This window comes from Phyllostomus discolor, chromosome X, assembly GCF_004126475.2.
Source record: "Phyllostomus discolor isolate MPI-MPIP mPhyDis1 chromosome X, mPhyDis1.pri.v3, whole genome shotgun sequence".
NCBI lineage: Eukaryota > Metazoa > Chordata > Mammalia > Chiroptera > Phyllostomidae > Phyllostomus > Phyllostomus discolor.
In genome coordinates this window covers 70,525,881-70,597,969 of record NC_050198.1, presented here as the reverse complement: position 1 = coordinate 70,597,969, position 72,089 = coordinate 70,525,881, and the positions used below count along the sequence as shown (strand labels likewise).

Genomic DNA, 72,089 nt, shown 5'->3' with positions numbered 1-72,089 from the left:
ATGTATTTATTTATTTATTTATTTAAGAGAGAGGGGAAGGGAAGGAGAAAGAGAGGGAAAGAAACATGGCTATGTGGTTGCCTCTCTTGTGGCTCCCACTGGGGACCTGGCCTGCAACCCAGGAATGTGTCCTGACTGGGAATTGAACCGACAACCCTTTGGTTCGCAGCCTGTGCTCAATCCTCTGAGCTACAGCAGCTGGGGCTATACTTTGTAAAGTATATGACTGTGTAACTACTATGCTGTATACCAGAAACTAAATAAAAATAATATCAAATGTAAACTGTAATTGAAAAATAAATAAAATATTTGTAATATATTGTGATTTCTTTTCTCATTTTAAATAAATATTCACTTTTGTACCTAATTTTATATCATTTTTCCTAACAGACAACACCACAAATTGTATAACCTCCAGACCACACAAAACCTAGATCTACTAGTGCTCACACCCAATCACTCAGCAAATGCTGTTGGCTCTACCTTCTACATATGTACAGAGTCTGAGCACTTCTCACCATCTTCACTGTCACCACCCTGGCCTCAGCCACCATCATTTCCCACCTGGATTGTTGTGATAGCCTCTTAATTTTTCACCTTGCTTCCTGCCTTGTCCTCTTTCAGTCTAATCTCAACTCAGCAGCCAAAGTGATCCTTTTAAACTGAAATCACATCAGGTCCCTCCTGAACTCAAAACTAAAACTCTCCAATGGTTCTCATCCTCACTCAGAGTAAAATCCAAAGTCCTTTCTATGGCCTTCAGAGACCTACATCTGTGTTCTTCTATATGACTCTGACCTTTTCTACTCCACTCCCCCCATTTATTCCATTTCAGCCACTCTGGCTTTTCTGTTGTTCCTTGCACATGCCAAACCTGCTTCTGCCTTGGGACCCTGGCCTTGGCTATTCCTCCTGCTTGGAACACTCTTCTTTCGGGTACCAACATGACTCACTCTGTCATTTTTTTCTGGTCTCTGCTCATATGTCACTTTATCAGTGAGGCCTTCCTTTTATAAATTTATAGCCTCCCCATTACTCATAATCTCTTCTCTACCTTATTTTTCTGTATGATGTCTGATCATCTGACATAATACAGGGGTGGGAAAAAGTAGGTTTACAATTGTTCATATGGAAATAATAGAAGTAAATGACACATTAATAAATAAATAATAATACAATAATAAGTTCTCTTTTGTATACTTACAACTGTAAACTTACTTTTGCCTACCCTTGTACACACTTCCCTGTTAATTTGTTTATTTTATTTGTTCCCCATTAGAAGTAAGCTCCACAAGGTGAAGAACATTGTTTTGCTCACAAATGCATTCTCAGCACCTAGACATGTGCTTGGCATATTGCAGTCATTCAATAAATATTTGTTGAATGAATGAATAAAGTACAAACCCTGTATGTTAACTTAAGCAGTGGTATTAGAGAGTAATTACCTCTTTTTTCTTTTTGTTTTAAAATTTGTTTATTTTTTAAATTGTGACCAAAATATACATAGCATAGAATTTACTATTTTAACCATTTTCAGTATACAATTAAAAATTATTGAATTTACTGGGGTGACATTGGTTAATAACATTTTATAGGTTTCAGGTGTACAATTCAATGATACATCATCTATATATTGTATTGTGTGTTCACCACCCCAAGTCAAGTCTCTTTCTATCATCATTTATCCCTTATCCTTTCCCACCTCCCCCAACCCCTCTTTTTAAGTGTACAGTTGATTGGCATTAAGCACATTCACACTGCTATGCAACTATGACCACCATTCACCCACAGAACACATTTCATCTTGGAAAACTGAAACTCTGTATCATCTTTTTTCTTTATATACTAGGTTAATGCTTGAATCTCTTACAGCAAACATTTATTATTATAATGATAAAAGGCCATTTCCATTTTGGGGGCAGACTAATCTGAAATTTATATTCATTTTATAAAGCGATAATTGAGAAATAACTGTGTTCCTATTCTTTGAACAGATTAAGAGTGAAACTGTCCCGCTTTAGAAATGATTCATTAATGTGTTCCTCTGGGAGCTTGAATATTCAGTACCAGCTGTTTTCCTCATTAAATTTTGAATTTAATGTTTTAGCTTAAGAAATTGGATATCAAAGGAATAGTAAATATTTAACTACTTATGGTATTATTTTAATTTCACATTTTTTTCTTTACCTAGAGTTTATTTAATTAGCAAATACCATTGCAATTGTGCAATGTCATTAACATGGGGAAGGGAGGCCAGAAAGTGGTACATATTGAGAGCCTACTAAATGTCAGATGCATGGTAGATACACAAAGTGGCCTCCACTTCCTCAGACTGCACTCATTGGTCAGTGCACTCCAGGCTGATTTTCATTATCTCCATTCCTTGGAAATGCTCTTGACAAGATGGCCAATTACTTCCCTGTCACTAAATTTTAGTAGACATTTTTCAGTCCTTGTTTGCTTGACCTCCTAGCAGCAGTCAGCCAGATGACCCCACATTTCTTATCAAAGACCCTCTTTTTTTAGTTCATTATTAGAGGTTTCTGATTCTACTTCCTAAATATTTTTATCTTTCTACTTTATTCCATATCCACTGCCACCACCCAAATTAATCTGAAACACCATCACTTCTTGCTTCAACTACTCCAATAGTGTCTTTTGTTTTTATTTTTTTAAATTTTTTATTGTTGACACTATTACAGATGTACCCTATTCCCCACCACCTTTGTTCACCTCCACCCAATTCCTGTCCACCCCCCTGCCTTCACCACACTTCCAAAAACCTCTTTTAAACACACATTTTACTGTGTGATAATTTTCCCCAGATACTGAGGTATAATTAACAAAATTGTAAGATATTTAAAGTTTACAACATGATGATTTGATGTACTTATACATTATGAAACCATATTAATGTATTTATCATCTCACATATTAACCTTTTTTGTGGGAACATTTAAGTTCTACTCTCTTCGCAAATTTCAATTATACAATATAATGTTATCAGCTATAGTCCAATAGCTTCTACTCTCTCCCATTTTCCTACGCCCTCATTTCCTACCAGTCTATTTCCTACACAACTGCTAAAGGTCTCTCCAAAGTATGATCACATTGCCCCCATGGTTATAACTCCTCAATGGATTTTCCTTGCTATGAAAATCAGTATCATTACTCTGGTTTGCTGAGATCTTCCTCCTTTGGTTGTGCTCTGCCTTGCCAGCCTCAGCTTGGGTCATTCTCCTTTTTCATCTTTGTCCTTAAGACTTCTTTGGGTTGCTTGAATAAGCCATACACTCTTTCACTTACAGATCTTTGTACATGCTCTTCCCTTAGCTTGGACTACTCTTGACTTATTTACTCATTCATTGAACAAATATTCATTAGATGCATACTAGTTGCCAGGCACTATTCCAAGTATGGAGGATACACAAGTGAGTAAAATAAAGATTCCTGTGTTTGTGAGGTTACATTTTAGGAGGAGGGAGATGAAACATAATAACTGTAATAAATAAATAAACAAACTGTCTAGTATTTTAGAAAGTGATACTTGCTATGGGGGGAAAGAAGTAGAGAGCAGGGTAAATGTGATCAAGGGTGCAAGGAACGGTGAGTGAGTGGGTAGGTGAAATTTTTAATGGGGAGGGCAAGGTAAGGCCCATTGAAAGCCAAGGGTTTGTTGTTTTTCTATTTTGTTTTTAGTTAGATGCACCTCAACATAAAAGGGACTTTCTCAGTCTTCATTTCTTGAGTTCTCTATCCCTGAATGTCAACTAACAGACCCTAGGAGGGCTCCTTTCAGTCCTGAAATGTCTGGGTCTAATTTTCAATAGACTTTAAGGAATAAAGCTGATGGGTGTTTTAAAGTGGCCTGTTACTGTGAGTTCACACAAGTCCATCAGGCCCTTGGTCTCCACTGTCCCCAGTTTGCCTCTCTCATAGGCCTCCCCAGCTCTAATTAAAGAACAAGTCCAATTTTCCAGTTTCTCATGCAAAAACTTTCCTCTCATATCCAACATCTAAATCATCAGCAAATCCTTTTGACTCTGCCTGCAACACATAGTTAGAACCTAACAACTTCTTAGATCTCCACTGCTACTATTCTGATCTAAGTCACCATTATCTTTCTCCTTAATCATTGCATTGGCCTGCTGTTTGGTCTTTCTTCTTTCATCCTTGCCTTCCTTCAGCTAGTTTTTTTACATCCTCACTCAAGGATGTGTCTATTGATTTTAGAGAGGAAGGGGGAGAATGAGAGAGAGAGAGAGAGAGAAACATCCATGTGAGAGAGAAACATCAATCGATTGAACCTGTAACCTAAGTATGTGGCCTGACTGGGAATCAAACCCACAACCTTTTGGTGTACAGGACAATGCTCCAACCAGCTGAGTCACTGGCCAGGGCCCTTCAGTTAATTTTAAACACAACAGCCACAGTGACACTCTTAAAATGTACTTCAGATCATGTCACTCCTCTTTTTATAACTCTCCAGTGGCTCCTCTCTTTTTCTGAGGATAAGGTAAAATCGTGGCTCCCAAGTCCCTCTCTGATCTCATTATGTACTACTTTTCCTCTCCTTCTCTCAGTACCAGCCCATAAGCCTCCTTGCTCCTCCTTGAACATGATAGATAGGCTCTTACCACAGGTCCTTTGCACTTACTCTTCCCTCTGCTAGAATGTTCTTCCCCCAGATATCTCACATCTTTCAGGTATTTACTTAAATATTTCCTTTTCAGTGAGCCCTTTTCTGGAAACTATTTAAAAAATTTCAATTCACCCTCTAGTACCTCATCCCCCTGTCCTATAAATTTTCCTCCATAGCTCTATTCATCATCTCACATTATATGAGATCTGTCTGGAAAAAGCCCAGCCACTGTTAATATAACAAGAATGGTTTGCGCAACATCAACGTAACCTGGCAACCAAGGAGAGTGGACTGGAATACGCAAGAGTGAACAATGATGACTTTACTGTACTAGTCAGTGGGGGTGGTAGGTGCCTTTGAGTGAGCATGTGTACTGTGTGGCCGTTGCATTCAAAATGACTGAGCAAGTACAGCAACAAATCTGCATCAAATTTTGCATTAAGCTTGAACATTTTTCCAAGGAAACTATTTGGATGATTCAGAAGGCTTTCAGGGATGATACAATGAGAGCAGCACAAATAAAAGTGTGGCACAAATGCTTCAAAGATGGATGAGAATCTGTTGAAAGTGATTCACATTCTGGGAGGCCTGCAACGAGCAGAACACCTAAGAATGTTGAATGTGTGTGGGCTGCTATCAACAAAGATCCAGGACTCACAGTGCGATAACTAGAAAATGAACTGGGGATTCCAAAACCTACTGTGTCTGAGATTTTCATGCAGGATCTTGGCATGAAACATGTTGTGGCAAAATTCCTCAAATGAATTTTGCCACAACAAAGAGGAACACAAAAATGTTCTTCATCTTCTGCTACCAGAGCAGAAGGAACAGTGTGCTGCAGTTATTAATGACTTGATTCAAACCACTACCAATGAACCAGATTTCCTTAAGAAGGTCATAACTTTGAAGGGGATGAGGTGTCATTGTCGTATGTACAATGTTTCTGTATCTTGTATCTTCTTCAATAAATGTCCCTATTTTTCATAGTACATGGCTGGATGCTTTATGGAAAGGCCTTTCATATACATTGTTAATTTTCTGCTTCACTCCTCCAATGTAAATGTCAAAAGGGCAGAGATTTTTCTTTGTTTAATTCATTGATAAATCCTCAGTGATTTAAACTGCCTGTCACATATAAGCGCTAATAAATATCTGTTGGATGAATGAATAAATGAATTTTATGTGTTTCCTACAACCCAGTCCCCCACAAACTATTCTATCACCGAATTCCAGTCTCACAAACTTCCAACCTTTTCATTGAGACATGAGTTCACTTTGCATCTTAAAAATGATGTTCCAAAAGATTAGCCCCAGATGGACCTGGGTATGAATTCTAGCTCTGCCACTTGGTAGCTGTGTGTAAGATCTAAAACAAGTCACATCACTTCTGTGAGCCCCAGCTTCCCCTGTGGAGAGTGAGAATATTACCTGCAGTGCATAGCCCAAAGATAGGATCATACTACACACACTGTTCTGCAGATGTAGTACCTGCAGAAATTAGTTTTGTCCCCATATCATTACCTCCCTGTCCTCAAATGTCTGTAGTATAGACTTTTAAAATTGAGTTGCTGGTACCAGTAGAATTTGATTTTTAAAAGTAAATAAATGGTGCCAGATTATTTTCCGGTGTTCTGACAGTTCATACTCCTACCAGCTATGTCTGAGAATGCCTGTTTTCCCATACCCTTACTAGTACCAGATGCTATTAATGTTTTCATTTTTGCCTACCCATTGATTTCCATTTCCTTTATCACTTATAAATTGAACATGTTTTCATTTATATATATATACATATATATATGTATATGTATATATGTATACATACATATATATGTATATATATATATATATAAAACTTATTTGCATGCCCTCCTCTGTGATTGCCTTCCCTTTGTCCAATGGTCTTTTGAGTTTGTTTGTATTTTTCTTATCAATTTATAGTTTGGAGGTATGGACAGTGACTGCTAATAGGTACAAGTGTCTTTTTGGAGTAATGAAAATGTTCAAAAATTGGGTTACGTGATAGTTCCACCACTCTATAAATATATTAAAAAGCTTTGGATTTACACTTTAAACCTGTGAAATTTATGGTATATAAATTACATGTCAGTGAACGTGTCAAAGATTAAAACATTTGAAAAGGTAATTTTAATGGCCACATAAAATTGCCTTTTATGCAATTGTCATATTTTACTAATCACCTCCAATTGCTTCTAATTATTTCCAATATTTCATGCTTATAAAGATTGTGATAAAATCTTTGTACATAAATCTCTGCTTTGTCTCAAGATACATTATTAGATGGGAATTACTAGGGGAAAATATATTATTTTTCAGGGGGGAGTATGATTTCTAATAAAAACAGACACTTCTCCAAGGAGGACATACAGAAAATCCAAAGACACATGAAACGATGTTCAATATCGCTAGCTATTAGAGAGATGCAAATTAAAACCACAATGAGATACCACTTCACACCAGACAGAATGGCCATCATAAACAAAGCAACAAACAACAAGTGTTGGAGAGGTTGTGGAGAAAAGGGATCCCTAGTGCACTGCTGGTGGGACTGCGGACTGGTACAACCACTATGGAAAGCAGTATGGAACTTCCTCAGAAAACTAAAAATGGATCTGCCTTTTGACCCTGCAATTCCACTGCTGGGACTCTATCCTAAGAATACTAAAACACCAATTCAAAAGAACCTTTGCATCCCAATGTTCATAGCAGCACAATTTACAATAGCTAGATGCTGGAAGCAACCTAGATGCCCATCAGTAAATGAATGGATCAAAAAACTATGGTACATTTACACAATGGAATTCTATGCAGCAGAAAGAAAGGAGCTCCTACCCATTGCAACAGCGTGGATGGAGCTGGAAAACATGCTAAGCAAAACAAGCCAGGCAGTGAAAGACAAATACCACATGATATCACCTTTAACAGGACCCTAAATAACAAAACAAAGAAACAAGCAAAATATAACCAAAGACACTGAAATAGAGGCCAGGCTGACAGTGCCCACAGAAGAGAGTAGAGGGAATTTAAGGGGACAGTGGGAAGGGTTCACAGGAACAAACTTAAAGGACACATGGTCATAAACTAAGGGGAGGGTGGTAATGGGAGGGAAGTGGGGAGGGCTGGGAGGGGGGACTGGATTGGGAGTAAAAAGGGGAAAACTGTATTTGAACAAGGATTAAAATAAAAGAAAAAAAGAAAAAAATAGGAAAATAATTGACAGTGATTCCATCTGAACATTTTAGAGTTTTCCCATTAAGTTCAAACTGTCATATTCAATACCTCAAAACTGTTGTTGGCCTGCTCCTTTTCTTACTATGGTGACACCAAGCATCACTGTAACTGGTGGGAGAGAACATTTCAGTTTTGCTCACACAAAAATGTGAAGTGTACTTATCTCTTTATCACCAGTTGTTTGTTACAGATGGATTGCTAGAAAAACAAGATGAGACAAAGGTTTAATCTCCAAAATATATAAAGAACTTACGCGACTCCACTCTAAGAAGACAAGTAACCCAATTAAAAAATGGGCAAAGGACTTGAACAGACAATTCCCCAAGGGGGACATACAGAAAATCCAAAGACACATGAAGCAATGTTCAATATCGCTAGCCATCAGAGAGATGCAGATTAAAACCACAATGAGATACCACTTCACACCGGTCAGAATGGCCATCATAAACAAAGCAACAAACAACAAGTGTTGGAGAGGATGTGGAGAAACGGGGTCCCTAGTGCACTGTTGGTGGGACTGCAGACTGGTACAACCATTATGGAAAGCAGTTTGGAACTTCCTCAGAAAACTAAAAATGGATCTGCCTTTTGACCCAGCAATTCCATTGCTGGGACTCTATCCTAAGAATACTAAAACACCAATACAAAAGAACCTTTGCACCCCGATGTTCATAGCAGCACAATTTACAATAGCTAGGTGCTGGAAGCAACCTAGATGCCCATCAGTAAATGAATGGATCAAAAAACTATGGTACATTTACACAATGGAATTCTATACAGCAGAAAGAAAGAAGGAGCTCATACCCTTTGCAACAGCATGGATGGAGCTGGAAAGCATTATGCTAAGTGAAACAAGCCAGGCAGTGAAAGAAAAATACCACATGATATCACCTTTAACAGGAATCTAAACAACAAAACAAAACAAAACAAAAAACTAGCAAAATATAACCAAAGACACTGAAATAGGGGATAGTCTGACAGTGGCCAGAGGGGAGAGAAGAGGGAATTTCAGGGGGGAATGGGTAGGGATTACAGGAATAAATTTGGAGGACACATGGACAAAAACTAAGGGTGGGGGGTAATGGGGGGAAGGGGGGAGGGTTGGGTGGAGGGGCTGGAACGGGAGTAGGGGGGAGAAAACTGTACTTGAACAATGATTGAAATTAAAAAAAAATAAATAATATAAAATATCAAAAAAAAAAAAAAGAAAGAAAAACAAGATGAGAAGCTAAACTGATTTTCCTGCTCAAATCTGTGGGGAATGGAGTTTATATTAGTGTAATTTTTGAAAAAGCAGGAAAGAGTGCCTATCTGGTTTTTTAAAATATATTTTATTGATTATGCTATTACAGTTGTCCTATTTCCCTCCTTCACTCCCCTCCACCCTGTACACCCTCTCCCACCCACTTCCCCCACTTTAGTTCATGTCCATGTGTCATACTTATAAGTTCTTTAGCTTCTATATTTCTCATACTATTCTTACCCTCCCTCTGTCTATTTTCTACCTATAATCTATGCTACTTATTCTCTGTACCTTTCCCCCTCTCTCCTCCCACTCCCCTGTTGCCAACTCTCCATGTGTTCTCCATTTCTGTGGTTCTGTTCCTGTTCTACTTGTTTGCTTAGTTTCTTTTGGTTTTGCTTTAGGTGTGGTTGTTAACAATTGTGAGTTTGCTGTCCTTTTACTATACATGTTTTTTATCTTCTTTTCTTAGATAAGTCCCTTTAACATTTCATATAATAAGGGCTTGGTGATGATGAACTCCTTGAACTTGTCCTTATCTAAGAAGCACTTTATCTGCCCTTCCATTCTAAATGAAAGCTTTGCTTGATAGAGTAATCTGGGATATAGGTCCTTGTCTTTCATGTCTTGGAATACTTCTTTCCAGTCCCTTCTTGCCTTTAAGGTCTCTTTGGAGAAATCAGCTGACAGTCTGATGGGAACTCCTTTGTAGATTACTGTCCCTTTATCTCTTGCTGCTTCTAGGATTCTCTCCTTCATTTTTACGTTGGGTAATGTAATTATGATGTGCCTTGGTGTGTTTCTTCTTGGGTCCAACTTCTTTGGGACTCTTTGAGCTTCCTGGACTTCCTGGAAGTCTATTTGCTTTGCCAGATTGGGGAAGTTCTCCTTTATTATTTGTTCAAATATGTTTTCAATCTGTTGCTCTACCTCTTCTCCTTCTGGTACCCCTATAATTTGGATGTTGGAACGTTTAAAGATGTACTGGAGGTTCCTAAGCTTCTCCTCGTTTTTTTGAATTCTTGTTTCTTCATTCTTTTCTGGTTGCTTGTTTCTTTCTTCCTTCTGGTCCACTCTATTGTTTTGGACCCCAGTTTCCTTCCCATCACTATTGGTTCCCTGTGCATTTTCCTTTATTTCTTTTATGGTAACCTGCATTTGTTCATCTAATTTTCGACCAAAATCAACCAATTCTGTGAGCTTCCTGATCCCTAGTGTTTTGAACTGTGCATCTGATAGGTTAGCTATCTCTTGGTTGCTCAAGAGGATGAGTTCTGGGGCACTGATTTGTTCTTCTGTTTGAGCCATCTCTCTCTCTCTTTTTTTTTTTTTTTTTTTTTGATCTGGTCACTCCTGTTACAGTGAGGGGCAGAGCCTTAGGTGTTCACCAGGACTGGGCACCCAGTCACTAGATTGTGACGTTGAATGTGAGGGCGGGGTCGAGAGGGAACAATGGTGGTAGCTCTGTTCTCCGAGGGACCTCAGTTCCTTCCCTGGGATCCTGGGTTGTGCGCTCTGCCCTGCTCCACAATCGCCGCCTCTCTGGGTCTGCCAGCTGCTGCTTGCATACTCAGGGTCTACCCTCTGTGATCTTGCACACCCCAGATGCCTTATGCGCTCCTGGTTGTCTTAAGCGCCTAATTCTCCCTGTTCCCCACGCTGGGACCCACGCCAGGCTGCTTGTCTCTGCCCCTCCTACTGGTCTGGATGAACGGGTCTATTTCAACTTCTTGGCTATCTGACTTCCATTCAGATAAATTTTCTGTCGGTTCTGAGTGTTATTCTGCCTCTAAATTGTTGTTGTTCCAATCTTGGTTGTGCGTGGAGGTACGGTGCATCCACCTATGCCTCCATCTTGGCCGGAAGTCCTCTATCTGGTTTTATCTGTTGTTTTATACCACCTTCACATCCTTCCAACATATGCTGTAGAAAATGCAATAAAATAAGAGTAATAAGAATAATGATTGATACTATTGACTAGTAACCATAAGGTCTTTCTCTGGACAGAAAAGAACTTATCTTCTTGTTTAATTGTGATAAATGCTAAGAAAGAAATTCATCCAGAAAGATTGTGAAGAGTTTTTATTTCTTTTTTGTTCTCTGGACCCACTCTCAACCTAAGTCCTCCCTACCCCATCAAATCTTTAGCTTTATCTGGGAAAATTGATTGATGGTGGTTGATTTATTGATTTCCAGGACATTAGCAATGCTTAAGAGAAGAGGCTTCATGCTATAGTGGGAAGTTTACTGGGCTAGCAACAAGAATGTTGGATTTTAATCTTGACTCTGCTATTTATCTGTTATATGACTTTAGGAAAATCATATGCTTTATGTGGCTCTTAGATGTCCATCTCTAGTTAATTTCTAAGGGCCCTTCTAATCCCAATATGCTATGGTTTTAAGGAACAATAAAATGAGGAGTCTTCCACTAAAGACTAGGGCAGGGAACAGATTTACAAGATGAGGTCAGAATAGAGAAACTAAGTAATACCAGAGATCTATTATGATCTAGGATATTTTAAATTATATTCTTAAGGTCATCATTAAAAAATACACTTGAGTTTGCATGACTCTATGCACTTACTAAAAATCACAAACTATATGCATTCAGTGCTGGATTTTGTAATATGTAAACTATACCTTGGTAAAGCCTTAAAAACATACATTTGATTGTCATTTGATCTCCAAAAAATCATAAGTATGGTGTATAAAGTCATGTGAATTGAGATTCTGCTCATTTACTTGAGTGCATGAAAATGGGTTGAGAGCAAAGAGACAACCTAATAATCCTGGGAATTTTGTTGGCTCACAGAAGCTCCCAGACTTCAGACTCTGGGGAGATTGATGGAGCTAAAATGTCATTGTCACAAGGGAGGCAACTATTATTTCACTGGCAAACCCTATGATTATGGAACACAATGCTTAGTTACATTAATTAGAAGGAGTGAAAGAGTGGAGCTGGGGCCCTGCTGGCAGGAGAGAAAAAGAGTGCAGGTCAATCCTTTCTAAAGTGCAGCTGGAGCATGCATGAAATGGAGAGAGGAGAAGCTGAAAAGTAGGTTGGAGGCAAAAACCAATTTGAAGATCTCTAGTGGTATGAGATTCATTGTACATTAAATAAAATTTTATACACACACAAACACAAACACACACTTTAGCACTTTAGCATTGGCTGGTGTGGCTCAGTAGATTGAGTACTGGCCTGTGAATTGAAAGGTTGCTGGTTCAATTCCCAGTCAGGGCACATGCCTGGGTTGGGGCCAGGTCCCCATTGGAGGTATGTGAGAGGCAACCACACATTGATGTTTCTCTCCCTCTTTCTCCCTCCTTTCCCTTCTCTGTAAAAATAAATAAATAAATAATTTAAAAATACTTTAAAAACTATAAACACTATATAACTAAAATTTTTTGACAGACAATACAGGCACATAGTGAAAATTCAGATGGCATAAAGAAATGGTATAAAGAGATAGACAATAAAAAGTCAGTCTCCTTCCCACCATTGTCACCCATTTGTCCTTCCCAGAAGCATCCACTATTATAATTTTTTTGTATCTTTCTGAAGATATTCTATTATCCTATATGTATACAAATATATATGTGTGTGTAATCTCACAATGATAGGATACTATTACACTAATTTTTGTCTGTAATTGTTTTCACTTAAAAACAAACCTTTAAAATCACTCCTTATATTTATTTACTTGATTCTTTTTAAACATCTATATAATGTCTCCTTGTACTGCAATTTAACCAGCCCCCTTTGAAGGACATTAAGTTTGTGTCAATGATTTATCTTCTTAAATTGAATTCACCACTCAACAGCAAAACCAGCCCCCAACATGGTGTTACTGATGAAGGTTTTAGATTTTTTTTGTTTAATATGCCAATTTATTTTTATTTGTATTTTTTTCACCAAGAGTAACAATCTCAGTGTCCTCAAGACATTAAAAAAAGTATGTATTTTAATGATGCAACAGAGAGGTGCAGGTAAAACCAAGTACAGATCACTTCTTTTTTTAATCATTTTTTAAAATTGTCATTCTACTACAGTTGTCCCAATTTTGTCCCCTTTGTCCTCTTCTGCCCAGCCCAGCCCCCACTCCCACAGTCAATCCCCACACTGTTGTCTATGTCCGTGGGTCATTCATACATGTTCTTTGACTAGTCCCTTCCCTTTCTTTCCACCATTATCCTCTTTCCTCTCCCCTCTGGCCACTGTCAGTTTGTTTCATGCTTCCATGCCTGTGGTTCTACTTTGTTCATTAGTTTATTGTTCATTAAATTCCCCTTAAAGGTGACATCATGTGGTATTTGTCTTTCACCAACTGGCTTATTTCACTTAGCATAATATTCTACAGTTAAGGAGCTGAGTTGCTATATATTCAGGTTCCAGTTTGGAAAAGGAGCTCAAGCCTTCAAGAACACTTCAGAGAACAAGTGCAATGGCATGGAAAGACTTCAGGGTCTGGACTAGAAGACTTGCATTCCAACCCCAGTTTTGTCACTAACTAGCTGTGTGACCTTGAGTAAGTAATACTCTTACAGGTTCAGTTTTTCCTTGTGATTTTAAATAAAGGTATGTAAATATCACACTCTTTTTAAAAAATTATTTTATTGTTGTTCAATTACAGTTGTCTGTACTCTCCCCCCACCACTCCCCCAACCCCAGCCAAACCCCTCTCCCTCCCTTGCTTCCACCATCCCCCTTGGTTTTGTCCATGTGTCCTTTATAGTAGTTCCTGAAAACCTTTCTCCCCACTGTCCCCTCCCACCTCCCTTCTGGTTACTGTCAGATTGTTCTTACTTTCGGTGTCTCTGGTTTTATATATATTTGCTTGTTTTTTCTTTTGTTGATTATGTTTCAGTTAAAGGTGAGATCATATGGTATTTGTCCCTCACATAAATATCACACTCTTAATGCTATTGTAAGGATTAGCTAAATTAATAGAATTTCATAAAGTGGTCTAAGAAACAGACATAATGCCAGGCTAGCCAGAGCTTCAGGTAGATTAAATATACATATGTACACAAATTGTAACCCAAAAGCTAAAAGATGGGCTGAGAAATAATTTGCCTCTTCTTGGCTAGATAGACAAGTATACTAATTCAGAACTTAACAAAGAGCTTTTTTCTTTTTGAAAAAGCTCCTATAACTCTACAATTGCAATGTCCATCCTTGTCATGAACTGTTGGAAAACATACTACTACTTTCTTTAAAGAAATACATTCCTTTTCCCCCCTTCATAACTCTATATTACAACCCACTGACCAAGGATATAAGTTCATTGCTATCAGTGAGAATGAAGGAGAGGATTTACATTTTAAGGGGGAAATGCTCTCTACTTACATATGCCAGTACTACAGAGAAACCCTGCAGATGATTTTTAAAAAGAATTATACTATTTGGCATTTCATTCGAATGAGACCTAGAAATAATACTAGGAAAGAAAAACCAACCAGCACCCTGTAAGACAAGGAAAGGAGAGGGAAAGAGAGGGAGAGAAGGAGAGAGGGAGAGAGGACGAGGGAGAGAGGGAGGAGGAGAGAGAGAGAGAGAGAGACTAGAATGTAAGTTGATATAAGATTTTTAGAGTGTAATTTGGCAAAATACATGTTAAAATTAACACATATAGCCTGTCCTCCCTTTTCTTCCTGAAAAATTCCATTGTAAACCCACTAGGTGAGGTAGAGCAAGGTAGGCATCCTTGCCTACCTTAGTGGGGAATGTCGGGGAGCCTAGATTGGGGTATCAAAGACCAATCAGAGTGAAGAGGGTGTCCCTGTGGAGGGCAGCCTGGTACTAGGGATCAGAATGCAAGCAGCTTGATGAAAGAGTCTCCTGGATGGGCAACCTAGTGTGGGAAGTCAGAGACTGAGGGGTTGACAAGGACATTCCCTGATGGAGTAGCATGGTGGTGGTATCAGAGCCTGAGCAGGATAAAAAGAGAGTCTGTGTTGGGGGGCGACCGGTAGTGAGGAATGAGTGGCCCCAAGCACGGAGAACTGGCATAGTGTCAGGAAGAATATCAATAGAAGTAGGGGATTGGTTACTGTATTACTTATCTATTTCTGTGTAATAATTTACTGCACAACTCAGTGGCTTAGAACAACATTTATTACCTCGGTTTTTGTGTGTCAGGAGCCTGGGCACAGCCAGTCTGGCTCAGAGTCTCTCACACATTACAACCTGAAGACTCAGCTGAGAGTCTCCGCTTCCAAGCACATTCATTTGTTTGTTAAAAGAATTCAGGTCCTAGCCCTGGCTGGTGCAGCTTAGTGGATTGAGTGCGGGCTATGAACCAAAGCATCGCAGGTTCGATTCCCAGTCAGGGCACATGCCTGGGTTGCAGGCTACGGCCCCCAGCAACTGCACCTTGATGTTTCTCTCTCTCTTTCTCTCTCTCTCTCTCTCTCTCTCTCCCCCTCCCTCCCTCCCTTCCCTATCTAAAAGTAAATAAATCAAATCTTAAAAAAAGAAAATATGCACAAAGTTAAAAAAAAGAATTCTGGTCCTCACAGGATGTTGGCTGAGGGCCTCAGTTTCTCCAAGACTGTTGGCCAGAAGCATCCCTCAGCTCCTTTCCACATGGGGCTTTCCACAGGACAGGTGGAGAGAGAGAGAGAGAGAGAGAAAACTAGACAAAAGCCAGAGGGATGAGAGTCTTCTTGTAACCTAATCTTGGAAATGACATCATACAACTTTTGCCAAATTTTGTCATTAGAACTGATTTAGTAGATCTAATTCACACTCAAGGAAAGGTGATTTATACAAGTGGATTAATACCACTAGGCATGTATCATTGAGGGCCACCTTACAAAAATGTCCATACTACCCAAAGTGATTTATAGATTCAATGCTATCCCTATCAAAATCTTAATGGTGTTTTTTTTTGCCAAAATAGAAAAAAACTATTCTCAAATTCATATGAAAACACAACAGACCCCAAATAGCCAGAACAATTTTGAGAAAGAATAAAAAAGTTGGAGGTATGACACTTACTGATTTCACCAAGTGACAGTAATTAAAATAGTATGACACTGGTATAAAAACAGACATATAGACCAATGGAACAGATTAGAAAACCCAGAAATAAACCCACAAATGTACAGTCCACAAGAGTGCCAAGAATACATAATGAGGAAAGAATAGTCTCTTCATCTATTGGTGCTGGGAAAAGTAGATATCCACATACAAAAGAATTAAATTGGACTCATATAATACACAAAAACCAACACAAAATAGATTAGAAATTTAAACATAAGACCAGAGACAATACATTGAAAGCATTTATTTGCAAAGATATGTGCAGCCCTGTTCATTGCATCATTATTCATGGAGGTCAAGAATAGAAACCACTGAATTGTCCTTTGCTACGTAATTGTATAAAGAAGAGGCAGTACATACATACAACAGAATACTTACTCCTCAGCCATAAGAAAAGATGAAATACTGTCATTTGTGACAACATGGATGGGTCTTGAGAATACCATGCTAACAGAAATGTCAGAGAAAAATTATGAACTTTATGATTTTACTCATATGTGGGATTTAAAACTAAAGTAACAAGTAAACAAACAAGAAAAACCAAACCTCGTAGACACAGACAACAGTATCATGGTTAACATAGGGAAGGCGGTGAGAGTAGAAGTGGGTATGGGGGGATAAGTGGTGATGGAAGGAGACTTGACTTTGGGTGGTGGGCACAACCAGGCAATATACAGATGATGTATTATAGAATTGTACACCTGAAAACTATATGATCTTATTTACCAGAGTCCTCTCAATATATTTAATTAAAATTTTTTAACCTAAAATTTTAAAATAAGAAAGTATTGCCTTTATTCATAAAAAAAGAGCAGCTTGTTAACCCTTTGATATATGGCCATCCAATCTATTGTATACAGTATCTGCTAGTCTAGTTGAGATTATATTATACATATAATTTAGTATTCTGTTTTTCTTCCTTTCCACATGTCATTTTCCTTTTAAAACATCTTTTCTCAACTCCTTTTAGAACTAGCCCCAGATTCATTTTAGAGAAGAAGCAGAGTCATAAAACCCTTGGAAAAGAAAAGTGTGGGGAAAAAAAGATTGGAAGAGGAAAGTATGGATCTGCAATTACTAATAAATGGCTTACATTTACTTACTTAAAACTCTGAAAATCTATAGTCTATTTTTTCATGTTTTCTGTATCTGTATTATATTTGTCCCTATTCATATTTGGACAGTTTTGTTGGGGGTCAGTATGCTTAAGTGACTGTGTCTAGGGAACAGTGGGACATTTGGAAAAATTTTCCAAAAGCCCAATTTTAGGGAAACCAAAGAAAATTATTGCTGTTTTAAGTTACTAAAAAAGGATATAATAATGTTGAGTAGAGTATTAGAATGTTAAACCCAAAGTATAGATTATCTGGCCTAATTCCCCTTAATTTTATGGATGGAGAAACTGAGCCCCAGAGAAATAAAATAAATCACTGTAAGCCACACAGCTTTTGATGACAGAATGTGGACTAAATGTAGGTTTCCCAATTCCTAGATCACTTCTTTATAAAACTTCTGAAACCTTTTAAATCAATTAATTAATCCCCATAAAAATTGAGTGAAGTAGGTTAATGTTATTTATTCTGACTTTAGAGCCATTTACTGAGAAAGTGATTAAATATCTGTAAGCCAAAATCATTCTATTGCAATTAATTATGTTTTTAATCACTCCAAAAAGCACAGACTTTTAATTGGGCTTATCATCTTAGGAATCAGCTTTCAGTTTCTTGGTAACCAGTTTAAAGATCACCACTTCTACCCTGGATGGTGTGGCTCAGTGGGTTGAGTGGTGGCCTGTGAACCAAAGGGTTGCCAGTTCCATTCCCAGTCAGGGCACATGCCTGGGTTTCAAGCCAGGCTCCTAGTTGGGGGCATGTGAGAGGCAACTAATCAATGATTCTCTCACACACTGATGTTCTCTCCCTCTCTTTCTCCCTCCCTTTCCTCTTCTCTAAAAGTAAATAAATAAAACCTTAAAAAAAAAGATCACCACTTATCACCTGGAATCTTAAATCCCTTTTATATTAGGCATAAGCCAGTATTTACTTACTAAAATAAAGCAAATACAGAGTCATTGTATTAACTACCTCTCAGTACTCCTCCAAACAAATGAGTGAGAATGGGGAGTGTCACCACTGGAGTTGCATAAATTATTAGAATGCATCCATTTTCCTGTTTGTTTTCCTTCCAAATAACTTCCGTAGGCTGCAGTTTTGTTTTTTCTTTTAAATTATATTTTATTAATTATGGTGTCATACTTGTTCCAATTTTTCCCCTTTGCCCCCCTCCACCCAGCGCCCCCAGTCCCTCAGGCAATCCCCCCACCATTGTTCATGTTCATGGGTCATGTATATAAGTTCTTTGGCTACTCCATTTCCTATACTGTATTTTACTTCCCCATGGCTGTTCTACAACTATTTGTACTTCTTTTAATATATTTTATTGATTATGCTATTACAGTTCCCCCATTTCCTCCCGCTTCACTCCCCTCCACCCTGCACACACTCTCACACCCACATTCCCTTGCTTTAGTTCATGTCCATGTGTCATAAGTGCTTTAGCTTCTACATTTACCACACTATTCCTACCCTCCCCTGTCTATTTTCTACCTACCATCTATGCTATTTATTCTCTGTACCTTTTCCCCCTCCCTCCTCCTCCCACTCCCCTGTTGCTAACTCTCCATGTGATCTCCATTTCTGTGGTTCTGTTCCTGTTCTACTTGTTTGCTTAGTTTCTTTTGGTTTTGCTTTAGGTGTGGTTGTTAATAATTGTGAGTTTGCTGTCCTTTTACTATACATGTTTTTTTATCTTCTTTTCTTAGATAAGTCCCTTTAACATTTCATATAATAAGGGCTTGGTGATGATGAACTCCTTGAACTTGTCCTTATCTAAGAAGCACTTTATCTGTCCTTCCATTCTAAATGAAAGTTTTTCTGGATAGGGCAATCTTGGATGTAGGTCCTTGCCTTTCATGTCTTGGAAGACTTCTTTCCAGTCCCTTCTTGCCTTTAAGGTCTCTTTGGAGAAATCAGCTGACAGTCTGATGGGAACTCCTTTGTAGGTAACTGTCTCCTTATCTCTTGCTGCTTCTAGGATTCTCTCCTTCATTTTTACATTGGGTAATGTAATTATGATGTGCCTTGGTGTGTTCCTCCTTGGGTCCAACTTCTTTGGGACTCTCTGAGCTTCCTGGACTTCCTGGAAGTCTATTTCCTTTTCCAGATTGGGGAAGTTCTCCTTTATTATTTGTTCAAATAACTTTTCCACTTGTTGCTCTTTCTCTTCTCCTTCTGGTACTCCTATAATTTGGATGTTGGAACATTTAAAGATGTCGTGGAGGTTCCTAAGCTACTTCTCATTTTTTAAAATTCTATCTCCGCATTTTTTTTCTGTTTGTTTCTTTCTTCCTTCTGGTCCACTCTATTAATTTTAGTCCCAGTTTCCTTCTCATCACTATTGGTTCCCTGTGCATTTTCCTTCATTTCACTTATCATAGCCTTCATTTTTTTTCATGTAATTTGTGACCAAATTCAACCAATTCTGTGAGCATTCTGATCACCAGTGCTTTGAACTGTGCATATCATAGGTTGGCTACCTCTTGGTCCCTTAGTTGTATTTGCTGTGGAGCTGTGATCTGCTCTTCCGTTCAGGCCATTTTTTTTTTTCCTTGTCGTGACTGTTACATATGAAGGGCGGAGCCTTAGTTGTTCACCGGGGCGGGTTGAGCCAGTCACTGGGTTGTGACGCTATATGTGGGGGCAGGGTCCAAGAGGGAACAATGGCGCTTGTTCCTCTCTCCATCGGATTTCAGTCCCTTCCACCACTTCCCCCAAGCTAACTGGGCCTTTCTGGTGCTGATTTCCATGTGGGTGGGCTTTTACACGTTCTAGGACCCCATGCATCTCTCCAATGCACTCTTCTGTGAGGCTGGGAGTCTCTCCCTGTGGCTCAACCCCCACAGTTGTTTTCAATCAGTGTCCCGAGGTTCTATTTCCTGGCACTAGGACGCTGGGTTGTGGGGTCTGTTTCATTGCTCAATTTCACCTGGTTTATCTGTGCGAGAATGTGAGATTGCCTGTATAGCCAGCCACCTTGCGCGCAGTGTTTGCTTCACAGTCGCCACCTCCCTGGGTCTGCCAACCACCCGCATGGCCAGGGTCCACCCATTGCGGTCTTGTGCTTGGGATGCCTTACACACCCTGAATGCTTTATACGTTTGGTGCCACCGTTTTTGTGTTGTGCATGATTCCTCTCTGCCCGGCAGCCCGACTCTGCCCCTCCTACAGGTCTGGATGAATGTGTATATTTTAACTCCTTGGTTGTCCAACTACCATACAGTTCAATTTTCTGTCAGATCTGGTTGTTATCTTGTTTCTAACTTGTTGCTAACGTTATTTTGGTTGTGCAAGGAGGCACAGTGTGGCTACCTACACCTCCATCTTGGCCAGAAGTATTTGTACTTCTTAATCCCTTCACCTCTTCACTCATTCCCCCACCCCCTCCCATATGATAACCATCAAAACTCTCTCTGTATCCATGATCTATCTCTTTTTTTTCCAAAAACAACTTTAGTCGTGACACATATTTTTTAAAAACTCCCACCTGCTGAAAAAGAGCTAATAAAATAAACAAAATACACCTCCCACCTCCCTGTGTTCACTTTCTCCCATTCCCTCCAAATAAAAGGGGGGAAAGACAAAAAAACCCTGAAAAACAAAAAAAGTGCCCCCAACCCCCATTCTGCAAACAAGGTAGTGCATTCCTCCAGAGGGTAGGGGAATTTACACTGGAGCAGCTGGGAGCAGAATGGAGATCTTCCAGCTACAGAAACCTGCAAAAAATACACTCAAAACAGAAAAAGACACACAAAAGGAAACAAAATAGATCACCAGGCAACCTGGAGGAACAAGGAGCCAGAAAAGAGGGGTGGGCTGGGTGGTTTGACCTGGCAGGACAGAAGCAGGCAGGAGGGCACTGTGAACGTGAAGGAGAAGATGGAAGAAAAAACAAAAACAAAAACCCTCCTACCATCCATGCCTACCCATCCTTGAGCAGCCCCCAAGGGGGTGCAGTGGGAGCAGCTTGCACAGTAGAGTTGAGTCCATGGTGAATCCTCAGAGTGAATAAGCAATCTCCTACCCCAATCCCTGGGCCTTCCCCTACTCCCCAAAGCAGGTCCCTCCTCAGCAATTAGTTATAGGATTCTTCCTGCTTCCACAGTATATCTTTTAAAAAAATATTTTTTCCATCAAGGTCATCTTCTGTTTTGCTTTTTAAAAAAAAATATTTGTTTCCTTCTTTCCTCTTTTTTTCTTCTCCTCCTAATACACATTTTTTTCACATTATAAAGAGCTGCTTTGACTCCATGTCTTGGTAGTGTGGCCTAATGTAGTAGGTGTCTTGTAAGGTCCAGTGGCACAGCCTCCCCTATCACCCAAGCTGGGTACTTGAGGTGCACCCTTTGTGTGGGCTGTGTACACCCTCCCCATGTATTTCAGCCTTGGTTGCTGTTGGCAGATCAATGGGAGGGATTTACCCAGGTGAGTCAGCTACAAGGATTGGTTATGACCACTGACCACCAACCTCCACCCTTCATGGATGATCAGCTGTTCAGGGGCAAGGTGGTGGTGCTCTAATATAGTCTATAGCTGCCCACTGGGTGCACAGACCCTGGGGTTTCCCAGCTGGTGCAGGACAGGGTCAGCCCTGACCTGTGTTCCACGAAGGGCCACCCAGCATGAGCTACAAAGCAATCTGCAGATGGCTGCTACTTGTGTTGGGTCTGGAGGTTCCCAGGCAAAGCCAAATGTGATCCAAAGCTGGCTGCTGCTAGTCTGGGCCTGGGGCCACTTAGCCAGAAATACAGGGGCTGCAGGTTCACTGAGACTGGTTGTTGCTTGTTTGAGAGGATTTAGGAAGATATGAAGCCTAATCGGAGACCAGCTATTCCTATGGAAATGCCATTGTTACCAATTTGAGTAGGCTGTAAATTGGGTGGGGCAGAGCCTTAAGAATTCCCCCAGGGTGGGGCAAAAAATGTGAGCCAGGTTGATGGAGTCTCAGATACGCCACCCACCTCCTGGCTCTGTGGCTCTACTGGAGGAAGGCTTAGAAAAGGAACAATGGCCTCTTCCCAGCTCTTTCCCTGATGCCAGACACTTCCTTTCTTCCCCTTATGCTACTGGTGCCTTTCAAGCCAGTATCTCAGTGCTAGAGCTCAGAGAGAGTGCATCTGAGTAAGTCCATGTGTAGGTTCTTTAAGAGGAACTGCTTGGGACTTCAGTAGTTCCTTTCACCAAATCAAAGCTCACAGGTTTTTACAGCCAGAAGTTATGGGGGTTTATTTTCCTGGCACTGGAACCCTGCACTGGGGGGCCTGATATGGGGCTGGGTCCCCTAGTTCCTGAGATATCCCTCTCTTATTTTTATTCACCACACACGGGTGTGGGACTAGCTTGTTCTGTGTCTCTGTGTCTCCTACCAGTCTGGATGGATGTGTTTTTTTTTTTAGTTCTGTATTTGTTAGACTTCCATTCAACTTGATTTTGGATGGTTCTCAGTGATGGTTGTTCTGTAGTTTCTTTGTAATTTGATGTGTTTGTGCAAGTGTGGCAGGAAAAGAAAGTAGAAAGTCTCATAAAGGGGCTTTCTGCTCTTTGTAACACCTGCAAGTTTTGTCGGGACAAAAGCTGAGTAAAAGTTATTTTTAGGTAAGGAGCTAGCTAAAAGATGTTGCTAAGTAATGCTATCTCAAGGCCGAAATGCTGACCTTCGTTCCGCTTCTGCCTCTGTATGTTCCGTTGTTTTAGCAGATGACTCCCCCTTCCCTCTTTGCTCTGTAACAAGTATTTAAAGGAACTGTGACAAGTCTGGGTTTGGGCTCAGGATTTGGAATTAAACCCTGAAGCCCCCCTGGGTAATAAAGTTTGTGCTTCGTTATCTCCCGAGTGTGGGCGGATTTTCCACAACACAAGGAGGTGAGCCGTGTTTACCTACACCTCCATCTTGACCGGAAGTCTGGGCTGCCATTTCTTATCTACCTTTTTGCTATTTGGAATAAGCAGGGTGCACAATAGATTTCCTCATGTAATTTTTTGTGGTAATTATTTTCCAAATATGATAAAATACTTTGTCAAAGCAGATTTTAATTAAAATGTGCATAGAAGATTCTTTAATCATTAAAGCAAATGAGTTGGAATTTTTAGTTCAAAATTTGAATTTAAGTGATTGCACTATAGACATAGGGAATTGGCAAGTTTGGAGTTCAGGGCTTCTTGCATTTACTCTCTTGAATTTTCTTCCTTCTAGTATTCACTGCTATCATGCTATCTGCTTTGGCATCAAAAAGAGCTTATCTATTCCAAAAAGGACCTATACTGCCCAAATTAGTTCCTGCTACCATGAAAATGCCCAGATCCCCAGTGCCCTGGTCTCAGCCAGCAAGAGTAGAGGGACTGTAGACAGACCGTATCATTTGATTTTATTGACAGGGAAACTGAGGCCTAGACTGGCATGGTCACTTGCTCAAGGTTAATGACAGAGTTGGAATTCAAGTATCTTGAGTAATGGTTTGACCTACATGAGTCTTAGCTTCATCCCCTGGAAAATAGAAATCAAGATACATATTCAAGTTATTATGAGGATCAAATATGACAAAAAGAAGTTAAAACACTTTGAAAACTGAAATTTGGTACAGGTACCTTCAATTTTTTTTATTAATGTATGCTGCTTTCCTTATGCAAAATGTTAATAACCAGTAAATGTTAACATGTGGCTCTTCCAAGTGACATTTTTTTAAATTTATTTTTGTTTTACAGTTAACATAGAAAATTATATTAGTTTCAGGTGTACAACATAGTGATTAGACATTTATATAACTTACAAAGTGATCACCTCAATAAACATAGTACTCACATGACACCATACATAGTTATTACAATATTATTGACTATATTCCCTGTGCTGTAATTTGCATCCTTGTGACTATTTTTATAACTGGCAATTTATACTTCTTAATCCCTGTCACCTTTTTCACTCACCGCCCCTCTCAGCCCCCATCCCATCTGGCGACAATAAATTTGTTTTCTGTATCTATGAGTTTGTTTCTGTTTTGCCTGTTTGTTTATTTTGTGTTTTCTAGATTCAACATAGAAGTGAAATCCTATAGCATTAAATAAGTCAGAGAAAGACAAATGCTATAGGATTTGCATGCTCTAGGTCCATCCATGTTGTCACAAATGGCAAGATTACATTCTTTTCTGTGGCTGAGTAATATTTTATTGTACATATGTACTACATCTTCTTTATCTAATCATCTATTAATGAGCACTTTGGGTTGCTTCCAGATATTGGCTATTGTAAATTGCACTGCAATGAACATAGGGTTGTGTGTATCTTTTTGAATTAGTGGTTTGGATTTCTTTGGATGAATATACAGAATTGAATTTCTGAGCCACATGGTAGTTCTTTTTTTATTGTTTTTTCTTCTTTTTTTTTTTTTAGTTCTTATTTCTTCATTCTGTTCTGGTTGAATGTTTGTTTCTTTCTTCTGCTCCAAACCATTGATTAGAGTCCCGGTTTCCTTCCCATCACTGTGGGTTCCCTGTAGATTTTTCTTATTTCACATAATGCAGCCTTCATTGCTTCCTGGGCCTTTTTTTATGCTGTTGAAGTACCCAGTGAGCTTCTGGAGCATCCTGATTACCAGTGTTTTGAACTGTGCATCTGATAGGTTGGCTACCTCTTCATTGCTTAGTTGTATTTTTTTTCTGGAGCTTTGATTTGTTCTTTCATTTGGGCCATTTTTTTTTCGTCTCAGTGCTCCTGTTATATAGTAAGGGGTGGAGCTTTAAGTGTTCACCAGGGCAGGGCAACTCATGTTGCTGCATTGTGACCCTCTCTGTGAGGGAGGGATCCGAGAGGGAACAGTGTCACTTGCTCCGCTGTCTGCCGGTTTTCTGTCACTTCCCTGGCTACCCACAAACAAATTGGGCCTTTCTGGTGCTGATTCCCAGGTGGGTGGGTTTGTGCACATTCTGGGACCTTATGGGTCTCTCCAAGGAACTCTCCTGTGAGGCTGGGAGTTTCTCCCACTGCCGCTTCAACCTCCACAGGTGTTTTCAGTCAGAGGTTTTGAGACTTTATTTCCCCCACGCTGGAACCCTGGATTGCGTGGCCTCTCTCGCTCTTCAGTAGTTCCTCCCAGTTAATCTGAATGCAAATGTGGGACCTCCCAGTCTGCAAGCCACCACCTTGCCCAGTGCGCCAGCCACCACCTTGGCACGAGTCCTCTCCACCCAGTTGCCTATCTCTGCCCCTCCTACCAGTCTGGATGAATGATCCTTCTTTAATTCTTTGGTTGTCAGACTTCAATACAGCTCAATTTTCTGTCAGTTCTGGTTGTTTTTTTGTTTTTAAATTTGTTAATGTCCTTCTTTTGGTTGTGTGAGGAGGCACAGTGTGTCTACCTATGCCTATATCTTGGCTGGAAGTGTATTGTTTTTTGTTGTTGTTGTTGTTTTTGAGGAACTTTTATACTGTTTTCAACAGTGGCTTATTTACAATCCCACCAACAGTGCACAAGGGTTCTGTTTTCTCCACATCCTCACCAACACTTGTAGTTTGTTGATTTATTGATGATAATAGCCATTCTAACAGGTGTGAGGTGATATATCATCATGGTTTTAATTTTTTTTTTGGTGAATTTATTTGAGTGATACTATTTAATAAAATATATAGGTTCAAGTATACAATTCTGTAATGCATCATCTATAAATTGTATTCTGTGTTCACAATCCAAAGTCAAGTCTCCTGTCACCACTTATCCCCCCTTTACCCTCTTCCACCTACCCCCACTTTCCTTTCCCTCTGGTAATCACCATACTGTTGTCTGTGTCTATTTGCTGTTTTTTCTTAATCCTCCCAATCCTCCTCTCCTCTGAAGCTATCACTTTTTTTTTTGTATCCATGAGCCTGTTTCTATTTTCTTTGTTTATTTTGTTCATTAGATTCCACATACAAGTGAAATCATATGGTACAATATTTGTCTGTCTCTGACTGGCTTATTTCAGTTAGTATAATACTCTCCAGATCCATCCATGCTGTCACAAAAGGTACAATTTTCTCCTTTTTATGGCTGAGTAATATTCCATTGTGTAAATGGACCACAGCATTTTATCCACTCATCTACTGGTGGACACTGGGGCTGCATCCAAATCTTGGCTGTTGTAAATAATGCTGCAATAAACATGGAGGTGCATATATTCTTTCAAATCAGTGTTTTGAGTTTCTTTAGGTATATTCCCAAAAGTGGAATTGCTAGGTCATAAGGCAGTTTCATTTTTATTTTTTTGAGGAAATTCCATACTGTTTTCCACAGTGGCTGCACCAGTCTGCACTCCCACCAACAGTGCATGAGGGTTTCCTTTTCCCCACATCCTCTTCAACACTTGTTGTTTATTGATATATTGATGGTAACCATTCTGATGGGCATGAGATGGTAACTCATTGTGGTTTTAATTTGCATTTCTCTGATGATTAGTGATGTAGAGTATCTTTTTATATGTCTATTGGCCATCTGCATATTCTCTTTGGAGAAATGTCTATTCAGGTGCTCTGCTCATTTTTAAATTGGATTGCTTTGGGGTTTTTTTGGTGTTCAGTTGTATGAGTTTTTCCTGTAGTTTGGATATTAACCCCTTAGTAGATGTATCATTGGTGAATATTTTCCCGCAATTGGAAGGGTATCTTTTCATTGTTGATGGTTTCATTTGCTGTGCAAAAACTTTTTAGTTTGATGTAGTCCCATTTCTTTTTTTCTTTTTTCCCATTGCCTAAGGAGACATATACAAAATAATATTGCTAAGAGAGATGTTACTGCCTATGTTTCATGCATTTTCATTTTGAAAGAGGAGATTCTAAAGACACATTTAACCCTAGAGGAAAGAAAACGTAGGGATGGCTGGGTTGGGAAGGAGTGGTGGGGGGAAATGGAGACAAATGTATCTGAACAACAGTAAAAAATAATTTCAAAAAATGGACAAAGACTCATTCTGGCTACCCCTTAAATCACTTAGCCATGTAGAGCTATATATCTTAACAGTAAGAACAAAGTCTTCTTTCAGAGACCAGTGAGCTAAAAACATTGTGAAGAGCCTGAAAAACTTCCCATACAGTAGTTCTAAGCATTTGGGGTAGGGCTTCATTAAATAAACCTTAAAGTCCCTTTTAACAATGAAGTCCTGTCATCATGTCATTCCAATTGCATGAACACATACAGTTCTGTTCATGTGTTTTCTCTTCAGATCCCAGAACTATCAATGCCATAATATGCTACAAATTTCTATCCTGATCTTATTGTTTATAATATATTTTTTGTTGAGATATAATTGACATATAACACTATGTAAGTTTGAGGTGTACAATGTGTTGGTTTGATTTATCCTGATCTTAAAAAGAAAATTACAAAGGAAAGAGAACCTAACACACTCACAAAATAAGGACGTACTCTCACACATGCAGAATACTTTGACAAGTTGGGTTTTAATAACTTAAAGTAAATGTGAAGGAAAATAGTCATAACTTTTAGCCTTCAAATAGCCAAACTTGATGGAATGGGTCTGAATATTATTTAATGATACTTGTACAGAAGAGAAAACATTAATTTTCCTTCTACCTTTCTAAGTTTGTTTGGCTGCTCTAATAATTAAATTAATTTGAGGCAGATTAGCATAAGAGAGTAATCAAATTTATTACATATGTACATATGTGGCTTTCCTAACAATAAGGGACCCCAGGACAAAACAGGCAGTTGAGGCTTATATGTCATTCCGGACTAAAGAGGATGCAAGGGTTTGGGACTTTGAAGGGAAAGCAGGCAATTCATAGATATACGAGAAGGAGCAATCATTTGGTAAACATTCTTGCCCAGAATCCAGAAACAGTGGGACAAACTTTGTTTGTGGATTCCCCCATGTGTCTGCCACACTTAGTTTATATTATGCTTACATGATAATTCCCTTCCTTTAAGTAGGTTTTTCTATCTGAATTTCTTTAGGCAGATAAGTGTGAGGTAAAAGGCTCTTCTGGAGTCTTTTGTTTCTTAAAATAATCAGTATGCTAAAAAGGCATATTTTGGGGTGGCAAACTCTGCTTCTCTTCACTTGACAAGGTAGAAAATTCCAGTGTCAGTTTCCCCCAATTCTTTAGTTATTTGGATGAATCTGATGTCCAAACTGATCATTCCAATTGGCTGCCTGATATCTCTGTGGCAATGGGAATGGAAGCAGAATTATTACACTCTACTTGGATGAAAGGACCAAATCAAAAATTTAAAAATCACATTTTCATACCTCCAGTACTTGATGCATAATGGGTGTTAAGTTAGATGTGTTCAATGACTAAATAAAATACATGACTGTTGTAGGTCAGGACTAGGAGGGTAAGGAGCAGCTTACTCCATCATCTCAAAGGCTTAGAAGTGTGGGAGACCATGGCTCATTTGAGAAACAACAGGAACTTTAGCTGACCTGAAGAATAGAGTGGTCTGTGGTGGATGTGTAACAGCTAGAAATGAGGCTGAGCAGGTGAAACCAGATCACGAAGAGTTTCATATTCCATGCCGTGGGTTTGGGATCTTATCCTGAAAGCAAAGGAGGAGGGGGTGAAAGAAATTGAATAAAAGAGGCTTGGAAGCTGGGGTTGGCTCTTTAGTTGGAGCATGATGAAATGATTATATTTGTGTTTTAGAGATGACTCTGACTTCTGATGTAACATGGATGAGGAGAGGAGCATTGGGAAGCCAGCCAGGAGGGTACAAACAGGATGAGGACCTGAGCAAGGCAGTGGTAGCAAGCAGAGATGGAAAGATATTTAGGACAGAATGAGGGGCAAAAAGGTGCTGGAAGGCAAAAGCTACCACCTTGACAGAAGAGAGTGAAATTAACACCCCTTATACAGATAAAACCCAATGACATTTGCCACTAACCAAGTAAAAAACAGCCCTGTGATAACAGCAGTGGTGAGAAAAAGCCCAGAGGTGAGTTGACAAGTAAATCTGTGTCAGCCACATGATATGGTAGTCAAGAAAGCAAATGTCATCTTAGGGAGCTCAAGTAGAAAAGCCTAGTGTCTAGACAAGGGAAGTGCCAGTCCTGTATGCTCTGTACAGAGGGGCCTTTGCCCTGGGGTTGGGAGCCTGGGGAGGGGGTAGGATAGACTAATTTTCCACCTTTCATTTTCTGGTTGTAAACTCAAAGAAGAAACTTGAACCCATGTCTTTGGAGCAACACATTTCTCAACCATCCTGCCTCAGGGATGAGGTGAACAACAGTACCTCTTTGTTAGCTTTCTTTAAAAAAAGAAAGATTTTATTTATTTATTTTTAGAGAGAGGGGAAGGGAAGGAGAGAGGGAGAGAAACATCATTGTGTCATTGCCTCTCACGCATCCGGCTGGAAATCGAAGGGAGACCCTTTGGTTTGCAGGCCCAAGCTCAATCCACTGAGTTACACCAGGGCTCTGCTTTTTTATATTCATTTATTCAAAGGTAATAGGTCGTGTGGAGGTCCGCAGGCTAGGTATGCTGCAGCCTCTGAATGACTGTTACTTTCTGCTAGGGTTAGGGATGGGAGGAGCCCAGACAAACTCTGGCCATCAGGAGCAACCACGCAGTAGGAAAAACTTTGGCTCTTGCTTTGCTGCACGATGGGGGCGGGGCTACTTGAATGGTGTCTCTGGAGAAGGCGATTGGCCCCGTGGGAAATCGAAGGGGCGGGACTAGTCCATTGTGGCCATTGGTTCTTAGAGCAAGTTGAAGGTTGGCAGCGAGGGGGAGCAGCCTGTGCGGGGCCTCAGCTGGGTGAGGGGTGCACAGGGCGTTGGCACCAGGGTGCGCGCTTGCGTTGCTGACTTGCATGCAATGGGAACGTTTGTGTCATTCAACAGCTCGCCTAGCTGGCCATAGTCTCACCGAGCAGAGGGGAGCATTGCCGGTGCAACTGCGGCGGCGGGAAAGGGGCGGCGGCGGCAAACCTGCTACTCTAGTGGTAACCTGAGCGGAAATGCAGTGGCTTCTGAGGCTCCCGGTAAATGCCTTCAGCTCTGCTTGCAGAGAAAGCGGCTACTTCCCCCTCCGGCCGGCCGCCCTGGCCTACCGGAGCTGTGGGGCCTTGCAGACAGGGCTATTCTGGACCTTTCGGCGGGGATTAGGGAGGAGATGTGCAGGAGACCCGGGCCACCCTGCCTGCCCCTGCAGAGTCAGGTTCTCCAGAGATGTGGCCAGGTTCTTTACCTGGTTCTCTCCCTTCATCCTAGACCTTGCCTCACCTCCTCTGGCCCTGGTGCTGTACTAGGGGGTGCTTAGGCTGCTGCTCCAGCCGAGGTCACTCAGGGCACCCACCTGGGGTATACTGGCAGTGGTATGCCCTTTGTGGGAACTGAAGGTGCCCTCTCCTGTTTGATCCACAAGCCAGAGATGGGGGTGGGGGGGTGCGCTCTGCTACGGGGACCTTGACTACAGCAACATGTCAAGAGGCTCAGCTTGAGGTTTCCGGTACAGGTGCAGTCAGACCTTTTCCCATCTGATTAAGGGAGCACGTTTCACCCATGACCTGGGGTCCTGACTTGGGTTGCAGGTGGGCAGTGGAGCTAGGGGAAGAAGCAAGTTGGAGAGGCCCACACTGTAGGAGAAACTGCCATCCCTGCATGCGGAAGAATCGTGGAGTACTTGGGGCACGCATCTTCTTTACATTTGGGCTACTGCTTTTTGCAGTTCTATTTAAAGCCCACAACTACGGGAGAACTTTGCAATGCTGCTAACTCCAAGAAGTGACGGTATTGGAAAACCGGGTTCTAGCATGAGAGACTGGTTACCCTTTGGGCCTTTTCATTTTCTCTTTCTTTTTCAGATTGGGAATGAGGTCTCAACTATCATGTTCATTTTGTACTGTTTTCCTGCCTACCTCTGATCTAACTTTGTAATTTTATGCTGTTGACACTGTAAATTTATGCAGCACAGCAGGTAGAGAAAACCACTCCATAGGACAACATAGTTGGCCCTCTCAATTTCTGGGGGGTTTTTCTGTTCGCTTTTAAAAGAATAAGGCATTCCAGTAGTCACACTTTTTTCCTGTGCTTTGTTCGGGAGGGAGGGAATCACTCAAAACATGGGGTAACTTGAAGCAGGGAGTAACTTGCATGAAAGTATTTTTACTCTGATTGTTGTTAAGCACAGAGAAGACGTGACAAAGGGAATAGGGATGCTGGCACTGGTGCCCAAGGGATCCCAGCTGTGCCTATCAGATGATGGGTGGGGCTGACTTGAGGTGGAGTTAACATTTGGGGGACTGTGCCAGCAGAGTCCATCTTAGCTCTGGTGGGTCATGCACTTTCCATATAGTCCAAGCCAAAGATCACACCTGCAGTTGACCCATTTATCTGCATTCCCTATCATACACTTGTGTGAAGACAGTGACCTTTTACTGGTTTCATGTGTCATTTCCAGCATCAGAAGGAAAGGTGAGGCACAGAGGTTTGAAAATGTGGAGATAATGGTGGTGGTGGTGGTGTGGGAGGGAGAGAGGGAGAGAGAGAAAGAGATTCCCTTTGAATTTTGAAGTAGCTCTCTGCCACAGACATTTGCCACATGTTTATCTTCCCAGCATGCATTCCTGCCTTTGCTAGGAAGAGGGACTTTTGCTGAGTTGTTTCAGAGGCAGGGTGGTGGTATGTGTGCAACTCTGATTTAGTGTCCACTTGGGTCTATATGAATACTATGTTATATCCAACATGCTCCTGGATCTTTAAGAAGCTTTAAAGCCAAGCTGGGGGCTGATGTAGACTAGTGCCTGGGGCCCAGTCTGAGCAAACATGGACCGCATGGAATCCAGTCACGCTTTGCTCAGAAAAGACAGTAAAGGGCTGACCCGCTTACAGGAGGAAAGAAAACTCAACCAGAGTAATAACAAAGCTCACATTAATTGAACACTTATTGGGGTTTAAGTACTTTACTTGCATCATTTCCCTTAAGTTCTCAAAAATTCTATAAGGTAGGCCCTATTATCATCTTCTGAAGCTCAAAGAAGTTAGATAAATCACCTCGCTAGTCAATGGCAGAGGTGGGACTTGAACCTAGATCTGCTTGACATCAGCTCTTGAACTTGAAAGCATTTTACTATTTATTGTTGCAGAGAAGGTTTCGTAAAAGAGGTGGGAGGGGCCCTGAATCAAGTTCAGCCTTGGATGAGTGTGCTTCAGCCTGCACAGTGTTTTAAAAAGCCATTCAATTAGGGGTCAACATTGAAAAACCAAAAGACACTTGTTTTAAAAAATCAGGATTTCCACCTTCTCTTGAAGTGCCAGAAGGCCTGGTCTGTATTTCACCTGTGGAAAGTAGAGCTGTATACTATTGACCCGATTTAGTTAGTGTCTGAGCTAAGGTCATGGCCCCACAGTCTTGAGACCTACCTGACCCTGTAGGCTCCAGACCCCTACTCTAGGGAAACAAGACCCCACTTGCAAGGATTCTAATTCCAGATTAGCTTCTTGTCTTACTTTGTAATTAGGGAATTGTTGGTAATGTGATAGAACTGACTCTGAAATGTGAATAATCTTTGCACAAGATGCTGTGGGTATCACTTGGGAAGGGCTGATGGCCAAGGACTGAGCATTATCCATAAGTGGTACCTGTCCTCTGTACTGGGGTTTTGAGGCCTGCTGTGCTTGGGTCCCAAAGAGGCATTCTGGCAAGCTTTGCTGTTCTCCTTTAACCTTCATTTGGACTCAGTTTTTCTTTCTGCTGAATACTTGGTGTGTATAGTATGTGGGTCAAAATGGTAACAGTTCAGAGAAAGAAAACAACTCAGAAATGACTACCTAAAAAGTAGCCTGTTAAAAAAGGTTAAACTGGAAGTTTCTCCATATGTTCTAGATGGACAGGGAAAAGGAATTTCTATATTGGTCTTTGGGGTGGAGTTCTTCATCATGCAGATGTGACTTGTGATATAGGTCATTTAGCATCTCTGGCCATCTGCCCACCAAATGGCAGCAATACCCCCCTATACCAGTTATTGCGACAACTACAACCAGCTCTCTTTGTGCATGTCTGCAGACTCTTGAAGGAGCACTACTGGCACATTGAAAACTACTGAAGCATATTCCCAAAAATTCCAGTACTCTTTTCATGTGGAGTGTTAAAATCATTATCAATTTTCTATGGCTCACAGTATCCTATGCTTCTGATGGCATTCACCATTTATTTCCTCAGATTCCAGTTAATTGTCTTAATTTCTTTCTCTTTCTGGTCTCAGTTCTTTGAGAGTGACTCATCATTGTACCCCCTGAAGAGTCTTACACTGAGTAGATACTTAGTACGTACACCTGATTGATCTACAAATTCACTGATTAATGTTGATAGCTCTAGGAGCCTGAAAGGACAAAGAAGCCTGCATTAGCATTGTACAATTCATCTTTATGTTCTTTTATTACTATTTTCACTACTATGTTCTAGGCTCTGAAGATAAAACGGTAAACGAGGCAGATGCAGTTCCTGCCCTGATGGAATTTTCAGGCTGGAGGTAGAGAGGACAGAGATAAAAGACATTAACCAGTACCCATGTTAATTTGATCATTTCGTTGTTATGGTGAAAGTGAAATGGGCTGATATGCTGCAACATACAACATGGCAAGGGTGGAAGCAGTGCTGTTTAAGAGAGTGTTCAGGGAAGACTTCTCTGGGCCACCTGTGAAACATGAGAAGGAACCGGCCATGAGAAAATCTTGAAGGAGAGAGCACTTCAGCTGGAAGGAACCGCAAGTGCAAAGGCCCTGAGGAGTGATACCTTTAAAGAACAGTAAAAAGGCCAGTATGACTGGGATGGACAGAACAGGGCAGTAAGGAGCCAAATGAGTTGAAAGAGATGGGTGGGGGACCACATTTTGAGAATAAGCAGTTTAGATTTTGTTCAAAGCATGGTGGGAAGCCACTGGAGGCTTTTGAACAGAGGAGTGACACAATCCGAATTAAGGCTTAAATAAAAAAGCATTTTAGCTGTTGTGTAGCATGGATTCTCTGTGGGCAAGGATGGAACAAGAAAGAGTAGTGTGGGAAGCTGTTGCAGTAATCCAGGTTAGAGATGATGGTGGCTTAGAGCTAGAGAGTAGCAGTGAAGATGGAGGTGGATTTGGAATGTGTGATAAAGGTGGAGTCAAATGGACTTGCTGAAGGATTGACTCTCGGGGAAGGGAGCAAAACTCCTGGCTTTAAGCTTGAGCACATGGGTGGAGGGTGGGTGGGTCTGTTGGGGAGATGGGAATCACTGGGTGACTTCCAAGAGTTCTGTTGCACTTGTTAGGTTGAGGTGTGAATGAAACATTCTGCTTGGCGACGTTGAAGAAGCAGTTGAATATTAATGTAATGGTTGGCTGGAACTTCACCCTATATGAAAATTAAGTGCAAATTAAAGTCACTTTAAGTTGCCATTATGTACGAATAAAAGTAGCAGAAATAGAAATGATAGTGATCCAATGTCAGCAGGGGTGCACAGGCTGCATGGGAATCGGGCATGTTAATACTGCTGATACCGTGAGAAGTTGACTGAATCCTTCAGGAGAATAATTTGATAATATGTAATAAGCCATGTGAACTTATTCCTACCCTTTGACGTGGTAATATATGTTGACATGGAAATCATTTTTTAATCCTCACCCAGGGATATGTTTATTGATTTTAGAGAGAAGGAAGAGGAGAGAGAAACAGACAGAGATATCGATCAGTTTTTTCCTGTATGCATCCTGACCTGGGATTGAACCTGCAACCTAGGTATGTGTCCTAAGTGGGAATTGAATCACAACCTCGTAACCTTTTGGTGTACAAGGTGATTCTCCAACTAACTAAGCCACCCAACAGGGGCTAGAAATTGTTTTTGTTTTAAATCTGGACAAAGATTTTCATAGTGGTACCCTTTCTTTTACTAGTATAGAGCAGTAGTGGTACTCTTTTGGAAAGAGTCAAGTGCTCTTTCAAAATAAAGAATTGGAGCCCTGGCCAACATGGCTCTGTTGATTGGAGCATCCTCCCATAGTATCTGAAAGGGACGGTGGTTCAATTCCCAGTCAGGGCACATGCCCAGGTTGTGGGCTCAATCCCCTTTTGGAACACATGCGTTGATGTTTCTCTCTCTCTCTCCCCCTTCTCTCTCTTGAATGAGAATAAAATAAACCTTTAAAAAGTAATCAGAAAATGCAAATTCCCATGAAGATGGAATATCTAACCAAGTATACAGTAACTCTACAGAGTTTCTGTAGCATTCTCTCTCTATAGAATTTCTACAGAAATTTGTTATAGTCATGAAAAATGAGAAATGTATTCACGATATCAATATCTGAATTTATCAAACAGGTACAAAACCAAATCATGAACTATACACCCATAATGGGAGTTCACATTCCAATTCAGTGACATTATCCTATTCATCTTCAAAGTTATTCTCTACCAGTGCCTCAGTTCTGTTTCAATACTAGAGCTGTCCCTGGGGCTAGAGGTGCACTGATTGAGAGTTCTCCTTTGGCTCAGATCAGGGAAGAAAATAATTGCTCTAGATGTCTATAGTGGACTATATGGAACACACCAACCTCTAGACAGACTATTTCTATAGACTTACAAGTAAAGGCTACATACACAGTACACTTTGAATAGGTAGGCACCAGTACATTTTCACAGTAATGTATCCTCTTTTTCAGGTTAATCCTGTTTTCCAATTCTGACTTTAAAAGGCTATTTCTTACAATTCTGAATCCAGAAACACAATATTCCCCATGCCCTTAAACACACCGATTCATTCACCACTAGTTCAACAAAATCACGTTCCAAACCTCAGCTCAAGAACTTGGTAAGAAAAGCTTCCTTGACCCCTCTAGATGGACCTCTGTTTTGTCCCGACTTCATCACAGGCATTCCTCTAAGCAGGATAATTACATTGTATTGGTATTTCTTTATCTTAAGAGAATATACCATCCTTTAACTCCCAGTATTCCCAGATCTCCCTCAGTACCTGCCTGCACATGGAAAGTATTGAAAAAGATGTTTGACAAATAAAAAGATTATTGTTTCCAAAAGTGACACAAAATTACAAAATACTGTCCATCAACAATCATATACAGCTTTGGCTGGTATAGCTCAGTAGATTGAGCGCCAGCCTACAAACCAAGGGATCATCAGTTCAATTCCCAGTCAGGCCACATGCCTGGGTTGCAGGCCAGGTCCCCAGCGGGGGGCAAGCGAGTGACAACTACACATTGATGTTTCTCTCCCACTCTTTCTCCCTCCCTTCCCTTCTCTAGATATAAATAAATAAAATCTTTCAAAAAACCTCAATCATATACACAACCCTGGCCAGTATAGCTTGGTTGGACGATGTCCTGCAAACTGAACGGTCACCAGTTCAATTCCAGGTCAGAGCACATGCCTGGGTTGCGGGTTCAGTCCCCTGTAGGGGCATGTACAAAAAGCAACTGATGGATGTTTCTTTCTCACATCGATGTTTCTCTCCTTCTTCTCTCCCTTCCCTGCCTCTAGAATCAATAAAAAGAAAAAAAAGTCATACACACATACCTACATATCCTAGCTCTTCATTCTACATTCTCTTTATTTTTTCTTATTTATTGCATTTAATCCACTTTTGACTTTGTTACTCTTTTCTCTAGTAGTGTTCTCTTGCCAAGATGCCATGACAGCAGTCCACCATGAAGAGTTGACATGAATTGTGACTTCTCCAGTCTTTCCTCCCTTGACCACGTTTTTGCCATAAGGTATTGGGTAATATCCTATTCTGCAGGACTTGTATTCAAATAAGTTTACCTTGAGATTTTAAAAAGCTTGGGAAATACTGCTCTCAGAAACTTAGTAGTGCCAAGCATGGCCCCATGTAATAGCTGCTTTTGCCCTGCAGGTGGCGACTTGTGAGCAGGAAGTTTGCTGGTAATTTTCAGATTGGGAAGATAAAACAGAAGTAACACTGATGACTTCATGATATGCCTTTCCCACAAATTACATTCTGACTCTTGAGTGACAGAACCAAAAGTATGGAATATAGTCAGCCACATTCCTAAATCCCTGATAGCTTTTGTGTTTTTAATGTGAAGAAGAGAAAACAATGAGTCTACTTCAGTAATACTCTAGTAAATTAATCCAAGTTATAAATTGATATTCTTGGTTGGAAATGTCTGAAGAGACATATTCCACAATAAACGTCCCCCTGGTGCTAACAAAAGGGCAAAAAACCCCCAAAAGGTTAGTCAGCCAGGTCTGCAACTGCCCTGTGTATATTTTAAAAATTGCTTCCTCCCTTGCCATCATGGAGTGACTCCCATACTCACCAGCAAACTTATGTAAGTGCATTTGTACAGAAAGGCCTAACACCTTTCTTTAGGTTACTTTATTTTTTAAGCATTTTAAAGGTTTTGTTTATTTTTTAGAAAGAGGGGAAGGGTCTAGAGAGAAAGAGAGGGAGAAAAATGTCAATGTGTGGTTGCCTCTCGCGCACCCCCTACTGGGGTCCTGGCCAGCAACTCAAGCATGTGCCCTGACTGGGAATTGAATTGGAGACCTTTTACTTTGCAGTCCTACACTCAATACACTGAGCCACACCAGTCAGGGCTATTTTTATTAACCTCAGAAACACTTAACTTTCACAAACATTATCAATAAAGGAAACATTAGTATTATCTTTTAAAATAGGGAAGTGAAACTGAAAATAAAGTTGCCCAGAGATGAATTAACATGATTCTGGTTTTCTGAATTTCAAGATCAAAATTTCCCATTCTATATGCTACTTTAGAGCAGGTTTTCTTTGGACAGTGGTAGAAGAGGTTTGTTCTCACTAGGATGCTCATATTTCATGGTCACAAATTCATCATTGCTAAATGGCTGCAGATCTCCAAAGGTCCCTTGCTTTCTGTTTCCAAAACCCACAGTGCCCCAATAAACCCTTTAGGACCATCTTAATTAGGGAAATGAGTCATATGGTGGGTCCTATCTCCACTATATCATATTATCACAATACTGAGAGGGCCACTCATTTTAACAATGTGATTTCAATTTTTTTCAAGATCAGAGTATATGGTCAGCCTCAGTTTTAAAATTGTTTTTCAGGTTAATGGTGTGTTGGAACACGTGAATGTTTATCCAAGACCTGTTAACTGAAGAGCCAGAGAATAGTTCTGTTTGGTCAAGACTTCTTAGGATTCTGTACTAGCAAAGAATTTGACAATTGGCTAGGTTGATTTGACCCAAATACACCTTGACTGCCCCACTAACTATAAAAATATGTTGATATAATTTTGTACATCTTAAATGCTTACACAATGACTAATTTTAAGGTTCAAAGGCCTGGAGAAAAAGAAAGTTAGCAAAGAAATACTTTGAAAGATGATCTTGAGTTGTGCAGGTGGTCCTATGTTTTTCACTATTTTTTAAAAAGGGCCTTATTCAAGTGTCCTTGCTAGCACTCTGACAACACATATTTATGAAAGTGAGAAAAAGGGAGAATGAATGGTGGGTATTTTACTTACAACTCAAATATTTTTAAAGTTTTAAAGTTATATTTCTGATAGTAAAAAACAAACAGATATATCAGGAATCTCTGTAATATCTTCTGAAATGAAAGAAGATATTGGAGTGACCTTGGATGCAGACTCTACAGAATGTGTTGAATTTTTACTTCAGCTTAAAACAACCATTTTAGGCTTATGAGAACATCTCAAGACTGTTTCATTTTCTCTCGTCTCTTATTCTACTGTTATTGAAGTCAGCTCTGCTACTAGGTATAGAGGCAAACAAGATGAGGTAGAGAGATGACTAGAGAAAGCAGACATATTCCCTGAAAATCTGTTAGAAAAGTTCTGGCATGGGGAGCATGTTGAGTGAAATGTTTTCGTAAAGCTTTGTACACAAGATACTGCTGGAATGCGCACTGTAAACATTATTGAATACCTATAATTTTTTAAGGTTGGAGAAACTTTCATTTGCCTCTGCAAAGATATTAAAGAATAAGCGATTTCAATAGTGTTGTTTTAATCAGGTGAGAAGAAAGATGTATATATATGGTGGTAGGGGATTGGGGAGGTCACAGAACATAATAGACCAGAGGAATAGTTAAAATTTAAGTTTTTGGCCCTGGCTGGTGTGGCTCAGTGGATTGAGTGCCAGCCTGCAAACCAAAGGGTCACCTGTTCAATTCCCAGTCAGGGGACGTGCCTGGGTTGTGGGCCAGGTCTCCAAGTAGCGGGCGCACGAGAGGCAACCACACATTGATGTCTCTCTCCCTCTCTTTCTCTCTCCCTTCCCCTCTATCTAAAAATGAATAAATAAAATATTTTAAAAAATAATAAATAACATTTAAGTTTTTGATAATATACGGAGGCTATAACTTTGGCTTTTGGCATTCTTTGCCATCAGGGCTTGGTTTATACTAGGCTCTTAAACCTTTGTTGAATAATCAATGCATATGACAATGACTGGTGAAAATGATGGGGAAATGTTTAATAAATCCTCCCATTTTTCTCAACTGAAGCACAGACATATTAAAAGGGAATTTAGAGGGTTAATTAGGTTGTACTAAGGGATCAGTTTTAAGTCATAGCATAATAACTTGATGTCAGTGATTCCACCTCTTTTGGTATATGTATCTACTAAATAATATAGCTAACTTTAAAAAGATCATTTAAAAATATGTTTATTTTGTTCAAATGAGGTTAAAGACAGGGATTGTGTGGGGATAAGAGCACCTACCTTTTTAGATCTATTTTCAAGAGCAAAGTAGGGCCCTATGCAGCTTTAACTACATTCAAGGACTAGCACACTGGAACTTGGAGTTGAGAAAGGATCCTTATTTAGAATAAAGCATATGTTAAAGTTGGGTATTGGATGTCACTGAGTATTTCCAGAAACATCTGCCTGTTTTTACTGTAAGATAAATCAGCTATGACTTAAACATTCTGTAGCCAGATCAGTGGTTGCTGAGAGTGGGAGAAGGATTACAAAGAGGCATGAGGAAAACTTTTGGGGGTGATGAGCATTTTCATTATCTTCACTGTGGTGATGGTTTCATATGTGTGTATACATATGTCAAAATTCATCAAAATGTACATTTTTGGTACATGTACACTTTATGTGACCATATATCAATTGTGTTTCAATTAAGCAGTTCTTAAAAATAACTTCATGCATCTAGTGTTAAACTGGCCAACTGCTCTTTTGTTATTGAAAATCCTATTCAAATCTCACAGGGTTCAGTCGTGACTCACACAATCTGTGGGTGTGGGTTCAGATTCCTCTCAGCATTTACAATGATGGCAGATAGAGGAGATATCTAATGGTTGAGGGAGTTGCTATTGTGTTACTCAGTTTTGATCCTTTTTTGTGCAAGTCTATACTAGCAGTTGTGAATTGCTTCCTTTTAATAGTTTGCTATTATGTGAGTTAACTCTTTTCAATAGAAGAAATTAATACAAAATTAACATGTTTATTGTAAACATTCAAAAACTGAAGAAACGAGATGTGTTCAAGGTTAAATGGGAAAGTCCATTCCTCTCCTATACTTCCATTCCATTTCCCAAGGGAAATATTGTTGACAATTTGATGTACATCTTTCCAGACTTTGCATGTAGAGGGGTGCCTATGTGTGCATGTGTGCACACATGTACGGGGGTTCAAAAATAATTTTCCTCCCACTTTCTAAGTTCTTCTAGCTGGGTTAATCATGAAATTAACATGAGACAGATTAACAGGAGAAAATATCCAAATTTAATTACAGATTTACATTGGGGGCCCTCATAAGCTACGAGACCACAAGACACATTGGGCAGTTGAAGTTAACATGTTTTTTTGGACAAAGAAGGGGAGCAAAACAGAGGTATGGCACTTCAAAGGAAAAGTAGGCAATTTACAGGTAGACAAAGAGCAAATATGTGGTAAACAAATTCTTGCTGGGCCACTCAGAAACAATACACAGAGGAGAGTCTACCAAACAGGCTTTGCTAGAATTCTCCTTGTCTGCCACATTTAGTTTATATTATGATGTTAAGGTGATGCTCCCTTCCTTTAAGCATGATTTTCTATCTCCATTTCTATAGACAGGTAAGCGGGGGAGGGTCAAAGGTTCTTTCTGAGTCTTTCATTTTTGAATAACCAGCTTAAAATCAGTATCCCAATTGGCACATTTTGGGATGGAAAAGCCTTGGTCCCCCTCATGTGTTTTATATTGCTTATATTTATTACATTACATTTACAAGAGCAAGATCATATTACACATTATTATTATGCAAAATTTTTTCCCTCTAAAAATACCATGGGTACCCTTCCCTATCAGTAACCACAGATCTACCCTATCTTCTCCCTCCCCTTCCCTTTCTTCCTTCTTTTCTTCTTTGTTCTCTCCTACTTCTCTCCACCTCCCTCACCCATACCTTCTTCATTTTTTCGTTTGTTTTGGGCCTGAGGTCTTAAGTCAAAAGCACTGCAATGGGAATTATCACTACTGTGCACCTATACATCAGGTACTGTCAAGTTGATGTTTAGTGACCTGGCAGAAGTTGCCAATGACATTGCTATAGTATTGAAGCCACGGCATATGTAAAAAACTTACTTCTTAGTACATACTAGGTCCTCGGCAATTTTTTTTTTTAAATGAGAAAATTAGTTCTTTATTCTAGAAGAGTATTTTAAGATGAAATATTGATATAAACATTTAATTTTAAGATCTGAAGCGCATGAACGACTGGGGAAGATATCAGAAGAACAAATATTTATTTTGTTGTTGCTGCTTTTGGGAATGAGGAATTTGAGTTGAGGATTTTAAGGGAGGCCAGCTTTTTTGTTTTTAAAAACAATTTGGTCCTCTTGGGAAAGTCAGAAAATAACATTTTCTAATCGAGGTATAGAGTCCTCTCACTGGAGAAATGACTGTGAAAACATAAATTATAAAGCCAAAGTTATGGACTGGCAAGCCAATGAGGCCTGCAGATATGTTTATTCACACTTCACAGTGCTCTTAAATTGTGTTGATTGCTAACATCTCAAAATCCAATTTCACTCAAAGACACTTATCTCCGTCTTCTCTGAAATAATAGGACTATGTGGCCACACTAGGCCCTCCTTCCCTCATTGCAGCTAGAGCTGAGGAGCAATCCCCCTTTAGATGCAACATGTCCCTCAGTCTCTGTCAGCAGTTTTTGCCCACTGAGACCATCTTGTTGTTCATGTAGTCATTAAGTTGTGACCTTTGCTGTAGAATTACTACTTATTTTTGCTTCCATGTGAAATGGAAATGATAGTAAACTTTTAATGTTAAAAAAATACTGTAGTAGCCCTGATTGGGGTGGCTCAGTGGAGTGAGCACCAGCCTGAGAACCAAAGGGTCACTGGTTTGATTCCCAGTCAGGGCACATGCCTGGGTTGCAGGCCAGGTCCCCAGTTTGGGCTGCATGAGAGGCAGCCACACATTGATATTTTCCCCCTCTCTTTCTCCCTCCCTTCCCCTCTGTCTAAAAATAAATAAAACAAAATCTTTTTTTAAAAGATTTTATTTATTTATTTTTAGAGAGGGAAGGGAGGGAGATAGAGAGAGAGAGAAACATCAATGTGCGGTTGCTGGGGGTTATGGCCTGCAACCCAGGCATGTACCCTGGCTGGGAATCGAACCTGGGACACTTTGGTTCGCAGCCCACACTTAATCCACTGAGCTACGCCAGCCAGGGCAATAAAATAAAATCTTAAAAAAATACAGTAGTATGTCAAACAGTGTAAAATGGTATTTGACTCATTTCTGTACACATTTGACAAGAACTTCATTTATACACTTCAGGAAAGCAGAGAGAGCTGGCTAAAATACAGAAACTTGTTCTATTGTGTAGAAGCCAAGCTTGTGAAGGATATAAGGCATATCTTTAATCTCAAAAAGTTGATTTTCAGTAGTCTTTGTGAATTTAATCTTAAGTAGAATAAGAAATTGAAGTTTTTTGTAAAATTATTTTTCTTTTTTAGGGAGGGGCAAAGAGAGGGAGAGAAACATTCATGTGTGAGAGAGACATCTATCAGCTGCCTTTTGCACGCCTCCAACCAGGGCCCTGGCCTGCCACCCAGGCAGGTTCCCTAATCAGGAATTGATCTGGCATCTCTTCAGTTTGCAGGCTGGTGCTCAATACACTGAGCCACACCAGCCAGGGCAAAATGAAATCAATTTATATTGAGCATAACTTTATTTTATTTTTAAGTATATTTCATTGATTATACTATTACAGTTGTCCCAGTTTTTCCCCTTTGCCCCCCTGTGCCCCGTACCCCCCTCCCTCCAGCAATTCACCCGTTAGTTCATGTCCATGGGTCATACATATAAGTTCTTTGGCTTCTCCATTCCCTATACTATTCTTAACCTCCCCCTGTCTATTTTGTGCCTACCATTTATGCTTCTTATTCCCTGTACCTTTTCCCCCATTCTCTCCCCTCTCCCTCCCCACTGGTAACCCTAGTGAGATCTCCATTTCTGTGATTCTGTTTCTGTTCTAGTTGTTTGCTTACTTTGTTTTTGTTTTTGTATTTAATAGTTGATAGTTGTGAGTTTGTTGTCATTTTACTGGACATAGTATTGATCACCTTCTTCTTCTTAGATAAGTCCCTTTAACATTTCATATGAGAAGGACTTAGTGATGATGAACTCCTTTACCTTGACCTTATCTGGGAAGCATTTTATCTGCCCTTCCATTCTAAATAATAGCTTTGCTGGATAGAGTAATTTTCATTGTAGGGCCTTCCTTTTCATCATTTTGAATACTTCTTTCCAGTCCCTCCTAGCCTGCAAAATTTCTTTTGAGAAATTGGCTAATAGTCTTATGGGAACTCCTTTGTAGCTCTTTGATTTTCTCTTGCTGCTTTCTAGATTATCTCTTTTTTTTAAGATTTTATTTTATTTATTATTTATTTATTAATTTTTTTAGGGAGGGAAGGGAGGGAGATAGATAGAGAGAGAGAGAGAGAGAGAGAGAGAGGGAGAGAGAGAGAGAGAGAGAAACATCAATGTGCGGTTGCTGGGGGTTATGGCCTGCAACCCAGGAATGTACCTTTGCTGGGAATCGAACCTGGGACACTTTGGTTCCCAGCCCGCGCTCAATCCACTGAGCTATGCCAGCCAGGGGGTTAGATTATCTCTTTATCTTTAACCTTTGATATTTTAATTATGATGTGTCTTGCTGAGGCCCTCCTTGGGTCCAACTTGTTTGGGACTCTTTAGGCTTCCTGGATGTGTATGTCTATTTCCTTTGTCAAATTAGGAAAATTTTACTTCATTATTTTTTCAAATAAATTCAATTTCTTGCTGTTCCTCTTCTTCTTCTGTCATCCCTGTGATTCAGATGTTGGCACTTTTGGAGTTGTCCCAGAGGCTTCTTATTATCTCCGGTTTTTTTTTTTTTTTTTTTTTTTTTTTTTTTTAACTCATTTCTTCGTTCTGTTGTGGTTGACTGTTTATTTCTTCTTTATGTTCCAAATCATTGATTTGAATTCCTGGCTTCCTTCCCTTCACTGTTGGCTCCCCATAGATTTTCCTTTATTTTACTTAGTGTAGCTTCCATTTCTTCCCTTATACTTTTGCCATACTCAATGAGCTATCTGACCATCCTGATCACCAGTGTTTTGAACTCTGCATCTGATGGGTTGGCTATCTCTGTTTCACTCAGTTATTTTTCTGGAGTTTTCATCTGTTCTTTCATTTAGGCCATATTTCTTTGTCTTCTCAATTTGGCAGCCTCCCTGTGTTTATTTTTGTGTATTAGGTAGAGCTGCTTTGACTCCCTGTCTTAGTAGCATGGCCTATTGTAGAAAAGGCACCTGTAAATTGTGTAGGGCAGAGCCTTAGGTAATCACCAGGGTGGGATAACCGACTTCACTACTTTGTGGCTCTGTGGGGAAGACAGCTCAGAGAGGGGACTTTGCAGCTACCTGGCTTCTGAGGGTTTGCCCAGCACTTGCCCCATTTCCAGCCACTTCACCCACTCCCTATGTGCGACTGGCACCTTCCAGCTGTTGCCCTGGTGTTGAATCCCAGAGTGAGTGGGTTTGCATACATTTTAAGGCCATGCTGGCCCTTTAAGTGAAGTTTTCTGAAAATATAGTAGTTTTGTCTGCTGCCCCAACAACCGCCACCTGTTTTTAAAGCCAGAAGTTATGGGGATTTATCTTCCATGTGCTAGAACCCTGGGCTGTGTAGTCTGACCTGGGGCTGAGATTGCTTGCGCCCATGGTATCCCTCCCAATTTTTATCGACCACACATGAATATAGGACTGCCCATGTCCCTTCTGCTCCTGCAGCCACCTCTTTACACCATACCCATGTCCTCACCTCTTTACACCGTCTCCACATTTCCACCCCTCCTACCCATCTGGATGAATGTTGCTTCTTTAAATCCTTGGTTGTTGCCCTGGCTGGCGTAGCTCAGTGGATTGAGCGTGGGCTGCGAACCAAAGCATCGCGGGTTCGATTCCCAGTCAGGGCACATGCCTGGGTTGCAGGCCACGGCCCTCAGCAACCCCACATTGATGTTTCTTTCTCTCTCTCTTTCTCCCTCCCTTCCCTCTCTAAAAATAAATAAATAAAATCTTAATTTTAAAAATCTTTTAAAAAATTAATAAATCCTTGGTTGTTGGACTTCCATACAGTTCAATTTTCTGACAGTTCTGGGTGTTGTTTTGAGATTTAGTTGTAATTCCTTTTTGTAATTGCACAAGGAGGTGAAGTGTGTCTACCTCTACCTCCTTCTTAACTTAGTTAAAAACAAACTAAGCAAACAACTAAAACAGGAACAGAATCACAGAAATGGAGATCACATGGATGGTTATTGGTGGGGAAGGGGAGGGGGAGAATGGGGGAAAGGGTACAGGGAATAAGAAGCATAAATGGTAGGTACAAAATAGACAGGGGAGGTTAAGAATAGTATAGGGAATGGAGAAGCCAAAGAACTTATATGTATGACCCATGGACATGAACTATGGGGTGGGAGGGAATGCTGATGAGAGCGGGGTGAAGGGTGGAGGGGAATGAAGGGGAGAAAAAATGGGACAACTGTGATAGCATAATCTGTAAAAATATACTTTAAAAGAAAAGAAGCAGAAATTCCTAAGTCCCAGTATTAGTGTATATTATTTACCTTGGGATGGCTTAAAAGATTTTGTTAATATGAAATGACAGCAAGCACTCATGTTTGGGGGATTTTCTAGTTCCAAAGTAGAGAACAAATTGACTTTGACACTTCTTAGAAAAGGTTCAATTTAGTTAAAATCAGTAGACTGGAGAAGTAAGAATCAGTATGTGCACGTAGGACTTAGAAACCAACCTGGACAAAGGTTGCTAAATTAGGTTCATGGGTTAGAACAATCAGCTGGGTACATGTTCAAGAATGTGCTTCATGTGTTTTACTCTTACCCTGTTTCTCTGCCAACTCCAGCAGGTTTTATGGGACTTTGTATTTGAGTTCTATTCTATATTAGATTGGAGATATGGAATCTTAGGTTCTCAATGTATGGGCAACTTGTTTAATTTTCCTGAATCCATCTGGCTTTCCCTGTCAGTAAAATAGGCATGAAAATACCTACTCACAGGTTGTTTCATGAATCAAATGAGATAAAGTAGAATAATAGTCATATCTTATATTGAGAACTTCCTGTCTGCCAGGCACTATCCTAAGAATTTCACATGTACTCACCTATTTCATCCTCCCTGAAATCCTATTATTTCTATTTTAGAGTTGAAACCAAGAGAGTATATGGAAAATCTTTGAAACATCTGAAATGCATTAAACAAATATAAGGTATTGTCTTTTTAAAGATTTTATTTATTTATTTTTAGGGAGAGGGGAAGGGAGTAAGAAAGAAGTAGAGAAACATCCATGTGCGAGAGATACATGGATTGATTGCCTCCCGTGTGCCCCCAACCTGGGACCTGGCCTGCAACCCAGGCATGTGCCCTGACTGGGAATCTAACCAGCAACCTTTCGGTTTGTGGGAAGACACTCAACCTACTGAGCTACACCAGCCAGGGTTAAGCTATTGTCTTAAGTCTCCCTATAGTGTATTTTTTCCTCCCAATTTGACCTAAGTCCAGCAAATGCTAGTACCAAAGTCCAAATTTCTGTTTTGCTACATTTGTTTAAAAATGTTCCTTTTCACCCCCCAGGGTTTCCTGAGGATACAATGACAGTCACAGTGGTATATGATAACTCTGAGGCAAGAGAGCTCTGTGCAGCTCAGCACCTCTACCTCAAGCCCATAGCAAAACTGATGATCAATGTGCTGCTCCCAGAGAGTACTGAACCTATGAGGCCTTTCTCGAACTGGGAAGTTCTTGACCAGCTGAAGAGCCTGATTTGCCCTGATCAGTTCACCACAGTTCGGCTCTCCAAGAGTACAAAGAACTTCATCCGATTTGAGGGGGAAGCTGAAACTCAAAGTTTGGTTCAGATCCTGAAGGCAAAATTACATGGGAAGATCATCAAGCTAAATGGTTTGAAAACAGACTTAAAAGTAGTGGCAACAGATGCCCAGGGAGAGTGGGAGCACTTACCCCAGAAACAGGAGGCCCCATCAAGTGATGGGGCCGATGAGCTAGACTGCAATAAGAGCCCACATTCCATACATTTCCAAGGCTTGCCCTGTAAGTGGTTTGCACCTAAAGGTTCCAGTGGGGAGAAGCCATGTGAAGAGATTCTTCGGGTGGTCTTTGAAAGTTTTGGGAAGATCAAGAATGTGGATATCCCTATGCTTGACCCCTACAGAGAGGTGATGACTGGTGGAAGCTTTGGGGGTTTTAGCTTCGGCTTGCAGACATTTGAGGCCTTTATACAGTACCAGGAGTCAACAGACTTTATAAAAGCCATGGAGTCCCTTCGAGGGATGAAGCTGATGCTTAAAGGGGATGATGGAAAAGCTCTGGCATGTAACATTAAGGTAAGAAGTAGCCAGTTTCTTTTATTTCCCACTGTTCAGGTGGTCCTAAGTAAAAGCTAGAAGGAAGCATCTAGAATAAATTTCCTTAGACACCACTAGGCTCTGATCAATAGCTCATGTAAAGATTTGTGTTTGTCATTAATAAATGTATGTTTAGGGAGGAAAATAATCCTGATTTGAATATTCTTTTGCTGGCAGCATGCTGCCAGCTGGGGTTTTAAAGTAATTGTTGTTATAATCTGGGGCTCTGCCCTAAATTCTTGAGGGTGTGAAAGAATGCTTCGTAGCTCTTGTGGAAGTACCTCATGTGCTTATTCTACTTGACAAGTTGCTGAGATAGAGGAATACATGCAGTTTGAAATCACAAAGAAAACAATTTACTTTCTCTTTACTATTGGGATCACAACTTGTATTTTCATGGTATCTGTCAGGTAAATTGCTCAAACATAATCCCCCACAAACTTGGATTCTTCCCTTTCAAAATCAGCTTGTCTATGCAGTCATGTCACCTCACTGATGTCAGGCTGTGTAGTCATCTCCTTGAAATCTTAGTCCAGCAGAGGAAAAGATGCTGTTAAACCTCCCTTTCTCTCTAAATTAATCTTTAGCATGAACTTGGACTTTTAGCTTTAGTAGCTTCCTATGTACGAGTGTGCATGTGTGTTATGTGTGGAGCTACTTATGTTAAAATGTAATTTTAAAAGTATAAGCTATTCAGTCAGGCAAAAGATATGGCATACACTATAATGGCCACCCATATACCACTGCCCAGCTTGCACCTATCAGAACCTGTGCCTGTAATGGCATTGTGATGTCACCTATGACTGTGATGTAAGCTCCTCAAGGTTCTGTCAAAGAAATTTCTGAAGCCCACAGGACTGTTTGGAAGCTACTGAGAAGCAGTTGAACAGTATGGGTACTGGGATAAAGGGAGAACATTTTTCATTTACTTGGTTTTGAATTGACTGTGCCCATGTTAGTTTTATTTCTCTGGCCTGAGACACACTGGCAAACTTGTCTAATGAAACTGAAATATCTGGGGGCAGGTTACGTTTGATACAACCAAACACTTCAGTGAAGGAGCTATAAGGAGGAGAAATCAAGAAAAGCTAAAATTACAAGAACTGGAGGAAGAAAGAAGAAAAGAAAAGAAGAGAGAAGAAGAAGAAGCTGAAAGGTAAGGAGACCAACTTTAATAAGAGGGGTTTTTTTAACTTTTGATTTATGGATTTATCCCTCTGAGTGAATGGCTACACTTGATAGATTGCGTGGAGGTGGGGAGGAGGGCAGGAATTGGTACAGATTGGAGAACTCCCTGAAAGCCTGAAAGTCTTTCAACTGTGCTGTTACAAAACCAAAATGACAAAAAACAGTTGAAAACAAGAGACTTTAAAAGAAAGTGTCCTTGTTAGGGAGAACAAGTAATGAAAACTAATGGTACTAGCCAGATTAAGTTGTGTAGAAAGTGATTTAAAAAAAGGACCAGGAACTTTTATATTGAAAATTCTAGCCTCCCAAATGTTTAAAATTTACCCATTTACTTAAAACTTGCCAACTTTTACATAGCCTGCCAATGTAAAATGTTTTTATTAAACCCTCTTTTCAGTTCTAGAGAAGGTTTTCTTCCATAGGTTGGTCAATATTCAAAACTAACTGATAGGCAAGAAAGCATGGACTGATTTTTTGGGACTATTTTTCTTGGCCTAAATTCTTTCTGTGAATTTAAAGAGACTCCACCTTTATATTTTTAAAGATTTTATGTATCCATTTTTTAGAGAGGGAAGGGAGGGACAAAGAAAGAGAGAGAGAAACATCAATGTGCGGTTGCTGGGGGCCGTGGCCTGCAACCCAGGCATGTGCACTGACTGGGAATTGAACCTGCAACACTTTGGTTCGCAGCCTGTGCTCAATCCACTGAGCTATGCCAGCCAGGGTGAGATTGCACCTTTATTTCTTTGAGCGTATCATTGTTTCCCAATTTAGGGGCTTGAGACTAGAAAAGGCTATTGGATTGTCAAAGGTTTTCCAAGAAGGTACAAATGGGCCTTCAGGGTTCTGAAAACCAGTTTTACCTCCTGGCCCCTCCACTTGCATGTTTATTCTTCCAACTTTTCATGTAAATTACAGCCATTCAAGAAGAGAGGTAAAGAGTATTCTTCCTTGTTTTGCCTCTCACTTCTTTAGCTGGTAAGGTGATAGGAATTACTTGAGGTCATGTCTGCGAAACTTGGCCAGAAGTTATGCCTAGTCCATGTAACTATTCCCCCTCCTCAAGTTTCTGGGCTGAACATGCAGTTGAGATAATCCTCTGACTTTTGGCTAAGTTCTTACTCAGATAATTTTCCCTTTTTGGTCTTTCCATGTTTCCATAAAGGCTTAACCAAAACAGTTTAAATTTTCAGAAAACAGCAGTAAAGAAAAAGCCCATATTCTTCTAAGCCAGCATGTTTTTATGATGGAGTACTGTGTTGTATGATATGTACAAAGGAGCAATTCTCACACTTAAGATTTTCTGAGTGCCTTGACTTAACCTTTATTTGCCTACGTGAAACCAGCTCATGGAAGGTTTTGATCTCAAGAAAAACTGAAATCATCACTGTGAAAGCAGCTCCAGTAGTCCCTGCTTGTGGTTTGAGAAAGTGGGGGCTAGAGGCCCCTCCTTTGAACTCTGTAGTCTTTTTTTGAAATTCTCTGTGTAAGGTTTCCTGTACATGCTTCTAACTGATCAACTGAATCATGTGTCTTTCTCCTTTGATGGACATGTCACAGTGTTTTTTATCCTGAGTTGTCTCTGTCAGGCCTTGGGGTGACCAGTGAAAGATTCCTGGAAACCTCAATAATCTATTGTTTGTCCATGTTGTCTTCTGACTCTCCCCACCCACAGTGGTGAAAGAGTGGGGTATAGAGCAAATGCTGAATAAATACCTTCTGAATGGTTGACCTTTAATCATTGTCCAGAAAAAGAAAGGAGGAGGAGAGGAAAGCCCAGGAAAAGAGGAAGAAGGCCAGGGTCAGGAGGCAAGCCCTGAAGGAAAGGGACAGACATCGGCAAAGGAAGCGGGACAGAGCCAAAGCTGAGGCAACTCGGGAGTCCAACTCTTCAGAGGAGTGGGAGGAGAGGAAGTTTCTTCTGGCTCAGAGGCGGGTGGAGGCCGTTTGGTTGCTACTGGTGCTCCTGAGGAAAATTGCAGTAAGGCTCTTTCCCATTTGTTCATTGTTCAGTTTCTTTCTGAGACACAACCGTTTCAGTTAAGCAGTCACCTATTTAAAATCGATTCTATGGAAGACACATTGCATTCATTGGGGTTTATTTTCAATAGGCTCATTGATCTCTAATAACCCCAATTGTGGGTTTACATTACAGGTACCCAAATTTTCTCAAGGACTTATGTCTCACTTTTGCCATCTGTCTCACAAACTTTGTGCTGCTAAACTTCAGGCTGGTTTTACCTAGGGCATTATGGCTAGCATATCTACTTTTCTAAATTCCCAATGGATGTAACAGAAAAATACCAGGAGGAAGAAATGGATAGTGTGGGTGTTAGTTTTGTAGTCTTCCATTATGATTAGTTGTCCATTTTTCTGCATCAGATTTGAATAAGAAGGAAGAGGTTTGAACAGAAAACTTTGTGTAGCAAGCTCACATTAGTCTAGTCTTTGAGTATTTGCTAAGGAATTTTTCACATTGCAAAGCAATTGTTTTGTTTGGAAAGTTCCAATTTTAGAAGTCCTTTTTACCCCACTTACTGACCTCCTAAAGATAACCAGACTCAGCAGATGTTCCCGAGTAAAGGTCAGAAAGGCTTTCAAACTGATCACTTAAAAATCCACATTCAGTGTTTTTTAAATGCTGTACAAAGAGTAAATGGCATTAGTAGACAGAGCTCATTTAATGTGTATTTGTAGTCTCAGTCTTTTTCTCATTAGTGTGGACAAACAGTGAAATCGGGATCAGAAAAATATTACATTTTCATTTATAATAAGGCTACCTGGATCTTTTTTAGTTTAATGATTATCAAGGGTGACTCCTTTTAAAGAATTTATCTATTTAAATATGTGTGATGTTTAATTCTTGGTCCCATTGATACCTTATATTGATTACACAGTCTCCACATTCTAACCACAGGTAATGGGTAAGCACTGTACCCTGATTTGCACCATGTGTCAATAGAAGTATGTTTCAAACTCTTCCATCAGGGTGGGACTGTGAGCAACACTTTTCACCTGCCCTGTGGTTGTGTAGAACATATAGCATCACAGACAGAACCACTGCCATTTTTACTTGCTGTGTTGTCTCTGACTGAGGGTGGGCAGAGACACCCTGACCTGCGATCCGTAGGTAGAAAAGCCAGAATGAAAAACAAAAAGACGAGTTATCTTTTAAGCCAGTTGACTGTTTTGCAAACCCACATTTTACCCTCCAGTCTTTTCTTGTTTTAGAGTTTTCTGAGAGGGCTATAGACCATTTCTTATTCTTCTTCATGTCCCCAGTTTGTGAAAAAATGAAAAAAGGGTCATGTGCTTTGAAGGTATGTAAACCATGGTGCCTTGTAACATAAGGATGGGCACAGACCTAGTAAAAGCAGCTCATATTAGATGGAGACATTTAGTTTTGTATCTTCTGTTTCCTCAGTGCAATATTCTTCCTAATTTGAATCTATGCTGTGTGTTATTAGAAACCTCTTACAACAATGTCAGAAATCACAGTATTCTTTGAAGTTTTTAATCTGTTTAGTTTTTTATGTCAGATTTTAACCTTTTTTTTTTTTTTAAGGAATCCACACAGTTTAACCCACAGGAGGTAGAACTTGCAGGCTGTAAAGCTAAGTATGGTCTGGGGAACACATTGGAAACTCTGAAGAAAGAAGAGTTAAATATTCAATATCTTCAAAATCAGGAGGAAATGCCCAGATATCGAGTTACCAATGAACGAAAACCAAAAAAAAAGAAAAGAACTCAGTTACATAAATCTTCCCACTACCACTGGAGGAAAAAAAGAGAATATTCAGTTAGAAAAGAGAAAACGGGAAAATCATTAACCAATGAATACAATCACAGTGTCTCTGACCAGAAAACCTCGCAAATTTCATTAATTAAAGATCAACCTCTTGAGAAAGAAGACCACCTCAATTCTAATGAATACTATCATTCCAATTTTTCTGAGAGAGACCATGACAGAAAAGATAAAATCTATGAAACATATGACTTTATTGACTTTTCATTAAACCATTATTATCAGATTCCAGAATATCCCTCTATCTGCCTAGAACCAAGTCACCCAACAAGCACATGTCAGTGGAAGAGGTCTGTTTATGCTAAGGGAAATGGATTTCAAGTCAATTTGAGAAAGTGTAATTGTCACTCAACCACGTTGAGCCAAACACAAAAGCTGCAAAGGAGAGAACAGGTTCAAGAAGATGATTACTGGGCAAATAGTCATACTCGGGATCTTGCGCATAAACCACAAAAAAGAGCAAAAGTCGATTATGCCAAAGAATGTTCTAAGGAGTTTAAAAATCATTACAAGGATACAGTCAGTGAAGCTCATGATCAACTGACCCCAACTGATGGAAAGGGCTATCTGTTGGAAAAGACCTATGCTTACCAGGTCAGAGATTCCAAATTCGGAAGTCAAAGTCAAGTTTCGTCATTCAAAAGGTCAGAAAACTTAAAGCTGGAGTTCACAGATTTCTTAGAGGAAATTAGTAGTGATTCTGAATGGTTCAGTGAAACCCTTTCCATAAACAAAGAAGAGAAAGAGAAATCTGTGGCCACATATGAAAGTACCCCAGAAGGAGGATCTCTTGATACTGATGAAGTCATCACTTACAATCAACAAATTAGATCAAGTCAGCCTACCTTGTATTCAAAGTGGAAGCATTCTGGGGAGGAAAAATTCTCTGAATACCAACTTGGGAAACCCAGTAAGAGGTCCAAGTATGAACAGAGATGTTTGTGGCTTGAGGATGAAAACAATTCCATGCGAGCCAAGAACAGTAACAGCAAAAAGGAGGAAAAGCCAGGTCCCAAATACTTGTTTTATCAGGGCAACTTCCACAAATCCAGTTCCAGTGACGTGTTAGATGACAGCACAAGAAAGAAGAGTAAGTTTAGTGATAATACATTTGATCAGAAAATTAACTACAGGCCCTTTTATGTGCCAACAACATCCTCACAATGTGCTAATGCTTTCTGTTCAAGGTGTTTTCCTCAAAGAGAGTTTCTGCAGAAGTCAGAATATAACCAGGATGTAAGAATGTTCAAAAGACATGCGAATTCCACAGATTTCATGCCGACTTTGGATAACTATCCTATTAAACGTAACAGTCAGGAGCACATTGACTGTGGAAGCTATACTTTAGGAAAAAACTACACTAGCTCTATATATTTTCAAATGTTTTGAAGGTCTCTTAGATCAGGAACACCCTTATTCACAATAAACAATTTGCAAGAAGAGCATTTAAAATTAAATATAGCTATGTAGTTAGCAACAAGATCTAGAGAGCAACATTTAAAAGCTTGAGCAAGGTCAAATGAAAAACCTTATTTCTCTTGTCAAACTATAAAATATAGGTCAAAATCACTACAGGTGTATTGGCAAGCTTTAGGAATACAAAACATCCAGTTTCTGAAGCTCAGTAAAACAATGTACTTGCAAAAGTTCTTCATCCCAAAACCAACATTTCTACAGTTCAACTGCAACTATAATTTGGTGCCAGTGAAGGAGCAAATTAACATTGAGAAGTATTGAGATAAAGCCTCTTTTGCCCTTTAGCTGTCCATAAGGTCATCATTTAGCACTATTTATTTTCAAAGAGGGCAACATTGGATAAGGATCTTTTTACATGTTCTTTGATTTGGTCAGAACACCATGTACAACAAAATTTTCTCATTTTCATCTATCTAGAAACAACTATAGATAAAAGAAACGAGACAATGGCTAGAACATAGACTTCTTCATGACATGAGAGGGTTTCATGAGCATCCATTAGAAAGAAATTAATCTTATTAATATGTTCATACTACTCAAGGAATTGTCCTTTTAGAAACAAAGTCTTGGAAGGAGAATCTAAAAGAGGCTCAGACGGCCCTTTGAGGGACAGTGGACAATTAGCAGAGTTTTTTTGAAGAACCTCATGTCATTCCAGCCTAGAAAGGCAATAGGATTGAAGTGATACACCAGAGGTATTTGCAAAAAGAAACATTGAAAGATCCTTGGGCACCAATAACGGCACTTGGGAAGAGAGGAGATGACAGTATTCCATTTCAGGTTATCTAATCCTTTCACTCAGGGTTGGGTGATATCAGTTTGTAAAAAAACACTGAATATCCCCAATATGACTTTTATTAAACAGTAACAAGTGCCTCCTCAATACTCAATAATGCCATGGGGTTAGGAAGAGTCGATGACAATGCCCATAATTTTCTGGCCAGGGCAAGTCGTATATGTGCAGGATTTCTAAACTCTTAAACACTTTATCTTTTTACTTACTTGTTTTGGACTTCTTGAATATGTTTTTAAATTGAAATATTTTATAGATTTGTAAAGACTTCGTCTTAATTCAGTGCATGTTCTATTGAAAGCTTGGCTGATTAATTCTGCCTTATATTGGATTTAGGACCTCAGGGGCAGTAGATGACCTTTTTTCCCTAACAAAGCTATACCTGACTTGGCAATCAATGGAAGACATCAATGGGATTAGACAATCAGCAGCAGGAAAAGGTGGTTTTAATTCACAGAAGTATTGGAAGAACATTTTCATATCCCATGATTTATTTCCAATAGTCCTAACATGATAGAAAAGTACCAGCTGGTAAAGCTGAGGTAGAATGCCAGTCACTGTGGTTGCCCAGAATGATGAGGCACAATGAGTGCTCATAACCAGCCTCTTGAGCAACCTGATACCTGAGGGGGATACACAATCTTGTAATTCATCTAAAGCAAGAGCCATTGTTTGTTTCATTGATCTCTTCTAATCATATTCAACAGACGTATGCTAGTACATGCAAAAGTTCAGAAATAAATGTAACAAAGCAGATTATGTTTACTATTAAGATAATAACCAACAAACGATTTGTTGGCTCTCTTGTCTTCAGTTCCACTTTCAAGCCAGTGACTGCCATCAAAACTAAGTTTGGCTTGTCAAATCTGAAAAATTGCTAATGCGGGCAAATGCCTTTTCTCTTCTCAAGACTAGCAATGACTATTAATGTTCAAAGTACTGTTGTCCAAGCAGCTTTTTAAACTACTAACAACTTGTATTTTGTCAGACAGCTATCAGAAACTAGACATTATTCTCCTCCACTGGGACTCTGCCTCCTTATTTTTTGTGTGTTTCATGCCGTTAAAGCAAAGAATGTTATGGGAAGCAGCTGTGCTTGTTTTGAAAAAACCCTCAAATTCTTGTTATGTGATAATTTTTTCTTTGTTGGGATTTCAGTCATAGAAACAATTTGCTGCTCATAAAGACATAAAATAATAAAAAAATAAATTGCCTAAAACAACATGTGCATTTTTTTTTGTACAATATAACTGGTGCTAAGTTTCGTCTATGTACTGTTTTTGTCTTGTTTTGTTTTGTTTGCTAGCTACATACCACCCTGGGACCTAAAAGAAAGTAAAAATACTGCTTTTATACTTACTTTCTATACAATCTTGGATTTTTATGTCTTCTGGTAACACATTCTAGATTTCAGTAAACCTCTTTTTTTGTGTAGGGCTTAAATGAGAAAGAATCATTGAACTTTTCAACTGAATGGCTTAGCAAGGAATGAAATAGAATTGAAAATATTGTTATCACTTTCTATTAATTAACATTGTTCTTTCCTGCACTATTATTTAATTAACTGTGGCAAAAGTATTTTTCCATGTCTTTTTTCTATGTCCTATTAAGTAAGTCCTGAACTTTAAACTGTCATTTTAAATAAGTGTTCTCATGTTTTTCCTTGTACGTGCCACAGATAGTGTTTTAAGAAAGCTCAAAATTTGTCCATGTGTTTTTGTTCAATTTGTTTGAATTTCTCAGGTAGAATGCACATTGGTAGTTTTGAAAATAACAACCAAATAAATGTATTTTTATTTGTTGCAAGACAGTTTAAAAATGTTAACTTTTACATAAATGCTCATGATTCCAAGATGGGGGGTAAGTTTCTACCTATAGTATGCTGCCTTGCACTTAATGTTGCTGATCCTTTTTCTCATTTGTGTTGTTAGAGAAACAATACATTTAATTTTTAGATAAATTAAAAATAAAATTGTCATAGTGAAAAGAGTCTTGGTTCATTCACCATACTATTGGCTGGAATGTTTGATATCTATAACATTTTCTTGGAAAATATACATGTGTTGTTTCTTTGCAACTTTTCCCTTTATGATGCTAGTTTATGGGACTTGACTCTCAGAGATGACAGAACCACAGCTTTATTCTGGATAAGTTGAAATCATGATTTGGGGTTTTTTGACTCTTCTCCCTTCAGTCAAGGTTTTATCAGTGCTATGGAAGAAGAGTAAGAAATGGACTCCACGGTAGCTCATTTCATCCCTTCAGCCCTTGGTGGAAGTGTTAAAGTTACGCAATGCCCCCAAACAAGTGTGGCTGTGGGGTATGGAGTCTAGTCTGAGAAGTTAGGGGCCTCAGTAATCACTCTTTGTCCATTCATGAGTTAACTGTATTTTGATATGAAATGTATAGCAAACTGCCTCTAAGTATTATCTATACAAGGAAGGCAGACTATGATTTAGAGTTCAACCCAGGCACTTGAGAGGTGAAAGGGTCCTTGTTGGGTTCAAAGAGCTCCTTCTGAGACAGAAAAGGCTGTATGGATTTTTGTTGGATCTCAGATTTGCGTAAGTTTGGCCCTCCGAGGTAAGGTGCATGTGACATAATGCAGAGAAGTTACAGATTTGGATAGATACTGAAAACACTTAAAGAATGCTGCTTAGGACCCAGAGACACTGGTACTGAGAACTAGTGTCTCTGCACGAGTTTGACGAAAGCAGGGAGAGCAAACATGTTCACCTGACATTTTCCCCACTGGCCTGTGGTGGTTCCCTCATCTGGAATAGAGCCTTTGACATAAAATGGCTTATGAGTAAGTGAGCTGGATTTGTGAAGTTTTTAGACCAGTCCTGCCTTATGGTAATATCCTCACATGTGATCAAATGGTGTTCATTTAATTCTGAATGGAGGAAAATCAGGCTATTTGGGATTGAAGCTTTAACCAGGCTCTGGATGTTTTCCTCTTGACCTCAGACAAACCTGTTTAACTTTGTAAAAGGAGTAGCCTAATCTTCACATCTAAAAGAGATTTCAGGTTGCAAATGTGGCCCAAGTTCTTTTCTTTCCTGCCCCTTCCCCAAAGCATATGGAGGTATAACAGGTTGTCTGGAACATAATAGGCAACTTGATTATTTGTTGACTGAAACCTAGTTGGGGAAAGCACATTTAAAAACAAAACCAGGTAATAATAATGGTTTAACAACATAAAACATGCAAAGCGGTGAGCCCTCTTTGGTTCAGGAAGTACATATCTTGGAATAAAACTGCCAACATTAAAAGGGCAAAGCACTAACATTCAGAGTAATTGGTTGTGTTTATACAACTGACTGCATATGCAAATCTGATATCCCCCTTTTGACATGAAGTGAATTAACTTTGCTACTCTAAGGATTCCTGACTACCTTCCTGATCAGATGGTGCATTAAAACAAAACTATGCCTTGGTGCTTAGCAACAATGCCTTCAGTAAAATTATCCTTTTAAAAAGTTTTTAAAATCCTCATTGATTTGAGAGGAAGAGAGATACAGAAACATCAACATGAGAAATATTAGTTGCCTCCCATACGTGCCTGACAGGGAATTGAACCCACAATGTTTTGGTGTGTAGGGAGTGCCCCAAACGAGCCACCCAGCCAGTGATAAAATTATTTCCTTTATATCCGTTGCTACATATAGACCTAAATGGAGGTCTGTGTTTGAGTTTAGAAAAGTTCTGATTTTTAGGGGACATTGGGAAGGGTTCACGGGAACAAACTTAAAGGACACATGGTCAAAAACTAGGGGGAGGGTGGTAATGGGAGGGAAGTGGGGAGGGGGGCTGGATTGGGAGTAAAAAGGAGAAAACTGTATTTGAACAATGATTAAAATAAAATTAAAAAAAGAAAAAGTTCTGATTTAAAGAGGCAGGATTTGACAAGTCACAAAACCTCAATTGAATCCATTTTATTTTTAGAGAGTAAGGGAGGGAGAAACATCAATGTGAGAAAAAATGGATCTGTGGTCTCTCTGCCTCTCATATGCACCCCCACTGGGGACTGAACCCACAACTCCGGCATGTGCATTGACTAGGAATTGAACCAATGACCATCCCTTCGCTGTACAGGACAATGCCCCCAACCCAACCTAGCCACACTAGTCAGGGCTCAATCCCCACTTCTAACAGCTGGTATAGAGTTTGTGGTAGGAGAGTTCTATGATGTTTTCCCCATTTACTTGTTTCTTTTGGAATACCAAAAAAAAAAATCTACTCAAAAGCTACACTCTTAGAATTTAGCTAAAATTAAATTATTTAATCTGGTTCCTGAGATTGTTAAAAAAAAAACCCAACTCACCACAATATATTGGGTAAAACCCTTTTATTAACTGACCAAAGCACTTCATTTTGTTTTCTGATTTGAGGTAAAACCATTAAACATGGTTCACAAGAAAATACAAGGAAAATACTATTCAACTACAATTACAAGCTTGAAACCTCACTAGTTGTTCACACAACACTTACAAATTCATACAACTGTACAGTCTACTTAAGCTAAGTTTATTGTTAATAAGACCAGTATCAAAGACCTAGACACTCCACTACTACTCTTGCAATGGCTCTAGTTTTGCAACAACATAAGAGTTAACTGTTACCTTATGAATATACTTTACTTCAAAAACCACTTGGCTAGTGATGTGTATTGTTTCCTCATTATTCAGGGGTGGGTGCAGTCTCTTAGGGGAGCAAATACCTGTTCTATATGCCCCTCATGTCAAATCACATAAAATAACCATTGCCCCACCATGAATATGGATATTGGGAAGATAGTCCTATGATCTTCATGTGTTTGGGTTTTTAGGCAGGCCAGCTGATTTTCCCCAAAGCTTCTTTTGAATGTTCAAATCATGTATTAATCCTCACTGTATAGAATTGTTAGTGAGGGTGTCCGAGTGTCTGAAGGAGGACAACAATGCCATCTAGAAACAACTAAACCCAGCTTTGAGATTTCATTTTCTTCCTGGACAGCTCTCTTTAATGAACATCAAAGCCTTTGGGACACTGCAGATTTGCTTTAATTCAATTGAATAACCATGGCTAAAAGTTGATCCTTTGTCCTTGGTGCTTGCAGGACTTTGCAAATTTTACATTTCTACCTGTTTGGGAGAAGTACCCAAGTCTTAACCTGTCTTTCAGGAAAAACAAATTTAAATTCAGCCTGTAACTACAGAGAGAAGGAAAACAGTACTCACATTTGTATTACAGCACTGTAGCTCACTTTCTGGATTTATGACACACAATCATCATGCAGTCTAAGTTAACTTTATCAGTATCACTAGTGATGTTAATTAAAAAAAATTTACAGCAAGTTCAAAACTTTTCTAAATATTGAAATCACCACATTTTAAGACAGACTGGAATGTTACAAATGGTTCTGCAAAATACAAAAATAGATATGCTTCCACTGAATGCTTTAATCATTTTTCCGAGTATTCTCATCTTTTGGTTCTTCATCATCGGAGTACACAGTAGGCTCCTCCCCCTCCTTTAGCAGTTTGCCCACATGATGATACTTGACTGGAGGTAAAGAAAACACAGATGGTCATTTTCAGGCTTAATAGGAAATCAATACCACAGTTCATATTAAAGTTTTGATCAGAGGCTGACAATCTACTCAGCAATGTGTTGGGCTTCTAAGAGTTTTATTCAGAAAAAATATGAAACAGGTAGTGATGTGTGACAATGAGTGTTCAAATGTGTTACATAAGGGTTTAGAAGGCTTATTATGAGTTAGTTAGAATATGCTTTAGAAAATGTGCAGAAGGATTTGGGGAGGGATTTCCAAAAAATGAAACCACCATATACAAAAGCATGCAAGTGAGAATCAACATATCTGGGATGCAGTGAAGAGACCAGGTCAGCAGGAGTAGGAGTAAGGTTGGCTAAGCAGTGTGGGAAAATATTACGAAGGATGTGGAAAGCCTGCCTGAGGAGTTTGGACTTATCCTACAGGTGGCAAAGGGCACTGGAGGTTTATGACAAAGGTATCACCAAGTAAAATAGTGCTTTGGCAACAATGGTATCTGTGTGGTGTTGAGGGCAGATTACAGTAAGGAGAGACCAGGAGGCCAGCAGGCACTCGAAGGAACAAGAGCCAGGAGTAGTGGGGCATGTCAGTGTGGGAGTGGAAAGGAAGAATATGAAATAATTTAAAGGAAAACTGGAAACATAAGTTAATGAAGTGAAAACTGGAGATTCCATGGATTGAAATGGGGACCCTGGAGGGGAACATGACATTACAAGGACTGGAGAAGGTAGTAATGGCAAGAAGCAGGTCCCTGGAAATCTCAGAGAAAGTTCAATCACATTGTGGGGACAGAAATCATACTGCTGGAAGCAAGGAGGTAGAGAGAGGAAACGAAGCAGTGGGTAGGAACAACCACTTACTAGACAGTTGTCTGACAGTGGAGGGAATGAATGATAATCTAGTAGATGGAGACAATAGTAGATAGAAATTTTCCCCAACACGAGTTAAAAACTATACACTGTTAAAGGTAGTGGTAAAGAAGGCAGAGCACTGGAGATGGAGGAGAAAACAGATTTAAAAGGACAAACTGGAATGCAAGACTTGGGAATGAATGGAATCAGCAAACCACCACCATAATGGCTGTATCACTGTGGCCAAGCTAATGCAGGGTTAATCATCTCAGTGTCAGAGGACAAAAGGACAGAGCCTCCTCTTTCTGAATATGGGAAGAAATTAAAGGAATACCCAACCTGTCTAATCAGGTAACCAGATCTGCTTTTGTGTGAAATAATCACCAGGAACAACTGGAACTTCCCTATCTAAATATATTATAAAGGTTCCTAGGGTGCTTGTGACTGTGCAAGACAGAAGCTGGGTGGTACTTGAGAAACCTGCCTTAAGGGAAATCTATAAGAGCCCTAGGTATAGCTGAAATTTCACAACAGTATTAGGGGCTAGCCTTAATTCAAGAGGGGAAAACCCACACTTTTTACCCTACCAATGAAAGGAAGCCCTAGAACATAGAGCTTTCTAAGTTGTAAATGACAGCTCACTGGTTTCATATAGAAGAATCTATTGTTACAAAGGCATCTTGTGGATGCAAAAAATGAGGGACTATTTTAGATAGCTGAATTACGTTTTCCAAGTAAAAAGACTTGCCTTTAGAATCAAAAGCTATACTTAGTCTGCTTGGGAACCAAACTCTAAAGGTAGAGCCACATCTGGCTAATTATTAACCAAGAACTCTCTCTGAAGTCAGCTTTGGTTTCAAAGAAAATGGTTGGATTTAGCCAAAAAAGCCAGTAATATTTAACTGATTATAGGGAACAGCAAATAGAAAAACCACATTTTAAATTAAAAAAAAAATCTTCCTGAAAATAAATGATCATAGTCTTCATATACTGCTTCAGAGCTGGGAAAGATTATTCTTCAAATTCTTAACAATGAAATATTGCTAACGGAATAATTAAATACTTAGACTTGATAAAAGCCAATGTTTCAGTGCTCAAAATTTGAACTTAACCTCCAACCTTACTTCTCCCAAAGGACTGCAGCCCTTAGCAGAAGCCAGGAAACAAGTGTATCCTTTTCTTTTTTTCAAAATGCAGACACCATTGTTGCCGTGCACATTATAGGCATCATTTGTAGAGCTGTGGCCTATAGTTAGGCTTGACTAGATTAAAAGAGAAGCTGTTTTGTATAATACAAGTCTCCCATTCTTCAACAGAAATGGGCTGCTTTTAAACAGCAAGCTCTACAAATGAGGACTTATGAAAATCCCTTTCTGTAGTCAAGATGGCTGCTCTCTTCTCCCCTCATACCAACCACCAAATCCTAGTGTGGAATCTATGCAAACCTCTCAAAAACGGAAAAACCAGAAACTCAAGTTTCCATAGAGAACGAGGCTAAAAGTTGATATGCAACCGTGGCAAGTGACTCAGCACTGCTGCAATTACTTCAAGCCATGAACTTGATCCATCTAAGATTCAGGAGCCTATCAAAATGCTCCCAAGTTTCAGGCTGTTTAGCAATAACTATTGGACTGCCCTGAATCCTATTACTGGTTGAAATTTGATCCAGGCACAATTTAGAAAAAAAAAAGTGCTTACAAGTGAACTGAGAGTCCCAGTCATTCAGGGTCTCCTGCTGGGCAGGAGTGAGGTCAGAAAGGTCATCATACTCGTCCTTCAGAGCTTCCTTATCCAGGCAAAATGTGGCGAGGCCCCTGGATGCATCTCTTCCAGCAAAGACCCCATAGGGTCCCTCTTTAAAAGCAAAACAAAACCAAAGACCAATTCTTTATTACAGTTCATTTCTCTGTGGTTCACACACAGAAAATGGCTTCCTTACCATCAACATAGAAAGCCCCCTTTTGCAATATCTAATTCCTTTTGGAATCTTTACTGTAAGTGATATTGATACTTTGAATCATTATGTAGTGGAGACTAAAAGGCCTGTCATTAACCTTTTAAACTAAATTAAAATATGGTATACATTATTATCCAATTCCTATGATTTTCAAATAGCTAATAAAAAAACCATAAATGATTATCTCCTGGCAAGGGGGCTGGTAGGGACTGATCCCAGATAATCCGAGTACGCAGGTCAGAACTCAGCTTTAGGGGACTGTACCCAAAGTCTGGCTCTTCTCTAGGCACCTAGGCTACACACCAGTGAAAATCAGGGTTTCTTAAGATAGTGTACACTAAGATTTTCATAAGTGAGAACAAACACTTCCTTATAATTGTCCAAAGTATCTTTGGTTGCGGGACTACATTAAATATTAACATTTGACATCTGCAGGAGAAATTTTTTATGAGTATCAGTGGTTCAGAATCTATCCACATGTTACATAATCTTCACTGTCAATAAAGAGCTAGCAGAGACCAGCTGTCACTATTTTTGGTGGGCTTGAAGAGAACAAAGAAAATCCTAAAACCTTCATGGGAAATAGAGGCTGAATCAATACCACAAAATAATTCTATAAAACATTAGAATGCTATTATATATATTATGCTGAACTTTTACCTAAGAGAGGTGAATCATTCTGTAGATAAAGTAGGTGTTCAGACTCATTTAAATATTGCACAAGTAAATGAAAAGAATCCAGTGTACTTTAAACAGTGTTTCCCCAAAGGCTGATTGAGTAGCAACCCTGACATTAAAGTTCGTTGGTAACCACTATGCAAAGTATGAGTCATTTCAATATAGCCTCATCAGCTAAAACTACAATCCATTAGGATTTTCAAAATGATGAAATTTATGATCAACTTTAAAGGCAAATAAGATTAAAAATGTTTTTAATCATTATATGCTACTTCCACCAGAGAAAGTAGTAAAAATAAAAAAGTCAGTTTTCCTAGTGGAAATGGTAGCATTTAGTGCTTGAAAATAGGCCAAATGTACTGGCTTGGACCTCACTATTTCAGAAATTATGGTCACAGAATACTTACAGTGTGAGGGGAACATTAAAAGACTTTGGAAAATATTCATCAGAATATATATTCATTGTAATGTAAGCTCCACAAATCTCCACAAGCGGGGGGGGGGGGGGGGGGGGGGGCGGCGGGGAGTTCACTGCCATAGTCCCAACACCTACATAAATGCCATGCAGAGAATAGGCACTGGAATGTTTAATTCTTAGGAATCCTTTGTGACATTAAGTATCCTTTCCACACAATGTCACATATTCATGGGCTCACAGGATGACAGTGCAGGATAGACTAAGAGAGATCCCACAGGGGCCACCCTTATCATTTTAAAGAGGGACAACTAAGGACCAGAGAGAACAATGTTTGGCACCAGGCCACACAGCTGGTCAATGCTCCATCCAGGACCAGAACCCAGGTTGCCTGTTTTGTGCTTTTTGCACAGGCCTACATTCCTTAATGACTTTGCAAGCTGAAAATTATTTGATGGCACCTCACATGCATGTGTTTGTTTGTTTGTTTTTTACTGCTTTATGGTATAGCTCAGTAATAACAGGTATTCACATAACTGTTTATTGATAATGCCTCTTGGTGTGCCACCTGAGTGACAAATAATATAGGTGTGATTTTCAAATTATTCTGACAATTACACATCTGCAGAAATGATCCACAAAGAAAAACTGCTAAGTGGGAGAGTTTCTTAAGAATCGTAACACATCTGATTTTGATTAATTGGATTGGGAGAGTAAAACAAAGTGGGGGTGGGGGTGGCCAGATTGCTGCCTTCTATACTCTTCCCTCTCTCCAGAGCAGCAGGGAAAAGAGCATGGTCAGTGTGTACATACTCGCTGACCTCCATGGCTTTAGAGGAGTCCACATTGGAAGAGCTAAAATCTCTTCCTCCTCTACTGCAAATATGTATTCTATTTAGCAGGGCTTTCCAAACCTGGCTGCATCTCGAACTGGCCTCAAGAAGCATGTTAAATGCAGATTCCTGGGGATCTTCCCCACCTTGAGTCTTTGGTTGTTATGGTGCTTAGGCAGGAAATCTGTATTTTCCTCAGGCGCATCAGGTGATTCTGATCCAACCCGGCTTGGAAAGCCTTATCTCAGAGGCCCCCTTCAAGCCTGCCCCTTTGAACAGCTCAGCAGTCTTCCACCCCTCATTTCCCTTCTGGTTGGCTTTTCCTGAATCTCCACACCCAGCAGCCTTCATAGCCCTATCCCCTTTGTTTGTCAGGATCCTCCCACATCTCCCTCCCTCCATTTTCAATATTTTTGGTTTCTTGTCTTTTCTCTCCTACTATAGACTAAAATACTGTATTACCTTTTCATTTTTCTACATTCCCATTGTCCACCACATTCAGCTTTTATTCCTCCCTCAACCAGCTCCTTTCTCCCTAATGGAATCACCCTTGTTCACCTTACAGCTTTTCCCCATCTGCTAAACATAGTGTGCGTGCGCGCGCGCGCACACACACACCAAACACATGCCACACACATACCTGACACATGCCATACTCCAAGCACCCGCATGCGCAGGCACGCACACATCTGACAAGCCACATACACTGACTACGCACACACGGCGCACTCACATCACTCACCCCCCCCCACGCACGACGCTTATACCTGCTGCTAATCCCATCTCCCTTTCCTTCTCCCACACCCTCACATTCCACCAGGGCTACTCCTGGCGTCATTGGCCTTAGCGTCGTCTCCCAGGCTAGGCCTCCCTCCTTCCGCAACCCCCCATGCCGCCCTAAACACCACCCCCCTCCTTTTAGAAATCCCCAAACCCGAGACCTTCGAAACTCCCCTAACACTGCATTCTGCTGTGTGTCCCTCACACTCCTTTTCCAGCCTTGCGACCTCACCCACCTACCCCCACCCCCTGGCTTAAGACATCAGTCTCTCTACACACACCCCCATCACAGGGCAAGGAATTTGTATCCCCACTGGCCCACAGCCCTTCTAGAGCGCCCCTTGTCCACCGCCCGCCAGGGAAGCCGCAAAGCCACCACCGCATGGCTCTCTGCCTGCCTGCCCTCACTGGCTCGGTCTTCATTCCCCTCTCGAGAGCGCCCCCGCTCCCCCCGTGGTCCTCCCGGACTCGTCCTCGTACTGGGGCCCCATCTTTGTTTCCGCGACCCTGGGGCCAGAAGCCGTACCGGGCCCATAGAACTTGCGGCCTTTCGTCACGTCGAACACCTTGCCGTTGATGGCCATGAGTATGCGCGGGTCCTGGATGCCGTCGAAGCGCCGCAGTTCAGCAGGGGTGAAGTCGCGCCGCTTAAGGCGGGGCAGTGGGGGCGGCTCGTCGTCGTCGCTGTCGCTGCTGGCCGCCGGCTGATCCCCGCGCACGATCTTGTAGAGCAGGAAGATGCAGAGGCCGAGCAGCAGCAGGTTGAGCGGCGACGTGAAAATCTCGTTCAGCAGCCCGCCCTCCAACTCGCTTGGGTCGGCGCCCGTCGCCACCACATCCTCGGCAGCCATGATCACTGAAAGCAAGGATTGGGCCGGATTTGGGAAGACTCCGGAACTTGCTGCTTTCTCCTCCCTCTCCGTGCGAGCTAGTGGCGCGCTCCGCTAGGCGAACTGGGACTAATCAGGAGAGGAGGTGGAGTCAGGAGGGGAGAAGGCGGGGCTGAAATAGGCGGAGTCTCCCAGCCTCGTCTCTCCCGAAGCTGCGGATGCGCACTGCGGGGCCGAATCCGTCCCCGCCTTGCTCAGGCCTCCCACCTTCCTTCGGGTCGAGGCTCCCCTCCTCCACCCGAATCCCGCCTTCCCTGCGGCTGAGAGAGCTGAGCCCACTCAGTTTCACCTGCGAGGCCCCAGCCCTTCCTGGCGTCATCCTCACGCATCCTCCGGCTCAACCAAGACGCTGCGCAGTCCTCCCGCGCACCCGCTTGCTCCAGACACACCGACCCCCTCGCAGAGGTTTGACTCCGCTGGGCTCTGTCTGAGGCCCCCCTCCGCCACCTGATGCGCGCCAAACACCGACTCCATTTCTCTTGCTTTAAGATTCTCCCCTGTCTCCCATTCTAAAGCCCCATTCCGTCCCCCCTTCGCCATCCCCCAGGACCACGAAGCACTCACAACACACAGAAAACTTACTCTTCGAGCTTCTTTATCCACCTTTAAGACCCATCCTACCCATTCTCACATTGGGAACCCCCATTTGCCCTCTTTGACAACCTTTCTCAAATTTTCCCCCCTGTGCAGTGGGGCGGATACCTCCAGGATAGGTGAAGTCACGCATAAGTCCCCATTTGACAATTCTCGTAATATCTGGGGAAACTGACCCGGTAGCCCAATTTACACTGGGCTCATTCTCAGTTTACAATCACCGGTTTTCTCAGTCCCAACGCATCAGCAAGCAACGTTCCGTTGTTGCTCTTTTTTTTTTTTTTTTTTTTTTTTTTAGGGGGAGGTGCTTAGAATAATGAGCAAACTTTCTTTGGCCGAGTTCTTCTGTTTGAATTCTGTCGAGCTGCCTTTGGCAGTCACAATAACCCTGTACTGAAGCCCAGCCCAAGGCAGGAGGTTTGGTTCCTTTTTCTAGGTATTTCACCCGGCCTTTGATGTGCCTAACTGTCTGCACGGGAGCAGGCCTTATGCAGGCTGTCTATACCCTTTAGAGTCTTAATCTGGCCTCCTTCTTTATGGTGGCAGGGGGAGGGGAACGGAAGAAAGGATTGGGGGAAATAATTAAAACCAAGCCATGCCCACATCTGCAGCCCAGAGCTGTACTTTTCCATCAGGAATTCTGTTCACTTGCTCATAATTTACTCCCCGTCCCAACACGCAGGAGACTTGAGAGAATTGGCTTCTTACCTCAGAATTCTAAAAATTTCTGGCACAAACTGCTTCCATCCCTGCCCCCCATCCCATCTTATTAAATTATTTAAAGTACATGTGAGCTGAACAGTCTTTATGTCGGCCCATGCATTTTCTTTTCACAGATCTAAATTTAGTATTAGATGAAATGGTCCTCTCAGATCTTTTGTCAAACTTCTCCAATTTAAGCAAAGGGAAACAGGCTCAAACTCTGATGTGCTTAGACTCTGATTACCTTTTTTAAAAAACCTGTGTGGCCAAGACAATTTACAGAACAACAAACCTGTGAAAAAATATTTTCATTTACAATCAATATGCAAAGTGTAGGTAGATATCTTTTAATATCTCATTTTAATTGATAAGAAAATCCAGAAGGTCCTAGTCATTAAATGGGCAAAAATAGAAGTAGGTAGCTCACAGAAAAGGGATATGAAAGGTGAATAAATGTATGAAAAATGTTCATTCTCTTTAGTAATGAAAAATGGGGATACCACTGTCACCGACCACTTTCTCATAGGTAAGATAAAAGAAAAAAAAGGATGATATATAATGCTGGCAAGAGAGTGGTGAGACTCTTGTCTCACTTTGGGGGACAGTAATAATTGGTGTAACCTTGTTACCCATAAAAATATTTTCTATCCATTACTCTCACTTCTAGAAATCTACTCTTTGCTTCAGTAATTCCACCCCTAGGACTCCATCCCCAGGAAATACTCAGAAATGCAAACAAAGATTCTACTACTAAGATGCTCACCAGAGAATTGTTTTTAATGTGGAAAAACTGGAAAGAACCTGAATAAATGTTTGACTTTAACAAATAAATAATTAAGTGGCTTGAATTGTGACAAAACCATAAAATAATGTATGACACAACCATCTAAATATTATCATGACATGGGAAAATGCTTATGTTTTAATCTTAGAGAGCAAAACAGGATACGAAACTATATACAGTATAAAGTCAGCTATGTCAAAAATGCATAAAAGGAAGCCTGAAAGGAAACATGCTAAAATGTTAACTGTTGTGATTGTTAGTTTCTTTTTTATATTTTTCTAGTTTCCACAATGAACATAGGTCATTTTTAACCTCTGAGTGGGGGGATAGTTTATTATTTCTTTTCTGAAAAAATATAGAATGGTGATACATGTTCACTATAACAAACTTAATATGTATGTGTATAAAGTAAAAAATGAAACGTCTCACTGTCCCACTGCTCCAATAATCTTTAAGTCAGGCCCACACATTAGCACATTATATTCCTGCAGACATACAAAACACACACAGAGATTTTTGTATTAGCAAATTGGGAAATTCTTAAAATAAATGATTCATCAGTTTTTTTTTAAAGATTTTATTTATTTATTTTTAGAGAGGGAATGGAGGGAGGGAGAGAGAGAGAGAGAGAGAGAGAGAGAAACAATAACATCAATGTGCGGTTGCTGGGGGTCATGGCCTGCAACCCAGGCATGTACCCTGACTGGGAATCGAACCTGCAACACTTTGGTTTGCAGCCCGTGCTCAATCCACTGAGCTATGCCAGCCAGGGCAATTCATCAGTTTTTATTCTAATAGAGATGCAAAGTAAAAAATAAGAACAAATCATTAGCTCTACCCAAATAACCCCGTTGGAATTTTTAAGTCACATTTATTTAAGGTAATAAAATACAAACTATAGAAAGATCCAAAAGATAAATTGAAGCCCCTCTGCCCACCCTTGATTGTCTCTACTCAAATGTAACCACTATTAAAAATGGAGAAAAGTGGTCAGAGAAATACAAACACTGTATGATACCTCTTATATATGGAATCTAAAAAAAACCCCAAAAAACTGAACTCAAAAGATCAGAGAGTAGATTGATGGCTACCAGGGGCTGAAGGGTGGGGGAATTGGACAGATGTTGTTTAAGGCTACAAATTTATAACTAGTTGATAAGTCCTGGAGCTCTAATGCATGGTACAATGAATATAGACAACAAAACTTGCTAAGAGACTAGCTTTGAATTATTCCCACCAGGAGAAGATATGATAATTATATGACACTGACAGATGTTAGCTAACTGTACAATGGCAACCATATTGCAATATAAATTTATCAAATCAATATATTGTATACCTTAAACTTATATGTCATTTTAAAATTATGTCTCAATTTTTTAAAAGCAGGGGGAAATCTTTTTATGGTGGGCTACAGGGGATTTATAATTTTCATTTATCACAGTCCAGAGTACATTCTGCTACAGTCTGTAGTCCCTTGGAGGGGTAAGGGTAAAGGAAGTCCTGATTCACACAGAGGGTAGAAAATGTGTGCAATTTAAAGCCTCAAGAAGAGATAGAGCTTGCAAATATAAATGCTTTCAAACCAGATTTGAAGTGAAACAAAGTGAGCTGTTAGGTAACATTGTGATGCTGAGATTAAGGAAAAGCATCCCACCATTCTGCTGTATGTCACAATATTGGGTGGAAATGTCTTGACCAGAGTGGCAGTTCTCAAGTTCTCGGGAAGTAAGCAAGGTGCTCCTGACCAACAAGTCCTCTCCAGAACATGGGAGTTGCATTATGTATGTTCTTTGGCTTCAAATTAATTTGTACAGCCTATGTACTTGAACTGAGGGCTACTTATTTCCCAAGATACATGTTGTCTTCAAATGTTTCCAAACTTCCTGCCTCCCTTAAATTATTTCGAAAGGTTTTTAAGAGCTTTTAAACAGGAATAAGACAATTGGCTGATTAGCTACATGTGTGGGAAGTAATTCAACCTCACTAGTAATCAAACAAACCCAAAAGAACACATTAACAGCATACCATTTTTCATCATCCAAATTACTGGAACATTCTTGCTTGCCTTTTGTTTCTTAAAGTTTTTTTTAAGAATGGTAATACTCAGTGTTGGTAAGCACATAGCAAGAGAAGCACTCTGGCACACTGCTTTCTAGAATAAAAGATTCATTTTGTTCACTAATGTGTTTAAGCTCCTAGACCAGTCTGCCAAGTATTAGGTGATCAATCAATATTTGTTGAACTAAAGTATATTGTAAGTGGGCACAGACCTTTTAGAAAGCCTCTTTCACAATATACATCAACAGCTTCAAGTTGTTCATAACCTGTGACCAAGAAATCTAACTTCTACAAACTTTTCCTAGGGAAGTATTCAGAGAATACTCAGAGTACTAGGGAAGTACTTTTAATCTCAGCAGTTGAACAGAGATTTGTATGGAAAAATTGCGAAGTATAATATATATATTTAAAGGTTTTATTTATTTTATTTTTAGAGACAGGAGAAGGAAGGTAGAGAGGAAAAGAAACACCAATGTGTGGTTATCTCTCGCACGCCCCCTACTGGGGACCTGGCCCACAACCCAGGCATGTGC

General features: G+C 40.2%; 2 protein-coding genes across 8 annotated transcripts; one reads left to right on the top strand and one right to left on the bottom strand.

The window, feature by feature from the left end:
* The first annotated feature begins 29,996 nt into the window (after window positions 1-29,996).
* Window positions 29,997-57,509, top strand: LOC114505005 (A-kinase anchor protein 17B). 7 transcript variants are annotated; one of them, XM_036016415.1, is made up of 7 exons: window positions 33,482-33,550; window positions 36,885-36,989; window positions 40,994-41,092; window positions 47,402-48,171; window positions 49,218-49,348; window positions 51,130-51,361; window positions 52,946-57,509. In XM_036016415.1, exons 4-7 carry the CDS (start codon window positions 47,419-47,421, stop codon window positions 54,572-54,574), a joined length of 2,745 nt encoding a protein of 914 aa, XP_035872308.1. In that variant the 5' UTR covers window positions 33,482-33,550; window positions 36,885-36,989; window positions 40,994-41,092; window positions 47,402-47,418; the 3' UTR covers window positions 54,575-57,509. The 7 variants fall into 7 exon arrangements, with proteins under 7 accessions (XP_028378657.1, XP_035872313.1, XP_035872308.1 ...); XM_036016417.1 differs by having other exon boundaries at window positions 33,484-33,550; window positions 36,888-36,989; XM_036016419.1 differs by lacking the exon at window positions 36,885-36,989.
* A 2,279-nt stretch (window positions 57,510-59,788) lies between these two features.
* On the bottom strand, window positions 59,789-67,538 carry PGRMC1 (progesterone receptor membrane component 1). Its single transcript, XM_028522636.2, has 3 exons — window positions 67,052-67,538; window positions 63,561-63,716; window positions 59,789-61,001 (listed from the first exon to the last, which is right to left on the bottom strand). The coding sequence occupies exons 1-3, from the start codon at window positions 67,374-67,376 to the stop codon at window positions 60,898-60,900; spliced, it is 585 nt and encodes a 194-aa protein (XP_028378437.2). The 5' UTR covers window positions 67,377-67,538; the 3' UTR covers window positions 59,789-60,897.
* Window positions 67,539-72,089: the final 4,551 nt, after the last annotated feature.

Bases quoted from the DNA above. Each gene is read 5' to 3' on its own strand.
- PGRMC1 (XM_028522636.2), bottom strand. From the start codon at position 67,376: ATGGCTGCCGAGGATGTGGTGGCGACGGGCGCCGACCCAAGCGAGTTG. The intron at 63,717-67,051 runs GTACGGCTTCTG...TTGCTTTTAAAG, and splicing joins CCGCAAGTTCTATGGGCCCG to AGGGACCCTATGGGGTCTTT. The intron at 61,002-63,560 runs GTAAGCACTTTT...CTTTACCTCCAG, and splicing joins CTGGGACTCTCAGTTCACTT to TCAAGTATCATCATGTGGGC.
- LOC114505005 (XM_028522856.2), top strand. From the start codon at position 47,419: ATGACAGTCACAGTGGTATATGATAACTCTGAGGCAAGAGAGCTCTGT. The intron at 48,172-49,217 runs GTAAGAAGTAGC...ATCTGGGGGCAG, and splicing joins CTCTGGCATGTAACATTAAG to GTTACGTTTGATACAACCAA. The intron at 49,349-51,129 runs GTAAGGAGACCA...ATCATTGTCCAG, and splicing joins GAAGAAGAAGAAGCTGAAAG to AAAAAGAAAGGAGGAGGAGA.